The 54299-nt window shown below is 37.9% G+C and overlaps 2 protein-coding genes across 2 annotated transcripts; one reads left to right on the top strand and one right to left on the bottom strand.

Annotated features, from left to right (window-relative positions):
* The first annotated feature begins 5425 nt into the window (after window positions 1-5425).
* On the top strand, window positions 5426-11109 carry LOC149820037 (uncharacterized). The gene is made up of 7 exons (XM_089983127.1): window positions 5426-5550; window positions 6421-6896; window positions 6995-7047; window positions 7146-7183; window positions 9271-9676; window positions 9777-10045; window positions 10891-11109. Exons 1-6 carry the CDS (start codon window positions 5534-5536, stop codon window positions 9990-9992), a joined length of 1206 nt encoding a protein of 401 aa, XP_089839253.1. The 5' UTR covers window positions 5426-5533; the 3' UTR covers window positions 9993-10045; window positions 10891-11109.
* Window positions 11110-12212: 1103 nt separating this feature from the next.
* LOC149820036 (ubiquitin-like modifier-activating enzyme atg7) lies at window positions 12213-52649 on the bottom strand. The gene is made up of 13 exons (XM_089981729.1): window positions 52410-52649; window positions 52033-52224; window positions 51842-51896; window positions 51654-51748; window positions 51268-51457; window positions 51052-51157; window positions 50829-50973; window positions 50594-50752; window positions 50331-50519; window positions 47076-47267; window positions 46838-46953; window positions 46275-46431; window positions 12213-12637 (listed from the first exon to the last, which is right to left on the bottom strand). Exons 1-13 carry the CDS (start codon window positions 52647-52649, stop codon window positions 12476-12478), a joined length of 1998 nt encoding a protein of 665 aa, XP_089837855.1. The 3' UTR covers window positions 12213-12475.
* Between the last annotated feature and the right edge of the window lie 1650 nt (window positions 52650-54299).

Genomic DNA, 54299 nt, shown 5'->3' with positions numbered 1-54299 from the left:
GCCATGTAGTTGCATCTATTATGAGTCATTGAAAAATCTGAACAGATTTTTGGACCCTTCCAAACTAGAGAGACTTTTTTGCTGAGATAGTTTTTTTTTTAAAGTACACTTTTTGATAGGAAACATTCCTCCATGGGGGTGGAGGAATGTTTCCTACCAAGAGAAAATTTATTTTTACACTCCTCACCACCACCCACCATCACCATCCATCTCACCACCACCCTCCTCCTCCTCTCTCTCATTTTTTCACATTTTCCCACTCTGTTTTTCTCATGCTACACATACAAGCGAAAAAAATCTCATATAAAACTCGTATAGGCAAAAGTTCTTTTTCGAGTTTTTCTTTCTTCCAAACGTGCTTTTAGGTTTGCAGGTTGCAAGTGCTAAAATCTACTAACCCATGCTATTTCATACTCCTATTTGGTTCTCCAGGAAAATTGTGAGCAGGAGGGAAGAAATAGGCTCACATGTTCATCTAACAAGTTTAAACCATGTAATTTAGTAAGAGATACAAACCAATTTTACTGAACAGAGGATGTTCAAGCTGATTCGTCTAAAAGACTGGGCGGAAAAAAAGTTTTTTGCGACCGCAGCTAAAAGTCCTTTTTCCGCAAATGCATGTGCACCGCTGATCGCGTATGCGTCCAACGTAACGTCGAACTCTTTGTGAGTTCTGCGTTACGCCCTACACATATGGAAGGATGCGACATCAAATGCCCTTCTGTCGAGAGTCTGACACGCCCAGTGCATCCAATTGTTGGATATAAAGGCATTTAGTGGCACCACTAAATGCCTGAGCAGAAAAAAGGCTTTTAACGGCAGTTGTGGCCCGCTAAGTCTTTTTTTTTCAGCAAATGTGCCCTCGCTGCTGATCGCAGACGTGATCAGCAATGTATTACGTCATATATATATATATATATATATATATATATATATATATATATATAGAGAGAGAGAGAGAGAGAGAGAGAGATAACTGTTTAATTATACACTGTCGGTCCCAAGCCCGGATAAAGGAGGAGGGTTGCGGTAGGCCAGTGACAGCCAGCATAAAAACTTAGTCACACCCTATGAATATGAACCAATATGAGAATTTTGTTGGGGCGTTCCCTACTGAGCGACGCGTTGTACTCTATAGGCCCGAAGGCAGTGATAAATGGGCAAGGGTTGCTAAGTCGTCGCTCAGAAGCGACGCGTCACATCGGTGCCCGGGTGTGGTGTCAAATAGGCAAGGGTTCTCTCACTTTGTTGGACGGGTGGGGGTAAAGAAGATAGTTCAAGAGCATAAAATTATGGTTAGCTACTTGAAACATAGGGTCTTTAAATGGTAAGTTGGTAGAGTTAGTAGATGTTATGTATAGGAGAAAGATAAATATTTTATGTCTACAAGAGGCCAAATGGGTAGGTGAGAAAGCAAAAGTGATAGAACCTTAGGGATATAAGAATTGGTATACAAGAATAAATAGGAATAGGAATGGAGTATGGATTGTTATTAGTCTTGAGTTTATAGATAATGTAGTTGAGGTCCGTAAGAAGAGTGATAGGATTTTATTTATTAAATTAGTATTAGGTACGGATATTATTAATATTATTAGTGTTTATGCACCTCAAGTAGATTTAGATGATTCCATTAAGCATCCAATTTGAAAAAATTTAGATAGAGTAGTACAAGTGATATCTTATGGAGAAAAGTTTTTCATCGTCGGTGACCTTAATGGACATGTAGGCATTAGTAGGGATGGATTTGAGAGTATCCATGGAGGCTATGATATAGGAGAAAGAAACGAAAGTGGAGAAAGGATTTTAGATTTTGGTTTGTCCTATGATATGATCTTAGCAATCACTTGGTTTAGGAAGAAGGAGTCTCACCTAGTAACATTTAAAAGTGGGGTTAATACGAGTCAGATATATTTTTTCCTACTTAAAAAGAGAGATAAGGGTTGTTGCATCGATTGTAAGGTTATACCAGAAGAAAGTGTAGCTACACAACATAGAGTCTTAATTTTAGATCTTAGAATTAGAAAATGCCGCAAAAGGGATAGACATAAGATAGATCCTAGAATTAAGTGGTGGGTACTAAAAGGAGCTAAACAAGGAATATGTATAGAGAAGGTAGTTAAGAAAGTTGATTGGTGTCTCGAGGAGAATTCAGAATCAATGTGGATAAGATAGCGGGTGGCATGAGAAAGGTGGCTAAGGAGGTATTGGGTGAGTCTAAAGGCGGTGCACTGCTAGGTAAGAATACATCATGGTGGAACGAGGATGTCAAATTAACTATTAAGGTTAAAAGAGAGTGTTATAGAAATCTAAGTAACAGTCATGATAATGAGAATTTGGAGTACATGATAGCAAAGAAGGAAGCTAAAAAAGTAGTTCGAAACGTGAGGGATAAGGTATATAGGAAGGTTTATGATAAGTTGGATACCAAAAAGGGCAAGAAGGATATTTATAGGCTTACAAAGATGAGAGATAGAAAATTGAGGGATCTGGGTATGGTTAGATGTATCAAAGATGAAACGCAAAGGGTTTTAGTCAAAGATGAGGAGATTAAGGAGAGATGGAAAGATTATTTTGATAAGTTATTTAATGGAAGTCATGCTCAGAATCTTTGAGACTTCTTCATTCATTTTCATGAGATGAATTGTGACTTCGTGCGCAAGATTCAAAAGAAAGAAATTGCAGAGGCTTTGAAGAAAATGAAATCAAGAAGGGTAGTTGGCCCAGATGGTATACCTATTGAGGCTTGGAAATGCTTGGGTGATAAAGGTTTAGAATTATTGACAAATCTTTTTAACAAGATTTGGCGGACAAATAAGATGCCTAATGAGTGGAAGAAGAGTATGTTGGTGCCTCTATATAAGAATAAGGGTGATATACAAAATTGCACAAATTATCGTAGTATAAAACTCATGAGTCATACTATGAAACTTTGAGAGAGGGTGATTGAGTATAGGTTGATGAAGGTTGTCATGATATCGGAGAATCAATTTGGTTTTATGCCTGGAAGATCAACTATGGAAGTTATACATCTTCTTAGACAACTTATTGAGAGATATAGAGAGAGGAACAAAGATTTGGTTTTTATTGATTTGAAGAAGGCATACGATAGAGTACCTAGGAATGTTCTCTGGTGGACAACGATGAAGAAAGATATTTCTCTCAAGTACATTAGTATAATTAAAGATATGTACGAAGGAGTAGTAACCAATGTCCGCACTTGTGGAGGGGTGACAACCAATTTTCTTATAACGGTTGGGTTACATCAAGGATCTGCACTAAGCCATTTCCTATTTGCTATAGTGATGGATGAGCTTACGAGATCAATTAAAGAAAATGTGTTGTGGTGTATGTTGTTTGCTGATGATATTGTTTTGATTGATGAGTCTACAGCTGGGGTTAATGCCAAGTTAAAATTATGGAGACAAACATTGGAAGCAAGAGGTTTTAAGTTGAGTAAGAGTAAGACAAAATATATGGAATGTCGGTTTAGTAAGCAACGAAGTAGTGATGGAAGTATAGTGAAGCTTGGTGAGCAAGAAATACTGGTGGATGACTATTTCGAATATTTGAGATCTATCATTCAAAAGTATGAAGAAATTGATGAAGATGTAAATCATAGGATAAAGGTTGGGTGGATGAAATGGAAAAGTGTAACTGGAGTGTTGTGCAGTAGAATGCCATTGCAATTGAAGGAAAAATTTTATAGGATGACAATTAGGCTTGCTTTACTATATGGTACGAAATGTTGGGCTGCCAAGAGACATCATATTAAAAAAATGAGTGTAGCTGAGATGCGTATGCTTAGATGGATGTGTGGAAATACAATAAAAGATAAGATTCGAAACGAGGAGATACGTAAGAAGGTAGGCATTGCATCCATTGAAAATAATATGAGAGAGAATCATTTACGGTGGTTTGGACATATTCGGCGAAGGCCTAATGATGCTCCAGTTAGAAGGATGAAGAAATGGGAAAGTATATTAGTTAAAAGAGGTTGGGGTAGGCCTAAGAAGAATTGGATGGAGATGATAGGAAATGATATGAATGCTTTGAACCTCACCGAGGACATGGCATTGGATAGAAATGATTGGAGGAGAAGGATTCATGTGGAAGACCCAGAATGATTTTCTTTTTTGGTTCATATCACCGACCCCAATTGTTTTGGGATGAAGGCGTAGTTGTTGTTGTTGTTGTTGTTGTATATATAGATAGATAGATAGATAAATAAATATATATAGAGAGAGAGAGTGTGTAGGGAACACGCAATGCACACTGTTGATCGTGTGCGCAATCAGTAGCATATGTTAAATTTTTGCATTTTTGAAGTTTAGCGGCAGTCCTAGACCACCAAATAGTTTTTCGCCCAACCTTTAGTGGCAATCCAGGACAGCTACTAAAGGTAAAAAAAAAAGGATGCAATCAGACGCGTTGGGTGCATCCGGTGATACACTCGGTATCAAGCGTGTGCGGGTGTGGGTGTGGGTCAGAAGTCTAAACTTATGGCTTGCAATCCAAACACTTCAACCATCTACACTACCAACCGAGAGAGCGAGAGAGGTGTATGATCGGTGACCATAAGTAGGGGGGTTGGTTTACCCAGACTTGACCTGAACCAAACCCTATAGGGTCCAGGTATGGTGATAAATAAGAAGACCCGATTAAGACCCAATTAAGACCCGAAGGTCTGATTAATACATAGACCCGGGTGTAGTTTGTGAAATTTTATACCAAACCAAGACCCAACCCAAGTTTCCATTAAGACCCATAATTTTTCAATGTAAAAATAATAAAAAAAAATATGGTTTTACCGGGTATGGTCTGGGTTTGGTTCATGTAGTTCTTATCGGGTCTGGGTATGGTTTTATTATAGTAGACTCGATTTAAACACGAATCCAGACCTGATACCATACCGGAAAATCTGGTTCCACCTGAATCTGAACCAAACCGGACCCGTTATCAGTCAAACGTAAAACACAGACAGATTTGGTGGCCGTATGGTCTTTCTATTCTTTATTGCTAAAAAGATTCGTCTTATGTTCTCTTATAAAAGAAGAATATTGAGATCTTTTTAATATTTTTATTTGGTTAAAATATGGTCAACTATGTCATTTTAGCATCAATCGTGTCTTTGGAACAAAGATGAAAAACAGAAGGGGTTCAGAGGAAAAGTTAGATGGGACAGTCCAAAATATGGGAGGCCGTTTGCAAATAAGTAACAAGTTCAGTATATTCTCTATAATTTATGGCCCTTTAGTTTATCGTACTAGACTTTGCTCACGGTTTCCCTCCCCCATCGGCTCATCCATACAAAAGCAAAAGTAAAGAAAATAGGAAAATATTCCCAAAAAACAAAAAAAAAACTTGGTTTGTGTTGCTCGTTTTGAACATAAACCAGGTCTTGTCCATGACCCTTTTTAAGCGATGATTGAATCTCTCTCTCTCTCTCTCTCTCTCTCTCTCTCTCAGAGGAATGAGTTTGGATGGTGAGGTTGGTCAGTAAAGTTTGGTGGCAGGAAGCCAACAATTTGTTGGGATGCCGTGCTTTCACTTGTAAGTTGTCTGTATTTGTCTCTTCCTGCTTCTATTCCATCAACTGGGCTTCTCGTGTTACGTTTCTTACTCTCATTGTTGTAGTGCTACTTGTTTGATGAAATGGGTATGTGGAATTTTTTTCTTCTTTTCGTTGGTGAACTTTCGAAGGACTTGTTTCATGCCTTGGTTACGGTAAATGTATGTGAAGTAATTGTTTTTGGGATTGTGGGTAATGCTTGGAGCTCATTTCTTATTGCGGGGGTGGGGGTTGGGGGGGGGGAGGGGGGGGTGGACCTGAAATACTTGCACAGTTGGTTTCTCTTATTCAGTTATCAAATGTGGTGTGATGATTTAATGTGTTATTGAGCTTGTCGTTAAAGTTCGAGAGCTGCTTGAGCTGCATAATGGAATCTCTTGTTTCTTGATGCCTGATAGTACCATATGCTTTTCAAAGCTCTAGATGAGTCATTTCCTTTTGAGGGGTTAGCGTTTGCTGCCTCCCTTTTTATACCTGATTGCGAATGTGATGGTGTTTAAACCAGTTATATAAGCTTTTATTAGGATTTTGGCTTTTCCTATATCTAGCTTCTTAATAGGAACACCAAGCAAAATTTGTGAAGGCAGTGCTGATTCTGATGCAATAAACTTTGAAGATTTGCCTGACAGAACCCAAACAGAAAGTGAATTGGAAACAACACACCTTACACACAATATCACATGGCCTGTAAAGCATGAAATGTGTTATTCTTTGTTCAAGTGCAATTATCCAAACGGTCGTTAGCTGAAAACTTTTATAGTTATTAATGAACTTTGTGGTACTCCCTTCAAATGTTAGTTTTTCTCACATTATGCACCCTTCTTTTCTTTTATGTGTTTTTGGTTCAACAGGATACCTGTTGCATGTCGGCCGCTTGATTTTGTTATCGATGCACATTTTGGACCAAGCTGGAGTTATAATAATAAGATGAATATCAGTCGCTTACAACCAACTAGGACACGGACAAACTGTATAGCATTTTATCCAAGGAATTTATGTCATGCATTTGGTTCTTGTTCACTAACTAAAGTGCAAGCCTCTGGGGCACTTCAGCTTAGCATTGGTAAGGATGAGCCACCAGATGGTGGGCATCATCTACATGGAGGGAACATAGAACCAACAGGAAGCACTTCTGTGACTTCTACAGTATTCAGGAATAATGTGGAAGATTTCGTTCACAATGTGCAACTTGTAATCGACCAAGATAAACAAAGATCTTCAAAAAGAAAGAAACTTAAGGAGTTTAATGAAATGGAAAGGAGGAGGAAAATATCAGAAGCCAACAAAGGGAAGGTACCGTGGAACAAAGGAAAGCGTCACAGCATTGGTAAACCGAATGATAGTTTCATTTTTCTGTGTCAGAGCAGACTTCATTCATTTTCATGTTAAATTAACATGGAGTACACATTTTTGCTTTATCTCTAGAAACACGTGAACTCATCAAGAAGAGAACTTTGGAGGCCTTGAGAGATCCCAAGGTGATTTTCATGTAAGAAATGGAAATTACATATTTTTTTCATGTGTAGTTATATGTATTTTGGCTTCATGTCAGCTAAAAGTTTCTTTTCTTTTTCAGGTGAAGAAAAAAATGGTGGAATGCCCTCGTGCTCATAGGTATGATTGGTTTATTACAACAAAAACCATGTTTTTATTCTTGTTCTGATGAATATGTTTGCATCTATCCTCTGAAATTGGATAGGATTTTCCCTGAAGATTCTGTAATTGATTCTTCTAATGATTTCAATTGGTCCTTATTTTGTTTTGCTATGTGATTCAAAATCATCAATAATTGCTTACTGTGATTAGACACACTGTTTTGGTTGGCTGAATGCAGTTTCAAAACAGCTTCTTATTGCCAGCAACTTTCATCATCGTCGTCATTGTAGACTCCACCACTATGTCGCATGGATGCAGGTGTGGGTGCAAAGAGTGCGACACAGCAATTTCAAAAAACTTGGGTATGGGGGTGAGGATATGTGTGTGTTTGTAATATAGAAGAAACCGGACTTGGTTAGCGTTAACCAAGTCCAATTTCAGACTGAAATGGCTTCTGGTGCCATTGACCACACCTGACCTGACATTGCTGAACATGGGTGCAACACGGGTATTTTTCCCTTTTAGAAGTGTCCATGTTACATAGCTCTACAATATCTCAATGTTGTAGCAATTTACTGCTTGAAACTTACATTCCTCACTCCCAAGTTCCAGAGAGAACTATAAAAATGATATGTCTTTTTCATCAAGAGATAACCGATACCTATGACATATCATGGTAAAGGAGATAAATCAAAAGTAGAATATTTTTGTATGCTTCATGTGTATGGACATTCATTGTGATATTCAACCACATTTTCATTTTATTATTGACATTCATTTCGTTCTTCCATGAACTCTCAACTATCAATGAGATTGCGGTTCAGTTCTGATACAACTTGAATCCATGTCTATTGAATAAGATTTCAAAATCAGAACCTGATTAGCTGGTTGGACTGTTGTTAGCTTGCTTTGTGAACTTGAACATTCATATCAGGCTAATATGCATTAAATGTACTTCTCAACATTGTCTCGAGTGAATGCTTGTCATAACTGGACTTTGTTCTTCCCTGTTGTGTATCAATAAGGTGCATAACTTATCAGTGTTACCTTCTGTTTTTTGTCAAAGGTAGTTCATCCATGCATGAATGCACACATACCCACACACACACATATGTAAAACACACATTCACATGCAGAGTAAGAGTAGAGTAGATCTGATTGACACAGTAACAATCCGACCTGAATCCGAATCTGATTCGAAGAGGATTCTGGCCAGGTCATGCATCCAACCAACCAAATTTAATGCATTGATAGGCCTACTCACAGCTATGCTTCAAAAGGGATAAGGTTTATCCCTCCTAATATCTGCCATCTTGAAACTCGACAAAAACAATTCATTTTGTTTGCAATAACCTTGAAAAGCTGGTGAAGGAACATGATTTTTGTTAAACCATTTACTTTTTCTATTTCTTTCTTTTCTTTCAACACATGGTTATCGATGTCAAAGCTAGTGTGAGTGGCGGTTTTAGTTTTCTGGCTCTCACCTGTCATCCTCCATATTAAAATAGCCTTCCTATTAGTTGACACCTTATCTATCTCCTGCTTAAGGATCTGTTTAGGTAAGGTGGATAAAGTATAACGTTAGAGATGGTTTAAAATAGACAAGATGGTCATGTCACTACCGAAGACATGTGGCAACTGCTACGTAATGATTTACTGATTATATCTTTCCTAAAAATTGGTAATACGTTATTTAATTAGATAAACTTGTCATTTTAGCTCTTTCACATGTATGTCAAAGGGGAAAATCATCCTTTAGGTTGAAAATCTCTAGTTTTGTTCTCTGGTAGAAAAAATGGGCTGTTTCCCTAGATACTAAAGAGCCAAGCAGTATAAACATTTGGGGCAGGATGCTGGAAAATTATGCTGTTTTGGGTATAATTTGCTACCAACTGCCAAGTTGCCAACTATGATCTGTCATTCAATTGCTTGTGAGTTTTGCTATGGAGTCTTATACGTCACCTCTTATTAATGTATCTTCATCCTCTGTGCAACTGAGATCATGTTGTTTGAAACTACCTTCAGGCCAAAACAAAGTTTTTTTGGAGTTATTGATTGAAAAGGAGCTCTGTTTGCATTAACTGGTGACAATTGCACTTTTGCAGTGAGCAAAGTAAGGCACGAATAGGTTTTGCACTGAAAAGAGCTTGGCAAAAACGGTTAAAGAAAATATTTATGCAACAGCAATGTTGTTTGGCATGGCAAGAAAGCGTTGCTGAAGCGGCCAAGCATGGCGGCATCGAGCAGCAAGAGTTAGATTGGGATAGTTATGACAAACTAAAATTGGAGATTATCCAAAGTGAACTTCAACAGAAAGCAGAAAAAGAGAAGGCAAAAGAAATTGCAAGACAACAAAAAGAAAAGGACAAGGCTCAGAAGATGGTATTGTTAGCCCAAGAACGAAAAATGAAAAAAGCAGAAAAAGCTGACCAGAAGAGGGCACAAAAGGAAACAGAGGGAAAGGGATCTCTTCTTTCCAGAGAGCTGGTAGTGATGGCAAAGTTACCAAAGGTAACACGCTTTCATGCAAAATTGCTTAAGATCAGTAAGATTAAGACTGTTTATCCATATCTTCTGCCTGTTTCCATGGGTACTCTTTTTCTTGTCTCAGGTCAAGAAATCTTTAGTAGCTACCACGGACAATGGAAATGCTACTCAGGGTACACAGCCGGCTGCTGAGAAATGGGATCTAGAATTTGTAAAGAAGGAAAACATGAGAAGAGGTGTTTCACTTGCTGATCAGATACGAGCTGTGAAAATTCAAAAGGCACAATCTGCTGCAAGTGAAATTCCCAAAGAATCTTCTGATGAAAAAGCTGAGATATGAACTAGGCTTGTAAACTCTGCTCCAACCACAATGCTTTCTTTTGAGATGACCAGGTGCCTAACTCCTCTTGGCTCTCTCTCTCTCTCATGCATTTTTTAGATTGTTTCCTGATCCACAAACCAGTTTACTAGCTAGAGATATCATAGATGATGAACTGGATTATTCAGATTCATCAAAACCAGATGAAGAGGATTATAATATTTTGTAGGATACCTTCGTACATTCTGACTTCCGTTTCTGTTCGACTCTTTTGCCTTCTATTGTTTGGTATCTGGTTTCAGACAATTTGCTGAGCACCGTATCAACAGAATGTGCTAACAGCAAAAGTTGATTCATGATGTAATCACAGTACCAACTAGTGTATATCTGTGTTTATTAAGTGATCCTTATGAATAACTTGATGCTGCTAAGTACTAAATGATCCCATTGTGATACATCTCTCAGTGACTCCTTTTTGCTCAGCTGGTGATTACGTTGGCAGGTAATTATCTTTTTCCAAAGTATATGCCTTCCAAAGTATATGCCACTTAAGCATGCATTTCTGTTTGAAAACCCCTTAATTTATGGTTCCATACATCATGTCTATTAGGAGAGCTTTGTCATTTTCCTTCTCCAAAGAGGTAAGTCTAATTGGTTCAGAGATTCAGTGATATATGTAAGTTCCATAAATATGTTGCAATTTACTTATTGAAAGCAAAATTTAATGTACCTTCCATTGCTTTAAAAACTTTGAAGATTGATGCTTGCATCCACAATTTTCTGGGGCACTCTTTTGTGAAAAAAATTGTTGCTTTTCCCTTTCTCTTTCCAGTTGCCACTGATTTTTTCTTTTTAATATAGGCAAGCTGGGGGATAACCCCCAGCCACTGATATCTGACTATGGTGATGAAAATTTCAGGCATATTCCAGGATACACCAAGACATACTAACTGCTGATACGGGCAGATGAAAGCTACCTCCATCTTAGCCGGTCGTCGGTGTGGATGTGGCAGATGGCCTTACCTTGCCAGTGCTCATGTGTTTTCTGTTACATTATGGCCATGTATATTACTCATCCATGATGATGTCTTTTCACTCTACTTTCCCTGTCATGGTGCTAATGATCTTTGATTTTTCAGTTAGTTTTTGTTATGTTATAGTGGCAGTAGAATATGGCAGTGCTAAGCATTAGGTGCATGCTGCTAAGAGATTAAGGCAAACAAAGCTTGCATATGCTGAACCTGAATACCCCTGAATACGTTTCTGTTTGGCAATGCTGAATCAAAAGCCGTTGACCCACAACCTAACTGCTGTTAAATGGGCCATATGGGACCCATCACTGAATTTCTCGAGTCATAGGCAACATGGGACCCACGGGCACAATCTGTGTATGGACTATGGAGCAATGTTGTCAAAATCGGCCTGAATTGGCCAAAAGGCGATTTCAAAAGGGGCCTATTCAAGGTCCATTCAATTCATTTTTTTTAATATTTTAAAGAGGTTTAATTTTTTTCCAATTTTTAATAACACATGTTATTTGATGGTAAAAAAAACAAGGGCCGATTCAATTTTTTCCTTTTTTTTGTTAAAAAACTGATTCACCTAGTGAACTGATTTTAACATTTGTTTGGAGCCATCTGCCTGTTTGAACTTTTAAGCTTCCATAGTTTTTCCGAGATAGAGAGGACCACTGGACCGTTGTGGGCAAATAAAATAACAGAAAGGTGTACGTGTGAATATCATCAAGACTGTTTGGGAGCCTCGAGTCAGAAGTGTCTTGCAGTTTCCACCAGTGCTCTGAAGTTCTCTACTGTTTGAGAGCAGTGGCATTGCCAAAACACTGCATTGTGAATGGAATTAGAAGCCCCAACACCATTCACAGGATGGTATTTTTTGGCAACTCCATCCTCAACACCACATTTTGCAACACATTGATATGGTGTTTCCATCTCAATGCAAACCTCCCAAGCATAGCCCAATATAACACAGTAATACCTTCATTCATCCACTGGTACCGTGCCTTTGAATGTATCTAGATTCAATTAACATCTAAAAACATGGATCTCAAATTGGGCTGGTAGTTAAATGCACAATATGGAGAATTTTATGTATGAAAATATTGAATAATCGGATGCTATTGCAAATACTCTGCCGCACAGTGCAAACCCCAACCACAGATCCCTCTTCCCCAAGCTGAATCAAATGCCAGGTGTACATTGTCACAGTACTCCATCCGAGGGATGGACCATGCTCAACACGATTGCTTTGATGAAGCCTACGGTGTGCATGCCACCGCACATACAACTGTCTGGCAGAATCATTTACCAAGATGAATTTCCTTATCCTTTTAATTCATTCACACAGACAGGCAAAAGGACAAAGTCCAGAAAGGATGTGATAGAGAGAAAAAACTATTAACATTTTCTGCCAATGCATTCAAATATTTGTATGGCATGGATGTTTATGTCCACCATGGAAAGAAGGAAGCCAAGTGATAAAGCACATCAGTTCCCCGTGTCACTGTCATATTCATCCTCCCAATCTAGTTTAAAAGAGCTTGCTGACTTTATCAATTCTGTTAACCCTGTGATATCCTCCAGATACGTAGGATGGTTTATAGCTTGAAGAACAAAATCCATTCCCCTAATCCTAAATTCTGATATCACCTGCACAAGCGTGAACGCGTTTAAATCAGGCAAGCAGCATTCGAAGAAATACAAGTTCAACTTTCTAGACAAAAATATGTGAAACATCCATGATTTAAAAATACTAAGACTATCATGGTGAAAAATCCAGCTTATGTCACATGATGTAAAAATGATAAAGTTGTAGTAGCATATATTACAGCAACTCTTTCCCAGGAAGTTCTCCACATTCCCAACAATGTAACTGCATAAAAATTATGGCAAATCCTTCACAAATGGTTCGAGTAGATATCTACGCCTAAAATGTATCACCTCAAATCAGAGTTTGAGTCACTGCAGAAGTGATACTAGTGTGCTAGAGTTCTTGAACAAAGTCAGGTATGTCTCGAATCAACTAATGGTCATTGGCAGCCCCATAGCTAACGAAGACACTTGTACTCAAACTCTGAAGGGCCTGGGTCCAAAGTAAAATATGTTCATAGCCATGTACATGAGCCAAAATCCTAGGCCTAAGTTTGACACGCTCAAGTCTATGTTGTTGGGGTTCAAGGATGTTCAATATGTCTAGAAGAAATGACAACCAACAGGTGCATCATGAAGTTAGTGCAGGTCATGGTTCCAATAATCCATCATGGCCGACGTAGCCTGGCCAAAGCAGAGGCTTTCTTCCCACACCCTCCAGTAGTGGTTAGCATTCAAATACATGTCCAATGTGGGAAGAAAGGCTACACGTGCTCAGATTGCTATTGGCCTTACGTCTCTACATGAAAGCCCCCTTCGATTCCTTATCCAGTGTGTTTCAAACCCTATTTGCTTATCCAATGCTGAGACCCAATGCCAATCAACCTTATCAGAGTGGTTATCCAGCCCCTTTTGCAAGCATATCTCCTCTTTCATAGGCTTTTGTCCTTTTGCGCCTGTGTCAAGATTGTCACAAGATGTAGATGCATTGAGCATGGCATTCAGCCAAACCTGATTACATCATGGAGCCACTCCTAACTTAAAGGCATCATGCAGCTTTTGGACCAAATGCATGGAATGTCGGGAAAATGTTCAGACTTGGGCAGCATCGTCGAGCGTGAAGAGAACTCAAAATACATGGACAGTTGATTCTGGAGCCACTCATCATGTTACAGGTGACTCAGGTAAGCTCTCAAATATTATATCTTATTGTGGCAATGGTAATATAGTTACAGGTGATGGGAAATATCATCTCATCACACATATAGGAATTGTCATTATTCCTACTAGTCATGGATGTTGATACCTTTCTGATACTTTCCTTGCTCCCAATATTCGTCGTAATTTGATTTTTGTGTCTCAATTAGTAGATCAATTCAAGCCTGATATTATCTTTTTTTTCTGTGAAGGAACCTCTCATGAAGATCCTAATTGAAGGAGAAAGAGATGGAAGTCTTTATATGATAAACGAAGCTTAGAGAAGTCCAGTTTATTGTTTGGGTTGTAGTTCTTCATTGTTTATGTCTGAAGTTGATGAAGTTTTTGGCATTGAAGACTTGGTCATGCTAATTCAAATTTTGTTCAGACTCTATGTAATAAAGGTCTTGTTCCCTTGCAGAGTAAGATCCCTAAAGTGTCATTCTTGTGTTCCAGTTGTTATCTATGTAAGAGTCATACACTTCCTTTTTATTCCTCTAATAAAAGAGTTTTTTCGGTTTGAGTTAATTCATTCCGATGTGTGGGGTCCATCCCCAATTTTATCTATGTCTAAATATCGTTATGTTATTTTTGTTGATGATTTTACCAAATACACTTAGAGCTATTTCTTGAAGAATAAGGATCAAGTGTTCTAAGTTTTCCAAAGGTTAAAGGCCCATGTTCAAACGCAATTCAGGCATAAGATTCTTCATTTTTTCATAGTGATAGTGGCGATCAATATATGTTTGTAGCTTTTACTAATTTATTGTGTGAGAATGATATACTATGCGAGTTGTCTTACCCAAAAACATTCCAACAAAATGGAGTGGCGGAGAGGAAGCATCGCCACGTAGTTGAGATTGTCCTGACCATATTGATTGAGTATAAGATCAGGAAGGATTTATGGGGGCAAAACTTTCATACTGTTGTTTATTGCATTGACTGTATGCCATTGTCCAATTTGGAAGGTAAATCGCTCTCCTTTTTTGCCTGTGAAAGAGTTCAATTAAAAAAAAAAGACGCGAGAGAAATTCAACATATTTCTTATTGTTCAATAAGCACCCGAACTATACTGTCATTTGTGCCTTTGGAAGCAAATGCTTTGTGCATATTCATAACTCACTATGGAACAAGTTGTCACCTAAGACGTAGGAATGTTTGTTTGTGGGTTACGATGACAATACTTGGGATATAGATGTTTTAATCCCATCACCCAAAAGATAGTCATCTCTAGGCACTTTATTTTCCATGAGCATGATTTTGTGTCAAGTGACTATGAATGCCAAGGAAGAGTTGAGTTCCTTTTTGCCCACTACCATACAAATGACAGCTAATGGGATTCAAGATGACAGTGATATTGCTGCACCAGCTGATTCGCAGTCTTCAAGTGTTGATAGCAGTGATGCGCCAACTAAACCGATTCAATCACACAAAACAGACAGTGGTTTTTCAGTTTTTCCCTCGTGTTTATGCTCAAAAGAAGCATATTAGAGGGCAGTTAGATGCAGCCAGTCAACAGCAATATCTAAATCAAACTGAATCTTGTAATCAGCAATCATTAGCAAGTGAGCTGGAGCAGTGGTGTCATCAGAAACTATTGACAAATGAGCAGCAGCAGCCGACTGTTCCTATAGCGGCAGACTCGGCATTAAACAGAGGGCAAGTGAGTGGTATGGAAAGTAGTACAACAGAGTCACCCATTCTTCTTAGAAGATTGTCGCATGTGAAGCATCCACCTGAGAGATGGGTGACCTATGACACCTTTTCAGATGTTTGCAGCCAATGTTTTGAATGAAAGTGAGCCCAGATTTTATCATGAAGATGTCAAGATAAGCGTTGGATTGAAGCCATGAATGAAGAAATTTCAGCACTTCATGGATGCAATACTTGGAAAATTATTCCACGGCCACCCGACAAGAACATAGTGGGATATTGTTGGATGTACAAAATTAAATATAAAGTTGATCGTAGCATAGAACGCTACAAATCACGGCTGGTAGTGAAAACGTATACTTAGGAGCATGGTCACGATTTCGATCAAACTTTTAGTCAAATCGACATGGGGTGTTTCATAAGGAGGTCTACATAGAGCATCCACTTGGATATTCAGAAGGAGATCCTCAGATTGTTACGGACCGTCCCAGATCCGACCTCGAGAAGTCATTCTGGATTCAAATCTGCCAAAGAGACCCAATCTGATAGGGACTGGAGGACGCCCTTTCCTATTTGGATTCGTATTTTTTGCCTTTTATTTCTTTTAGGACTTTTTGAAAGATTTTATAAATAAGTGTTATTATTCTTTATTAATTATGAATGAAATTAGTAAATTAATTATTTTTTTATTCTTCATGTTCTTGAGCCCTAGTCCTAGAGGGAACGCCTTTTCTTCCTCTCTTTCACGTTTTCCTCAACAGCAGCCCACCCAGAGGGATCAATATTCTCTCTCTGCCTTGTTGGCCCTATCTGACGTAGAGCCTAGCCAGATCGAGAACTGATTTCTCTCTTTCTCGTCCTTTCCCTGCGCCAAATTCTTCTTGAGGCCGGATTTATAGAAATTGTCCCTCCCTAGGGTTGAATTCTAAAAGTGGTATCAGAGCATCAAACTCAAAATCTTTGCAGTCTTTTCAGCTTCCATGCAGCAATCTCGAGAACCTACACCGACCAAGTTTACTGCATTGGACGATGCAGCAAGGGCCCATGCCCCTCTTAGTTTCCGTACAGGTACGATTTGATGCCTGAATTTAATTTTTGAACCATATTTTATTCAATTGCGTCAGATTTTTATCGTGACTGGAGTTAGATCATACCCAATATTGATCTACCCCAAATCCAAAGGATTCAGGTTGATTCATGTTCCCCATAAAATTTTTGTCTGTCACCGAGAGCTGAATGACAGTCCCGATGACTTGATAGTCGTGTGGGTGAATTTTTTCTCAGATCTGCATCCAAGTACAATTTTTAAAAATTCATCCCAGTAGTTTGATAAACCCTAAAAATCCCCAAAAAATCACCCTAGTTAGTCCTACCTATCCTAAACCAAACCCAATTTACGGATCGAAAAAATAATATCCCAAACTGTAGATATTAGTGTTTTACCGAAACCAGTCAGATCCAGCGTTTGGATCCTGACGACCTAACGTCTTTAAACTTTAAAAAATTTCTTAGACCTAATCCTAGATCCATAAGTCCTGAAATTTTTACCCTAGGAGCGTACATCTGTTAACTTTCAAACCAAATTTATAGATCTCAAAAATTCGTCTAAATCGCTAAGATCTGGTTCGATCTTTGAAACCTGTCAGAACTCAAAAAACTGACTGAATCTATAACGGCCTAACCCATCCTAGAAATAAATTAATTTTGACCTTGTAAAAACCCTGAAAAAAATCTAAAAATGTATATAGTTTTACATACCTGATACTCCAAACCAGACGACCAAACCCAAACCCCCCTTAAACCCTAGCTTACCCCTCTACACCACTCAAACTTCGAACCAACCGCATTTTGTCGTGCAGGCAACACTTGACTTGGAGGGTGCAGTCAAGAAGGATTCATTATTGTGCAAGACAGAGGATGTTGTGCGAGATTTGGCGAAGAGGCTACGTGAATCCGTTGAGCAAAGGAAAAGAATAAATCTGGACTGGATCATTTATTTTGCAAATCTTTCATCATTTTTTACGGGACCATGTGAAGATTGTAAGAAAATGGATCTAGTTCTCCATAATGTAAATCTTGCATCATTCTTCGAAGAAGACATGGCTGAAGCACAACTCCCTAATAGTCGTTGTGGGTGCACCGAAACACAGCTAGAGCTTGATCCAGTTGTAGGCAAAATGAGTGTTGATATGACCTTATTGATTGTTACCTCTGTCGAGCAACAAGACCTTTCTCAAGACCCAAATCCAATCCAAGAAGAGTTGGATCTAAACTCATGTCTTGAATCCAAGTCTCCTAAATTGGGCCCTCCTAAACCCACCCTCATATCCTCATCCCTGAAAATCTAAAAATGGACCTAAAGTCGCACCAAATCCGTTTGACCCAATCCACTTTGGAGGCCTCTCATATGACTTTGGTTAGATCGTAAAGAATGTTCCTGGCTTCAGTACACATGTTGGGGTAGATCCTGATTGGTTTATTCAATTTATAGAGTAGCCCTGAGATCCAATTTCATATTATGGACCCATAACTCACAAGGTGGAACGAGATTGAAAAAAGATGAGGATTAGTTATCAGCTCAATACTCAGAGTACTCGCCTTGAGGGTAAAGCGAGTTTGAGAGGGGCGTTTTGTTACAAACCGCATCGGATCCATCCAAAGAAGTCGCCCCAACATCCGATCCAGAGGAGATGCCCAGCCTAGAGTCCTATGTTACGACAATGAAGCCGTATATGACATTTCCAAAACTAGATTTTGATGATGAACAAGTGAATCAACTGCATTTCAGCTAAGGCAATGAAGAAAGATGACAAGAATTGAAGAACTCAATGAAGAATCTTTGAAGACATATATGCAAATGTAAATTTAGTTAAATGTCTTAGATTCTTGTAAGAGTCTTACTTAGAGTGTATATTTCAATTGCATTTCATCTAAAAAGTCTTTAGAAAAACTTTTCTAAAAGAACCCTTCATGAAAATCGTTTAAGAAAACTCTTTACTTAATTTTTCATGTTTATTAGTCGACCAACAGACTCACCAGTCGACCAACTTTTTCGTGCCAATTTTTAAAAGCAAAAATGTCAACTTTCTGAATTAGTCGACTAATCGACTCTTAGTCGACCGGACAAAATGTTGATTTCTGAAAAATTTAGCAGGAGTCGACTGAAGGTTTTCTTAGTCGACCGGACAAAATGTTTGTTTTCAGAAAAATTTAACAATAGTCGATTGAAAGGTTTTTCAGTCTACTGATGATTTTCATCAGTCGACTAGCTTTTCTTTAGTCGACGATAACTGTCAGTCTACTAATATTTGATTTCAGTCGACTAACTATTGTTCCAGTCGACTAATATTTGTCGTTTTTCTTTAACCTTTAAAAGGTGTGACTTCATTTTTCAAACGAATTGACCGTTCAAAAGTGACTGTTTTGACACCCCTTCGTACCCTCAATGTATGGAATGTTTCAACTATAAATATGAGTGCATTCCACACTCAAAAACATTGAATCATATCGAATTACATTGAATTACAAAGATCAAATTCTTTGCTTTTTACTCCTATTCATTCAAGTATTCGTTTTCTCATTCACTTGATATTTTCACTCCAGTTTTTCACTCAAATTCTTTTAAGAGATAGTGAATTCGTGAGTTGAGTATTTCAACAACCTTAGAAGCCAATTGCATTTCATCTGCATTTATAAGAAAGGCTGGTAGGTTGATTGTAAGTTTGCTTACTTGTATTTTTCTGTAAAAGAAAATGACTCATTAGTTTAAAGGAGTTGTTTGCTTTCAGTAGGGTTGTTACTGAAAGTGAGACCGGATTTGGTCTGTATGTGTAATACTCGTGAATTCTAGCAGGTAAATAAACTTAAAGCTATTTTTTTATTGTTATCCGTAGGTGGATCTCAGAAATCCTATTTGGATCTTCAATGATGGGTCCCTAATATCCTGTTTCAGAACCTCGATATTTTTATCCGGATCTTGGATATTGGATCACGAACATTAGATTGGATAATTGGTAAAAGATTTCAGTCTAATGGATCGAATTTTTTATATTGGATCCTCAATATCCGGGTTAGTATTGATATTGGATCCGTAATGATTTATTTGGATCCAGATTTGCTCACATAAAGTCAAAAACAAATAAATTTAAAGTAAACTATGCGAGGATCCATAAGTTGGATCCATTTGGATCCGACCTGCGGATCCACCTTGCGAAGACCAATGGATCCATTTCACAAGAACATCGTGGATCCGAAGTCTAAACCGCGTCCGAATCCCGGATCCACGTTCATCGTGGATCCAACACTAAAGAGCCACCCCAGATCCACGTTGAAGGTAGATCCAGCGTCGCAGGGTTCAGACCCGGACCCGGTTGCACTATAAAGAATAGGGTTAAAGAATCGTGCTTAGGGCACGCTTCTTTCAAGTTTGTTGCAGAGGAGAGCGTAACCTCCGGAGGTCGCCTCTTGTTAAAAGGAAGAGAGGACCTCGCCCTTCTTGATCTTGCCCTCTCTGTTTCACTCCCTCTACCGCTCGCCTCCCTCTCTGTCATTCTTGCACACGTCGGCAGGAGCTCCGTCATCGGCAAGCCTCCCGGCCACCTGCTGCCGCCATCGTCTGCCACTGGAATCGTAGGCGACCTTCTTCTTGCAGCAACGTCAGCCACCTCCTCCTCCAATCACCGAAACGGGTAGGTTTTTTGTGCTTTTAGTTGATGGTATTGATTGTTATCGGTATATGTTGGGTCGGTCGAGCAAGAAAACCGATTTCTTTTGCAAAGCCAGTGGTTCCGGATGGGGGTTTCGTGGCTGCCGGAAAACCCTCGTCCGTGAAATTGGGATTTCCTGTAATCACAACAGCCGAGCATGAGATCCATGGATGGATTTCTTAACTGGTTGATAATGGGTCGAGCATATGGTGGATGGTCCGAAAAACCCCAAATCAATTGATTTGGGGATATCGGTTGCCAGAGTAGAAAGACTAAATCCAGCTAGGGAATATGGGGTTTCTTTTTCAATTCATATGAGAAGTATTATGTATAAACTAATTTAAGCATGAATATAGATGGAGAAGAAATAGAAATCCGATTTCAAAAGCTATATATATACCTACACTTATTATTCATGAGTAAATCTGAATAGATACTTAGATACATGCCAAGGTTGTCAGTTTACATAAAACTTGATTCTGCATGTTATATTTATGTGCATTGCACAGTATAAATTGTTAGGAGGATTACAGATAGATTATGATTCTGTGGGATTATAAATGGCATATGTTTTCCTTAGTGTAAAGTTGTTTGCGTGATTATTGTTTGACAGTTATTTTGTGGATTGTCATCCAATCCGATTACCTATTACTTTGTTCTTTGAACTGTAAACAAATTTGATTTCTATGTGATGTGTTTTGTCATCAAACCAGGGTTTACATTATTATAATGACTATATGTCAGTGTGCTGACTATATCAAATTTGTTCCTATGCTGGTTTATTAAATGATATCAAGTTTGATTACATGTGATCATGTATTGTCTTACACAGTTGTATATCATTAAAGCATGAATACTTTAAGAATAATTTCCTGGTAATCACATGAATGATCAAGGTCTGTAACCTTAGGGTGTTCGGTAGACATTGGATTTGGGTTTCCCATGAGTAGTTCGTTTTGGAATTGTAATGGAATCATCGATGACTGATGCATGTTTAATTTTTCTGTGTATGCATTCTCGATTATTATATTAATCAGTCGGATGAATTGGTGCACTTAGTAACATATGGATATGTGTCTTTCTGCGAGGCATTCACTTGGGAAAACCTTGCCTAATGGGCAATATGAGTTGGGTACTTGATGCGGGTACTTGGACTGTTAACTTGGGTGCAATGGAAATAAAGTTGTTGAGAAACTTTGGGTTTTTGGCACAGGTCACGTATATAAGTTAATTCAATGTTAACAATTTTATGTTGATGACTCTATCTGTTATTATATATGTAGACAGGGGCAGCCACCTGTGTAGAGAGAGAGAGGGAGAGAGAGAGAGAGAGACGGCTGCACAGAAAACTCAATGACATAAACTTGATTAGGGCTTCTCTCTCTATTAAATAGAGAGAGACAAAAAAGAGAAATTACATCTAAATCCTTATAAGAGTAAAATTTCAAAAAGACTCTAATATAAGAGTACTTAACATAAAACCACCTATTACTTAACATAAAACCACCTATTCTCAACACTCCCCCTCAAGCTGGAGCATAGATATCAATCATGCTCAGCTTGTCACAACATTTGGAGAAATTTGGCCTAGCAAGAGGCTTTGTAAACATATCTGCAACTTGGTCTTCCGACTTTAGGTATTTTGTAGTGATATGCCCAGCTTGAATCATATCTCTTACATAGTGACAATCAACCTCAATGTGCTTTGTTCTCTCATGAAAGACAGGATTGTTTGCTATATATGTTGCCGCTTTGTTATCACACATCATGGTCATTGGAGAGGAAACCTTCACCTGAAGATCATGAAGAACAGTGCGAACCCATATCAATTCAGCAGCTGTTTGGGCCATAGCCCGATATTCTGATTCTGCACTTGACCTGGAAACCACATTTTGTTTCTTACTTCTCCATGAAATCAAGTTGTCTTCCAAAAACACAGAATCCTGTGGTAGACTTTCTATCTACTACAGATCCAGCATAGTCAGCATCAGAATAGGCTACTATCTCCAGAGTTCCACCTTTCCTGAACAATAACCCCTTTCCAGGAGAAGATTTTAGATATCTGAGAATCATTATAGCTGCATTTCAGTGTACCTCAGTTGGTTTTTCCATAAACTGGCTAACTTTGCTTACTGCTAAAGCAATATCTGGTCTGGTAACAGTTACATATAATAACTTTCCTACTAGGGAGCGATAGCTTTTGCTATCAACTGGTTTTGACCCTTCTTCAAACAATTGAACTTTATGGTCCATGGGAATATTTGCTGGTTTAGCTCCCAACATGCCCGTTTCCTTTAATAAGTCAAGAACATACTTCCGTTGAGACAAAACCATCCCTTCACGGCTTCTAGCGACTTCTATACCCAGAAAATACCTGAGTGACCAAAGGTCTTTTGTAACAAAGTGTTTTTTAAGATGAGCCTTTGTGGCTTCAATAGCTTTCACATCATCTCCTGTAAGAATGATGTCATCCACATATACCACCATAACAACTATGCCAGAACTAGTTTTCTTTATAAAAAGTGTATGATCTGCTGCTGATCTATTAAAGCCAAATTTGGACATCACGTCAAACAACTTTTGAAACCATGCACGAGGACTTTGTTTCAAGCCATAAATCGCCTTTCTCAATCTGCACACCTTCTGACACTCCCCCTCAACCTCGAAACCTGGAGGTTGTTGCATGTAAACGGTCTCAGATAGATCCCCATATAGAAATGCATTTTTCACATCTAATTGACACAAGTTTCAACCATGCTGAACAGCTACTGAGAGAACAAGACGGATGGTACCCATCCGTGCAACAGGAGAAAAAGTTTCAAAGAAGTCAATTCCATATGTCTGAGTATACCCTTTCGCGACTAATCTGGCCTTGTACCTTTCAATAGAACCATCAGATTTGTACTTTATTGTATATACCCATTTACATCCAACAATGTCAGCATATGCTGGAGAATCAACTAGATCCCAGGTATGCTGAGATACTAAAGCTGTCATTTCTTCTTGCATAGCCAACTTCCAACGAGTATCAAGTTTTGCCTGTTGATAGTTCAGAGGAATAGTTTCAGCAGATAAGGCTGAGATAAACGACTTCATCTGATATCCAATTCTGGCATGGGAGACAAAGTGAGATATGGGATATAAGGTACATTGTCTTGTCCCCTTTCGTAGAGCAATAGGCCTGTTATCATCATCCTGAAGATCACAATTGTCAGTAGAACTTACCTTAGGAGAAGAAGAAGATGAAGGCTCTTGCGGAAGTGGAGCTCTACGCACATATACCAATGGTGGATTATTAAATCTGGAAGAGGATGAAGTTTGGTTTGGTAATGAGGGCACAGATTCCAAAGGAAAAGGAGGTATAGGTAATGGAAAAGACTCAGTTGGACCAACCTGCAGCGGGGAACCGAAAATGGAGTAATATGGAGAGGATTCCAGGAAAGATACATCCGCACTGACATACTCTCAGCGAGAAGTAGGATCATAACATCAATAGCCCTTTTGATTTTTGAGATAACCGATAAATATGCATTTTGTAGCTTGAGCAGCTAATTTATCACGGTCAGGGCCAAGTTTGTGCACAAAACAAACACATCCAAATATTTTTGGTGATAATGGAAAAAGTTGAGCATTAGGTTTGAGGATATGTAATGGAATTTGATCACCCACAGAAGACGAAGGCATGCGGTTGATCAGATAGCAAGCAGTGGTAATCGCATCACCCCAGTATAACGCAGGAACATTAGATTGAATCATAATGGTCCTGGCAACATCAAGGAGGTGCCGATGTTTTCGCTCAGCCACCCCATTTTGTTGAGATGAATAGGCACAGGAAGTTTGTGGTTGGATGCCATGATCTTGGTAAAATTGTAACAGACCTTTTGATTTAAACTCAAGAGCATTATCAGTGCGAACAATCTTGACAATAGATTCAAACTGAGTTTTTATTTCAAGAATTAGGGATTTGATAAGACTTGGAACTTCAGATCGTTCTTTTATTAAAAAAACCCATGATAACTTAGAGAAATCATCAACAATAACAAGATAATAACGACACTGAGTCCTAGTAGGAATCTTACTAGGACCCCATACATCTGCATGAAGAAGTTCAAACAATTTATTACTAGACTGACTCTGACTAGAAGGGAACGAACTTCGATGATGCTTGCCCAACTGACATGCTTCACACTGAAATGATGTGGTGGAAGGAATCTGAGGAAAGACCGACCGAAGTTTTGACAATGAAGGATGACCAAGACGACGATGCCACTGAACAGGACTGAGTGAATGTTCCACTGCAGCATTAACAGAACCCATTGGATGATGTAGGTAGTAAATTCCATTTTCTTCATAGCCTCCACCAATCTTCTTCCCCGTCAGCAAATCCTGAAAATGACAACCCATTTGATCAAAAATCACTCTACAGTTTTTTTCTTTTATAAGGCAACTAACAGAGAGTAAACTTTGAGGAAAGTTTGGGGCATGAAGAACATTATTCAATTGTAATGAGGAGGATATAGAAATATTTCCCTGACCAGCAACCGAGGAGGAGCTCCCATCGGCTAAGGAGACTCCAAGCTGAGCCTTAACATCCTTAAGATCTGAAAAAACATGTGAATTTCCACACAAATGTCTAGAAGCACCAGAGTCAATAACCCACTTACTATCAGTCGGATGAAGATGATTTCCGGTTGAATATGCAACACCAGCTACAGGAGGTCGAAGAGCTATCAGCTCATCATATTCTGCACGACTAAGGGTGATACTACTTTCATTTTCAGCGATATTCTCTTGTACATTTGTTGCCTCGAGAGTAGTCACATTTTCTTTAGGAGTATATGACTTTGATGAAGAAGATGTTGGCCGACCATGCTTATCCCAGCAACGATCTTCTAAATGTCCAGATTTTCCACAGAATGTACATTGAAGCTTTCCTCTGCCTCCCATACCACGTCCACGTCCTCGTCCTCTGATATTCTGAATATTTCCACGCCCATAACTAGATGGGACAACAAGAGCAGATGACTGAGTTATAGGCTGAGACTGTGGCAGAGAGATCGCAAGTCTACTCAGACGATTATAAGCATCAGCAAGAGTGGGAACATCTGATCCAGTCAACATTTGAACTTTTGCAACAGAAAAATCTGAAGAAAGCCCTGTAAGAAAACGAGCAACCATGGTTTGTTCTTGATGATCCTTTTGCTTCGAGCAACAAAGAGGCCTGTGAGCATTAAGTCTTTCAAACGCAGCTTTGACAGAAGCATAATACTGGGCCAAGGTTTGATTTCCCTGTTGTAAATTATATATTTCTTGTTCGACTTGCAGGATACGACTCACATTCGTTTCTTGTGAGTATGTATCACGAAGATTGTCCCACATCAGTTTTGCTGAATTATAGTAGATCAATCCATCTGCAATATGGGGTTCAACACTATTCATGATCCATGACATAACTATGTCATTATCTTCATCCCAAGTAACATATTTTCCCAACTTTTCAGTGGGTTCGCCTTCCAACAAAATGTGTTTTCGACGATGTCCAGATACCGACATCATAAAAGTTCTGGACCACCTGGCATAGTTGGTTTCATTCACAACCTAACAGAAGAGCCATACGCGAAGGGGTTGGCAAACGCCTTATACTCCCCAATCTGTTCCATTTTCGAATCATATTTCGAACTTTCAGCCATACTGTTCTCTAGAACAACAAGTATTTAAGTAGAGTTTTCCACCACTATAAGAAAGCAACCCTGCTGTTTCCACAAAACAGTCCACAACCAGCAGGTAATCACTCCTGCTGCTTCCACGACAAATGTATAGCTGAAACTAATACAGCACGAAACACAACTCACCCCAGCAGGGAGTTAAGACCATTGCTGCACCCAAACACACCACGACCAACAATACTATTCAGTTGCAAAGCATATGAATACGACAACTGTTGTTTCCAAAACATATAGAGCATAACTGACAATCAGTCTTCAAACAATTAAATAGATCAATCATATCTCGATGACACGCAGCAAAAAAAAATCAGAATCACGGTAGTCACGCAATCAGCACAGAAAAATATGACACTCTCGGCTGGCACGCAATATCACAAACACTTGCTGCGTGGCAGGAACAGCCCGGAACAGCCAACAACTCTCGGCTGCGATACAGCAGCACAGAAGCCTGCTGCGTTACCCAAATAGCAGCACGTCAATCACAGCATGCACGCATCAGCAGGAACTCATCATGCTCCAGAAAATCACGACAGGCGATAAAAAATCCAAAAAAAAAACAGATAAATTTTTTTTATAGCTCCAAGAGATCTGACGACAGATCTGGGTGACATCCCAGATCTGTTATCAGATCTTCCCACTAATGCAACAGCAAACCTGATATAATTTTTTTTTTCGCAGTCTGAAATTTTTTTTTCGTTGGTGACGATCAGTCCTCTTCGAAATCACGCTCCCGAGATCGCAAGCTTTGATACCATGTAGACAGGGGCAACCACCTGTGTAGAGAGAGAGAGGGAGAGAGAGAGAGAGAGAGACGGCTGCACAGAAAACTCAATGACATAAACTTGATTAGGGCTTCTCTCTATATTAAATAGAGAGAGACAAAAAAGAGAAATTACATCTAAATCCTTATAAGAGTAAAATTTCAAAAAGACTCTAATATAAGAGTACTTAACATAAAACCACCTATTACTTAACATAAAACCACCTATTCTCAACAATATACATAAAGTTGAGTTTTTGAATATTTAATAGCACATGTTAGTATGCTTTATAGTTTGTAACATGGGAGATATTTGATGTTTGTTAATATGTTATTGCAAAGTTTGTTTTGGTACGGGTGCATACAAGATATGAATGTGTGCAGCCCTAAAAATTCAATTCCTAGGTCTGGGTTATGTTCATGTGTGCGGATGTTAACACATGTTATGAATGAAGAGTTTCATATACCTACATTTATGAGACATGTTTAATTATCGTGCATTTATGAATTGGTTTCAAGTGCATGTGCATACATGAAATCAATGTGTTGACATGTACAATCATGTATACACGTTCTCATGTACTTATGAATTATGGATGAATGCATGTGTCTTAAGTGATTACATGAAAGCACTTGCACATGGATGGTGAACACATGCATATGACTGTGGAAGCTCATGCACATTGTTAAATTGGTATGGATGAATGTGCATTTGGAATCATGTTGGTATTATTGCATACATTGCAAATTATGATTTTTGCATATGATGCATCGATGGTCTAAATGAATCATCACAGGCCTGGAGAGCTTTGAGCTTTGGTTCGCTCTTTCTTTAATTGCTTAAATGCATCGCAAAAATCATATTTTATATTATTGTTCTATATTGCACTGTTCAATGTGTTTCCACGGGCTGGAATCTCGTGATGGTTCTCGTAGGGGTAGATGTGAGCTTTTGCCTTGTTTTTACGTACTGAATTGCAAAACTCAATAATTTGCTTTTAATAAAAAGATAATGAATAAGAACAGTCTAATATACGTTCTGGGATATCTCATCTGGAGTATGAGAATCTTAGAGAATCGGTCTTGAGGAGACTGTGAGGATACAAAAACTCTGTGTGCTGTAATTTTGTCCCCTGGACCCAATATTGAGGTTCTTTCTTCTGACCACGGTTTTAGGGAAAGTCTGTTACCTTACCTCGGGGTGGTGTGTTGGTCACAGTTGTGAGTTTGTTTTTGGTACCAAGAAAATGACACTTGTGGGCGTAGGGTGTCCCTTATGTCTCTGACATTAGATGTGGAGGTCTAATGTTCCGAAGGTGATTCGGTTGAGGGCTAAGTTGAAACCCAGTAATAAAATATAAATTGTGTGTTAAGCTACCCTGGAAACTTACTTAACCTCGGGGATTGTACTCGTTTGGTGTATCCGCGGGCAACGGTAATTAAAAAGAGGAACTTAAATTGTATGCATTTAATAGGGCATGCATATGGAAATGAAATAAACTTAAATGAAAGATAACAAAAGATTCATGCATTGCACATAAATAGTGCATATTCATGCTATGCATTAGAACATACATATTTTATATGTTCCCTTAATTGTTATATGATTGATGGATGCGTGATGTTTAACTTCTAATGCATGTTAAATACTTTGTTCTACTTGAATTGTAATTCATGGTAATGATTAATGTTAATTTACGCCTAATAGATGCATCATGTGGTATGAATGCTTACCTGAATTATGAATTGCCATAATTATCTTCCTCTGAATAATTGTGTGGATTCGTAATTATGGTTGTGGGATATATAAATGTTGTTATTGATGTTACATGCCAGTTAGCTTCTGATAAATTGTTGACTGTCGTAGTATAGACCTTTGTTTATTTTTGGTATATACTGAACATCATACTTGACACCCATATCACATACTGAATTCATGATGTATCACATTAAAAGTTACATATTTCCTACTTAGACAGTTGTAGTCTAATTCCTATAAAGTTTCAGGTGAATAATTGGAGTTAAGAGCAGCTGCGAGATGAGGCTTCGATCGAGATTTTGGATTTACTATTCCAAGGATAGTGTGAGAACTCTGATATTAATTCTCATTGATATTGAAATGAAAAGAATGTTTTGGTCTTGCTCCACCTGTAGTGTTCTGGAATGCTCAGCCCTAATGGTATGACTAGTTTCCGCTGTATTAAAAAAAATCCTCAAAAATTTGAGTTAAGATTTTGGGGCGTTACAGTATGTTCTTGTGGTTACACAAGGTTGATAGTGAAAATCTCAAGCGGGTTTTGTTTGGGGACTGGATGTAGGTCTGAAAGACCGAACCAGGATAAATTCTTGTGTTCTTTGTGTGATTGTTTTGCAAATCTCAAACAACAACTACGCCTTCATCCCAAAACAATTGGGGTCGGCGATATGAACCAACAAAGAAAATCATTATGGGTCTTCCACATGAATCCTTCTCCTCCATTCATTTCTATCCAATGCCATGTCCTCGGTGAGGTTCAAAGCATTCATATCCTTTCTTATCACCTCCATCCATGTCTTCCTAGGCCTACCCCAACCTCTTTTAACTAATATATTTTCTCATTTCTCCATCCTTCTAACTGGAGCATCATTAGGCCTTCGTCGAATATGTCCAAACCACCATAAACGATTCTCTCTCATCTTATTTTCAATGGGTGCAACGCCTACCTTCTTACGTATCTCCTCGTTCCGAATCTTATCTTTTATTGTATTTCCACACATCCATCTCAGCATACGCATCTCAGCTACACTCATTTTTTGAATATGATGTCTCTTGGCAGCCCAACATTCCGTACTATATAGTAAAGTGGGCCTAATAGTCATCCTATAAAACTTTCCCTTCAACCGCAATGGCATTCTACGATCGCACAACACTCTAGTTGCACTCTTCCATTTCATCCACCCAACCTTTATCCTATGATTTACATCTCCATCAATTTCTCCATACTTTTGAATGATAGATCCCAAATATTTGAAAGAATCATCCACCGGTATTTCGTGCTCACCAAGCTTCACTACACTCCCATCACTACTTCGTTGCTTACTAAATCGACATTCCATGTATTTTGTCTTACTCTTACTCAACTTAAAACCTCTTGCTTCTAATGTCTGTCTCCATAATTCTAACTTAGCATTAACCCCAGCTCTAGACTCATTAATCAAAACAATATCATCAGCAAACAACATACACCACGACACATTTTCTTGAATTGATCTCGTAAGCTCATCCATCACTATAGCAAATAGGAAAGGGCTTAAAGCAGATCCTTGATGTAACCCAACCGTTATAGGAAAATTGGTCGTCACCCCTCCACAAGTGCGGACATTGGTTACTACTCCTTCATACATATCTTTAATTATACTAATGTACTTGAGAGAAACACCTTTCTTCATCATTGTCCACCAGAGAACGTCCCTAGGTACTCTATCGTAAGCCTTCTCCAAATCAATAAAAACCATATGCAAATCTTTGTTCCTCTCTCTATTTCTCTCAATAAGTTGTCTAAGAAGATGTATAGCTTCCATAGTTGATCTTCCAGGCATAAAACCAAATTGATTCTCCGATATCATGACAATCTTCCTCAACCTAGACTCAATCACCCTCTCCCAAAGTTTCATAGTATGACTCATGAGTTTTATACCACGATAGTTTGTGCAATCTTGTATATCACCCTTATTCTTATATAGAGGCACCAAAGTACTCTTCCTCCACGCATCTTATTTGTCCGCCAAATCTTGTTAAAAAGATTTGTCAACCATTCTAAACCTTTCTCTCCCAAGTATTTCCAAGCCTCGATAGGTATACCATCTGGGCCAACTGCCATTCTTGATTTCATTTTCTTCAAAGCCTCTGCAATTTCTTTCTTTTGAATCTTGCGCATGAAGTCACTATTGGTAACATTGACAATCCAAAATTTCTCTTGATAGAAAATGTTCTTTTAGTAGATGGTTTAATGCATAATTTATTATCCATTAGTCAATTATGTGATAAAGGTTTTCAAGTTTCTTTTAAACATGATTTATGCTTAATTTCTTATTTTCATTCTAAAAAGATCATTTTTAAAGGTAAAAGAAGGAATAATGTATATGAACTTTATCTAGATGAGTTACCCACTTTTAATGAAAAATGTCTTATTGTTTCAAATGAAACTCAATGGTTTTGGCACAAGAGACTTGGACATGTTAACTTCAAATTAATTTTTAAGTTATCCAAGAATAATCTTATTAGAGGCCTACCTAGAATACCATATAAGAAGGATCACTTATGTGATGCTTGTCAAATGGATAAACAAATCAAGAGTTCTTTCAAAGCAAAAGATATAATTTCAACAAAGCGTCCTCTTGAACTTTTACATTTAGATCTATTTGGACCATCTAGAATTCAAAGTTTGAATGGTAGCAAGTGTGCTTTTGTTATAGTAGATGATTATTCTCGATTTACTTGGGTGATTTTTCTAAAAAAAAAATAATGTTTTTTCTGAATTTTATAAACTTTGTAGAAGAATTACAAATGAAAAATCTACATCTATTATTACAATTCGTAGTGATCATGGTGGTGAATTTGAAAATAAATCTTTTCTAAAGTTTTGTTATTTACATGGTATATCTCACAACTTTGTTTTTCCTAGAGCGGCTCTACAAAATGGAGTTGTTAAAAGAAAGAATAAAACTTTGCAAGAATGTGCTAGAACCATGCTTCAAGATAAAAATTTACTAAAATACTTTTAAGCTGAAGCAATAAATACAGCATGTTATGTTTTAACCCGTGTTCTTATTCGACCATTTTTACATAAAACATGTTTTGAATTGTATTATGATCATATACCAAAGATCTCATATTTCAAAAAAAAAATTAGTAAATGCTTCTTGTTAAATACCAAAGATAATCTTGATAAGTTTGATTCAAAATCAGACGAAGCAATATTTCTTAGATATTGTTCTAGAAGCAAAGCTTATCGTGTTTTTAATAAAAGAACATCTTGCATTGAAGAATCTTTACATGTTGCATTTGATGAGAATTGTGAGCAGGTTATACCTCTAAGCGAAGAAGAAGAAATCATACTTCAAGGAGAACTTTTGATAGAGAGCACTTCTCAAGAAAATATTCCTCTTCCACCGGTTTGGAAAGAAGTTTTCAATCATCCACATGAGCAGATTATTGGAGAAATAAAGAGTGGTGTCCAAACTAGAAGGCAATTGCAATATATTGCAAATATTGCTTTCATATCTAAAATAGAACCCAAAAATATCAATGAGGCTTGTGATGATGAATTTTGGCTTTTAGCCATGTCTGGGGAACCCAACCAATTTACTAGGAATGATGTATGGGATCTAGTTGATAGACCAAAGGATCATCCGGTAATTGGAACAAGATGGGTCTTCCAAAATAAGCTAGACGAAAATGGCAAAGTCATTTGAAACAAAGCAAGGCTAGTAGCACAAGGCTATAATCAAGAAGAAGGCATAGATTTTGATGAAACCTATGCACCAGTGGCTCGATTAGAGTCAATTCGTATGATGCTTGCTTTTGCTAATTACATGAATTTTAAGTTATATCAAATTGATGTTAAGAATGCATTCTTAAATGGATACATCAATGAAGAAGTTTATGTAGAGCAACCTCCAGGCTTTGAAAATGAGAAATATCCAGAAAAAGTCTACAAATTAAAAAGAGCTTTGTACGGACTCAAACAAACATCAAGAGCGTAGTATGAAAGACTACAAAATTTTCTAGAACAATCTAGTTTTTCTATTGGTTAGGTAGACTCCACTTTATTTATTAAAAATCTAGATTCAGATATTCTCATTGTGCAAATTTATGTTGATGACATAATATTTGGTTCTACTAATTATTCTTTTTGTAAAGAATTTGCTAAAGCTATGCAGGAAGAGTTTGAAATGAGCTTGATGGGCGAATTGAACTACTTTTTTAGACTTCAAATAAAGCAAACTGAAATCTTCATCAATCAAGCCAAGTATACAAAAGAACTTCTTAAAAGATTTGGCATGGACTCATCGAAATCAAGAAGAAATCCTATGAGCACAACTACCTCTCTTGACAAAGATGAAAATGGTAAAACTGTAGATACTAAGCTCTACAGAGGTATGATTGGATCTCTATTATACTTAACTGCTAGTCGACCTGATATAATGTTTAGTGTTTGTATGTGTGCTAGATTTCAAGCTAATCCGAAGGAATCACACTTAATTGCTATAAAAAAAATTCTTCGATACTTGAAAGATACTTCAGACTTTGGTTTGTTTTACCCGAAATCATCTTCCTTCGATTGAGTTTCATATGGTGATACAGATTTTGCTGGAAGCAAATCTGATCGCCAGAGTACTAGTGGAACTTGTCACTTCTTAGAACATTCCTTAATTTCTTGGTTTAGTAAAAAGCAAAATTCAGTGTCACTGTCGACAACTGAAGTGAAATATATAGCGGCTAGTTTAGCATGTTCACAAGTTTTATGGATGAAACAAACCTTAAAAGATTTTGGTTTGAATTACTCCACAACAACTATTTATTGTGATAACACTAGTGCTATAAATTTCTCGAAAAATCCTATTCAGCATTCAAGAACTAAGCATATTGAAGTAAGACATCATTTCTTACGGGATCATGTGTTAAAAGGAGATATTTCTTTAAATTTTATACCCACAAATACACAACATGCTGATATCTTCACTAAACCACTTAAAAATGAAGATTTTATGAGAATTATGAGAGAATTAGGCATTTGCTCATTTTTAGATTCATAAAACGTTTTTTTTTAAATCTCAAAATTGAACTTTTTAGTCGATCGATGAAAATCGATTAGTCGACTGATGGTTATTTTAAAAAAAAAATTAAATTGAAGGGACTCGATACCCCTTGGTTTTATTTTTAACAGGGAAGTCGTTTTCTTTTTAAAACACTCATGTGTGCTTTCCCCTCTTCATAACCTCTCCTCTGTCATTTTTGTCCATCTTCTACAAACCCTTAGAGTTCAAATATCTTGCCGGACGAACTCCTCCTCCTCGTCGGAACCTTCTTGCCACGATAGAGTGCTTCTAAAGCAACTCACGTCTGCGACGTCTGACGATTCACGTGCTGGACGACATCTTTTGCAATATTGAAGAGTCGTCTTCCACATCGTCTCCTCCCTGTTCCTCGCTGCTTGTTTTGGCCACTAACAGAGACCGTGATCGTGGATGGCCTACTGACCATCGTATCATCCCCGACGATCAACGGAGCACCGTCTGCATCGCACGAAGGCCACTCTAGTCTTCTTCGGCAGAAAGATATTGTCTTCCACTCACCAGAATTTTCTTGCCTCGTTGGACATCCTCACTACCTTGTCGAAAGTCATCCTCAACAGCGTCCCAACCTCGTCGATCAGCCACTCCCTGTGACATCGCTTCTCTTCGACAAGTCCATATTCTCTTCCAAAACAGCCTCCGCACAAGGTTCTCCTTCATCTACACCACAAGCACGTCATGGATTTTCTCTTAGACTACTCAGAAATCTCCTTATATGCGATACTTTTGGATCGATTTCTGCACTCCCTATATTACCTGGTCGAAATATTTTGTTTCACCTATTTTCTCGATACAATATCAAAGAACTATTCACAAGCATTTCACATCTTTTTTACGCCGGTTCCGACAGATTTCATTATCCTTTATTGATCCATTTGTTTTACACTAATTTACAAATTGATCATGAAACTGGATTTCTTTCCCCTCTTGTTCGCGATGTTGAAATTGAGTTTGATTCTAAACTTCTTGGACAAATCCTAGATATTCCACCTTCACTTAATGATGAAAGAATTTTTAAACAAATTCTTCTTCCCGGTACACCTCATTGTCCTCCCTTCAAGAATATCAATCTTCAAACTCGCGCTCGCATTGCTGAAAAAATTCTTGCCCATAATGTCCTACCTAAAACTGGATCTTTTGATTACTATTCCACATATCTCTCTACGGCTCTTTACGTCTTATTTGAAAATATTTTTGTAAATTGGGTCAACGTGTATTTTACTACGTTGTGGAAACAAAAACCCTTTCTTCTGTATGGATGTCTTCTTACCCGTATTTTCAAATATTTCAAAGTACCCCTAACCAATGAAAAATCTATTGAACAAAAGGAATACTTTGATCAAACTGTTTTTAAACGAATGAAACTCACTTATCTACCTCCTGCACCTTTTGGATCTCCTACATCCTCTCAACTATCACCATCTCCTATAACACCCTCATCTCAAGTAAAACGAAAGCAAGTCACTATTGATCAAGATCATGATAAAGTTTTGCAACAAATAGGAGCTTTGGAGCTACATCAACACACTTTTCATGAGGATGTGACTTAACAACTTTCGTCAATTCAAAATGATATTGCTGAACTCAAAGAAATGATCAAGCAACACTTCTCTTGAACTTTGTTTACTGTTATTGTTTTGATAAAACAATATTTCTTTTCCTGAACTTTTATAATTTCTGGGTTGTAATATTTTGAACTTGAATTTGCATTTTGCTTATGCTATGACTGCACTTACTCCTTTTGATTATGACAAAGGGGGAGAAAAAGACAAACATGGAAATTGCAATGGAAATTGCATGAGAAAGCATTGAAAATTGCATAAGAACTTGATACCAATTTCATGAAAAAGAAATAAAAATGCATGAAGTAATGATGGAAATGCAAAACAATCAATATTGATATATATATATATATGCTTTGATTGTGCTAACTTCTTATGTTTTGCAGCATATTGATAGGGGGAGTAAAATCTTCATCTATGCATCCAAATGCTTCATCTTTGACTAGTTTGTCATCATCAAAAAGGGGAAGATTGTTACGACAACGAAGCCGTATATGACATTTCCAGAACTAGATTTTGATGATGAACAAGTGAATCAACTGCATTTCAGCTAAGGCAATGAAGAAAGATGACAAGAATTGAAGAACTCAATGAAAAATCTTTGAATACATATGTGCAAATGTAAATTTAGTTAAATGTCTTAGATTCTTGTAAGATCCTTACTTAGAGTGCATATTTCAACTGTATTTCACCTAAAAAGTCTTTAGAAAAACTTTTCTAAAAGAACCCTTCATGAAAATCGTTTTAGAAAACTCTTTACTTAATTTTTCATGTTTATTAGTCGACCAACAGACTCACCAGTCGACCAACTTTTTTGTGCCAATTTTTCAAAGCAAAAACGTCAACTTTCTGAATTAGTCGACTAATCGACTCATAGTCGACCGGACAGAATGTTTGATTTCTGGAAAATTTAGCAGGAGTCGACTGAAGGTTTTCTTAGTCGACCGGACAGAATGTTTGTTTTCAGAAAAATTTAACAATAGTCGATTGAAAGGTTTTTCAGTCTACTGATGATTTTCATCAGTCGACTAATTTTTCTTTAGTCGACTAAGTTTCAAACTCTAGATTTTAAAACGGCTCTGTTAAACACAATAGTCGACTGACGATAACTGTCAATCTGCTAATATTTGATTTCAGTCAACTAACTACTGTTTCAGTCGACTAATATTTGTCGTTTTTCTATAACCTTTAAAAGGTGTGTCTTTTCATTTTTCAAATGAATTGACCGTTCAAAAGTGACTGTTTTGACACCCCTTTGTACCCTCAACGTATGAAATGTTTCAACTATAAATATGAGTGCATTTCACACTCAAAAACATCGAATCATATTGAATTACATTGAATTACAAAGATCAAATTCTTTGCATTTTACTCTTATTCATTCAAGTATTTGTTTTCTCACTCACTTGATATTTTCACTTCAGTTTTTCACTCAAATTCTTTTGAGAGATAGTGAATTCGTGAGTTCAGTATTTCAACAACCTTAGAAGCCAATTGCATTTCATCTGCATTTATAAGAAAGGCTCGTAGGTTGATTGTAAGTTTGCTTACTTATATTTTTCTGTAAAAGGAAATGACTTCTTAGTTTAAAGGAGTTGTTTGCTTTCAGTATGGTTGTTACTGAAAGTGAGACTGGATTTGGTCTGTATGTTCTTGTGGTTACACAAGGTTGATAGTGGAAATCTCGAGCGGGTTTTGCTTGGGGACTGGATGTAGGTCTAGAAGACCAAACCAGGATAAATTCTTGTGTTCTTTGTGTGATTGTTTTGCGAATCTCAAAATCCTTCAAAATTCCAAAGACGTTATTTAAAAGCACTATTCAACCCCCCCCCCTCTAGTGCTCGTTGCCTCGATCCTACAGTACTTTCATCCTAATTCATGTTGGGATTGTGGGAGAGTCCAACTAGGTTGGGACTCTAGAGGACGTTCAGCCTAGAGTCTCATCTAGGTTGGGATGCCCCTTGTGTTTTTACCCTTTTGCCCTCTTATAAATCTAGAAATAGATGTACCATGCTTAGTTTATTTTTAATGAAGTTTATTAAGAGATTTCTCTAAGCTTCGTTCTTGGTTTGTGTTCTTGTTCTATGAGGGAATGTATTTCTTCCTTGCCTCTCTTCTACGCCTGACATCGACCCGAAGAGAACGCCTTTTCTCCCTCCCTTGCCGTCAACCTTGAATCTACCTCACGCTTCCCTATGTAGCCGATCAGGAGAGACGACTTTCTCCCCCCAATGTTGCACGCCCCTCCTGCTTGTAGGGCATTATAGTACCCTAAAAATTTTGTGGTTCGGCTGAATGAAACGGCATTGAGATCAAGAGAAGGTTCGATCGAGAATTCAGGGCTTGCAGCAGACAGGTACTCTAATCGAAGTCTGGTGAACTCTAACGGATCGAACCTGCGGTATTTTTGCCTTGGGACCTATGGGTTGGGTGTCCTAGGATTTGTACCCTAGTGGACACGGTGAGGGAGAGGTCGGAGATTCCTCGTAGCGAATAAGGCGGTACAGGTGAAAATGGGGCTAAACGATTAATGTAGGTGATGCAGTTTGGGCTCGTTTGGGAAATCGGAAGGAGTTCGAGGTTCAGAACTTGTAGGACCTGGTCTAAGGGCTCTAGGGGGTCTAGAGATACGAAGGAAGGTCCGGGGCACATATTGAATGTTAACAACCTCAAGAGAAGCTAGGGTTCGTAACCATGAAAGCACAATATTTTATTTCATGGATGAACAACATAACACGATACAAGGGAGACCCTTTTATCTCTAGAAGGGCTCTTATTAAGGAATGACATCAATGCCCTTAGTAAGTAAACATACTATATTATTACATAAGGGCAATAAAGTAAATTGTACATAAGCTTTTAACTCAGAAACAAAAGAAAAGCAAACACTTCTATTTTAACACTCCTCAAACTCTAAGTACTAGTAATTAGAGTTTGAAAGTAATAAGTGCATGTGGTTGTTTGCCAATAGAAGTGACTCCAAGCTTAGAAAGAAGGGAAAGAAAGCGCAAGGATGTGAGAGGCTTAGTGAAGAAGTCTGTCAACTGATCTTCAGATTGAAGATAATGTACGACGTACCACGATCACACTCAATGGTAGTCGAAACGAATGTTGCTTGGACAAGTCACTGAAGTCTGTGCTCTCAGCAATTTGAATGGCACTCATATTATCGCAATAAACAGAAGTAGGAACAAACTCGGCTATACCCATATCAGCTAACAACCATCTCATCCAGGCAATATTAGAGGTAAGATGAGAGAGAGCTCTATACCCTGCGCTTCTCTAGTGGAGTTGGCAACACATTCCTGCTTCTTACTTTTCCAAGCAACAAGCGAGTCCCCTATAAAAATACACAACCCATTGGTTGAGTGAGAGTCTCCAAGGTCCCCTGCCCCAGTCAGCATCACAGAAGCCATGAAGCTCAAGAGACGAGGTGGCGGAGAAGAGGATGGAGAGATGCAAGCTATCACGAATGTACCGCAGAATCCTAGTTACAACAGCCATATGAGATGTACAGGGAGCACTATGAATTGGCATACCTTGTGCACAGCATGCATGATGTCAGGACGAGTGATAATCAGATAGAGAAGACCTCCCCACAATGCGCCTGTAAACAGTAGAATCATCCAATGGTTGTCCATCTGAAGCCTGGAGCTTAGCATTCAATTCCATGGGAGTAGTAACCTTTCAAGAGGAATCAGCTAATCTTGCTCGAGAAATAAGTCTTTCATCTCAAAATGAAGACCTAATCTTGCCTTATTAGATCTAATCATCTCATCATCATCATCTCCCGTGACAATCATGTCATCAACATACAACAACAGGGTAATGTGAGCTCCTGCAGAAACCAAAGGATACAAGTATGGAGCTGAATTTGTCAAACCACAACCGAGGTGCTTGCTTTAGCCAATACAAGGCTCTGCGCAACAAACACTCGCCCATCAGAATCCAAGAGACCTGGGGGAAGCTGCATGTAGACTTCCTCCTCCAAATCTCCATTGAGGAGAGCACTTTTAACGTCAAGTTGTGAGAGGGTCCACCCTTTCACTGCAGAGATAGCAAGCAAGGTCCTAAGAGTAGTCATATAAGCAACAGGAGCATAGGTTTCAGCATAGTCAATCCCAAACTGTTGGGCATAGCTCCTTGCAACCAATCTGGCCTTGTATCTTTCAACTAGGCCATCCGCTTTAGTCTTAATCTTGTACACCCATCTGCACCCAATGGCTCTTTTTCCTTTTGGTAAGTGCAGCAAATCCCATGCATGCATCATGTCCATAACACCCAACTCCTAAGCCATAGCCTTTTGTCAGTCAGGAGATTCAGCAGCCTCCTCATAGGAAGAAGACTCTATATGTGAGAAAACAACAGCAAAGAATCCCTAATGACCAACAAAGAAAGCATCATATGAAACAAAGCGAGTAGGAGGGCAAGGAGTATGGGAACTACGACAAACCTAAGGTGGTGCAGTCTCAGCAGTAGGTTCGGGATCTGGCACATCACTAGGTATATCAGTACCTCTTGATTCCACTTGATCAGAGAAAGGAACATGAACTTCTCCTCTGGTGCGATGAACATAAGTCTAAATAGGATTTTGAGAAGAGTCTCACTAACTGTTTCTTTCCTAATAAGAGTGTCCTCACAAAAACCATCCAAGAAGGACAAAGAGATAGGTTCTCTATCAGAAGTACTCTCAGCAGAGAAGTAGAGAATATGCTCAGAGAAGACAACATGCCTAGAGACATACATCCTATTTCCCTTCACATCAAAACATCGATATCCCTTTTAGCCTGTAGGATATCCAATGAAGCAATTTGACAGCACGGGGAGACAACTTATCACGCCCCTGCTTGGGCAATAAAACATAACATGTGCATCCAAACACAAGAAGCACTTCATAGTTTGGTTTCTCACCAAACACTCTATAAAAAGGGGATTGTCCCATCAAAAGTTGAGTGGGAGTCCTATTAATGATGTGAGTAGCGATCTTAACTGCTTCTCCCCACCATTACCTAAGAACGTGAGCATGAAACATAATGGCTCTTGCAGTTTCAAAGAGGTGTTTGTTTTTCCTCTCAGCAACTCCATTTTGCTGAGGAGAAGAGTATGATGACAGGATTTCTGATGAAGAATCCTCTTTTTAGTCAATATTGACTAAAACTGAGCACCCATGTATTAACCTCCTGAATAAGAACGTAAGACCATTACCCTAGCAGATAACTGAATTCCAATACAAGTAATGAAATCAGAAAAGATATTGACAAGCTCACTTCTTTTGTTCCAAAAATATATCCATGTGTATCTGGAGAAATCATAAATAAAGGTTACAAAATAGGAAGCCCCCCTTTACTACACAGGTGAGGGTCCCCAAACATCAGAGTGGACAATCTCAAACATACTAGAAGACTGACTACTACAACTAAAAGGAAGAGCATGACTACCAGCTTACAACTCTCACAATCTTCTACCTGACTAACACTACTATATGGAGATCTCTTTAATTCTCCAGACAAAAACATGTTTTGCAATCTCTGGCAGGAAAGATGTCCGAGATGCTGGGGAGATAAAGCAAATGGATCCAAGATGGCAGCACTGCACTGAGTAGAAATCTGAACACTTTGACTCATGTCCAGCCAATCAAGGTAGTACATATGATTGTGCCTAGCGTCATGTCTCATGGTTGGGAGCAGATCTCTACAGAGCAAGGCACTCCTAACACTGTCAAACTCAGATCTGAGTGCCATCAGAAACTCAATCACCCTACTTTCTTCCATCTTCTTCAGCTGTTCAAGATAAGCAGTGATGGCCTTATCTGTGGTGACTGGAGGAGAAGGCTTCATCATATCCAATGAGTCCCAAAGATGATCCATAGTAGAGTGAAACTCCTGTACAGACTTTTCCTCCTGTCTTGACTGGCGAATCTCCTGTGTCAGTTGGTAAAGCCTAATCCCATCCACCTGCTGATATGTCTCCACAAGGACCTTCCATACCTCGACAGCAGTCTCATACTTATGTTAAGAGCAATGTTCTTTATCACAGGGTTTAGTATCCATCACATAACCCTAGCATTATGCTTGAACCACTCATCTAGCTTGTCTTCATACCCTTCAATACCAGGTGAAGGTTGGGTTTTAGTCCCCTTGATATATCCTCCATATCCCTTCCCATGTATATGAGTCTTCAAGAGTCTAGACCAATATATGTAATTTGTCCCATCAAATTTTACTGCAATATTAGCCACCAAATCATCCTTTTCCATGACTGCAAATCACACACAATCCACACGATTGAGTGGGACAATGTGAGCAGTCCACAACAACTTCTACGGCAAACCCTCAACTTACAGAGAAAACTCCTCAAATCAGCTAGGCATCCTCCTTTGTAAGCCAAAACAACCTTCACAACACAGCACAACACTGATCCACAGTCTTGAATCAGCCCTCATACAAGCTCGTCGCCCTTTTTTGAATAGCATAAAAACTCAACCCACAGGCCACAACCATATACCTCTTCCAAATGCAAAACCCCTTTGCACACACTCTCAAACAGTAAAAACAACCCAAACAGGTATAGAAATCCCATCTAGTAAACAGTATTTGACTAAGTGTGCTCAGTTTTTCAAATCTGCAGAGGGGCGGCAGCTGAAAACAAGAAAAAAAATCATAATTTCTTCATCCCAGCTCCAAAACACCTTAAATTTATTTCATAAATCCCTAAAAAACACCTTCAAATGAACACACATCACCCACAATGCAGCTGCCTTCACGATCTTGCAACTCGTGATATGGGCACCTCTTCAAAACGTCAAGACGAAGGAGAGAAGGAAGCACACAACAACAACAGCAGCAGCTCCCTTGACCTCAGCTCGCACACAAGCTCTGATACCATGTTAACAACCTCAAGAGAAGCTAGGGTTCGTCACCATGAAAGCACAACATTTTATTTCATGGATGAATAACAAAACATGATACAAGAGAGAGAGACCCTTTTATCTCTAAAAGGGCTCTTATTAAGGAATGACAACAATGCCCTTAGTAAGTAAACACACTACAATATTACATAAGAGCAATACAGTAAATTGTACATAAGCTTTTAACTAAGAAACAAAAGAAAAGCAAACACTTCTATTTTAACACTGGACAGAGGGGAAAGCTGCAGGAGGTCAGGGAAACTCGGTTTAAGCAAATTGAACAAATCGGGTACCTGGTAAGGTGCGGTTTTGGTTTTCGGGTTCCTGAAACTAGAAGAAAGTGATTCTAATGCTATGGATAGATCCCAGAGTACCAGGGAAGTATGTAGCAAGCTGAGATGGTGTCTCCCAGCAACTCCAGTACACGATCTGCAATGCCAACGGGTTCAGTGGGAAACAACCCCACTTAAAAGATCTAGTCGAGTATCTATTTCACCAAATAGGTTTGTGACATGATTCTTTGTCTCCAAACTATAGAGCTTGCTTAATAGCATTACATTTCTACCATGAGTCATCTCATTATGATAAATCCAAAAAAAATCTTCATTGGATTGAAGCTATGAATATAAAACTCGATGCCCTTAGGAAAGCCAAAACTTGAGAAGTAATTACATTATCATTAGAAAAGAAAACCATTTGGTGTAGATGGGTTTTCAAAGTCAAAAGCAAAAGTGATGGAACCTTAGAAAGATATAAAGTTAGGTTAGTAGTCAGGATATTCTCAGAATTACGGAATTGATTATGAGGAAACCTTTGCACTCGTAGCTAGGATGACTAGTGTTAGAACTTAGAACCCTAATAGCGGTTGTCTCTACCAAAAAATGGCTCATATATCAACTAAATGTAAAAAATGCATTTCTCAATGGAGAATTAAATAAAGTTTATATGGATCCTACATTGGGATTTGATATCGAAAAGGAAAAACTCTTAGACTTAGAAAGGTCTTGTATGGTCTTAAACATGCTTCCAAGGACTGGTATGATAGATTTATTAATGACATGACTCATTTGGGTTTTTGTTATTGCTATATTGATGTTGTTCTTTTTGTCAAAAGTAAAGGTACCAATATTGTTATCCTTCTACTATAACTAGATGACATGATTATAACCGAGAATGACAAACAGAGAGTTAATGATGTTAAAAATGTTTTAAAAGAAAATTTTGATGTCTGATTTGGGTTTTAGGTATTAAAGTTGATTACTCTCCTAAAGGGTACATTCTTTCTCAATTGAAGCTTGTTGCAGATATTTGTGTTAAATATGGTATTTCATTTGATAAGAAAGTGGCTATGTCACCTCGATACAGGTACGGGTATGAGTACGGAGGGTACGCCACAGCAATTTCAAAAAATGAGGGTATGGGGACACGGTATATATATATTGTGGGTACAATGCAAGATCCATAATGGTTTGTTGGTTTGTAGGTCCAATGCAGTTTTTAGTAAAAAAGGGAGTTGTGGGATGATATTTTGAATAAAAGAGAGGGGTGTAGGTAAAAAATGAATAAAGGAGCGTTCTGAAATGATATTTTGAATAAAGGGGGGTATAAGTAAAAAATGAATAAAGGGGGGGTATTCGGAAATTTTAAAAACGTATAAATGAATAAAGGGGGTCTCCTCCCACCACCTCTCTCTCTCTCTCTCTCTCTCTCTCTCTCTCTCTCTCTCTCTCTCTCTCTCTCTCTCTCTCTCTCTCGAGGGTGGGAAGGGGGAGGCTCGTGAACGCAAACGAGATCCAGAAAGGGAGACAGAGGGGGAGGAGGGGAATCGAGAGACCGAGGGAGAGAGAAGGGGGTGTTTTCGAGGAGAGCATAGAGTGTTGAGAGTGAGGGTTTCGTGAGAGAGGGAGGAGGGGTGTTAAAGTATCAGGGTGGGGCAGGACCAAAACGGTCCCGCTCCCTTTGACCTGGGTCAAAATGGTTGTTTTGGGTTTACGCTAGACTCAAAACTGTGGCATAGTGCGGGACCCGACCTGCAGCGTACCTGCACTATGCCCGGTACCTGCGCCTATGTCGACACGCTAAGACAACCCATATGGCGTGTTGCGGTTACATAGGAAAATGGAGACTCCTGGAGTGGTGAATGCTAAGTTAAGACTTGAAGATGGGACACTTCTTGAAGACCCCACACCTTATAGACAGTTAATTGGGTCACTGACCTGTCTATCACAAGACCAGATATAGCTCATGAAGTCTATTCTGCTAGTCAATTTCAGCATGCTCCAACAATCGTACACATGAGTGTTGTATTATAAATTGTCAGATATATTAAGAGCATCATAACTAAAGGGTTTTTCTTATCATCATTTTCATCTTTAGATTTACTTGCTTATATTGATGCGGATTAGAGAGAAAATCCGAATGATAAAATCTCAACAAATGTTTTTGTGTATTTCTAAGAGATTCGTTAATTGCTTGAAGATGCAAGAAGCAGCAGAAGGTCTCGCTATCATCTATTGAAGTTGAGTATAGGGCTATGAAAACGATAACTATGGAGCTTGTATGGTTAAGAAAATTTCTCAGACATATGGGGGTTGACATCTCCAAACATTCGAAGATGTGTTGCGATAATAAAAGTGCAATTTGCATTATCAGCAACCACACCTTCCATGAGCATGCCAAATATATTGAGATGGATTTTCATTATCTTGAAAGGAACTATTGAATTATCGTATGTCACATCAGAATTTCAGCTTGCAAACTTTTTTATGAGAGCTCTTGCTGCTCCTCGATTTTTGTTTCTTCTCAACAAATTTTTAGTGTTTACACTGTAAGTTTGAGAGAGAGTGTTAAAATAGCATGTAATCTAGTCATATATAAGTTTGTAATCTGTTTTGAGAGTTAGGGGCATTTTGATCTTTTTCCTTGTAATAGGCATTGTTCATTAAGAACAGTTTTTACATTTCTTATTTCTTATTTTTCTCTTTTTATTATTTCTTTGTCCTTTTTTTGTTTTAGCATAGGCTCTATGGTCTTTTAACCATAGAGTCATTGGGGGCTTCTCAATAGTCATAAATATGACCATTGGGAGATTTCAACAACTGTATTGGAAGCTCCCCAATGGGCTCTATTATCAGCAACCACACCTTCCATGAGCATACCAAATATATTGAGATGGATTGTCATTATCTTGAGAGGAACTATTGAATTATCGTATGTCACGTCAGAATTTCAGCTTGCAAACTTTTTTTATGAGAGCTCTTGCTGCTCCTCGATTTTTGTTTCTTCTCAACAAATTTTTAGTGTTTACACTGTAAGTTTGAGAGAGAGTATTAAAATAGCATGTAATCTAGTCATATATAAGTTTGTAATCTGTTTTGAGAGTTAGGGGCACTTTGATCTTTTTTCCTTGTAATAGGCATTGTTCATTAGGAACAGTTTTTACATTTCTTATTTTTCTCTTTTTATTACTTCTTTGTCCTTTTTTGTTTTAGCATAGGCTCTATGGTCTTTTAACCATAGAGTCATTGGGGGCTTCTCAATAGTCATAAATATGACCGCTGAGAGATTTCAACAACTGTATTGGAAGCTCCCCAATGGGCTCTCTTGTATTATAAATAGGGGTGCTTGTCCCATGCTTGTGCTTAAGCATTTTTGCAATAAAGATATTCTTTTTTATTTTTGCTCTTTTTGTGTGGTCATTGTTGGCTGACCCCAATTGTTTTGGGATGAAGGCGTAGTTGTTGTTGTTGTTGTTTGTTGTTGTTGTTGTGTGGTCATTGTTGGCCTTTGTATTATCCCTTAGTGGACTTGTGCATGTGCACTTTGTGTTTATGATCTTGTAAGCCCTTAGAGGGTCTTGTTTTATATTTTTGCATATTTCATTACATGATCTATATGTTTTTGTAGCCAAAAATATGTTTTTAGATCATTCAATCACATTGTATAAGCATATTTTTTGAAAGCTTCAAAATTCAATGGTTCACAATGTGTATAAATTTCATTATTGAGAAAATCATATTTTTACATCAAAACTACTCAAACCAAAAGTGCATTTTCTAATAAAAGGACCCCATTGAACACATCTATGGGGTCAAATTCATGAACTAAAACCGACACCTGAGTTTTAGCTAGAATACGGTACTCCAGAGTGTAGCCAATATTTTCTTATATTTTATTTTTATATATGTATATATATAAGAAAGAGAGAAAGAGAAACTACAAGCAACATAAATCAACCAGCCACCTAAAGTAAAAGGCTTAACAGTTGCATGGAGACAATCATTAAAGCTGCAAATTTTTTCCCTTCTTTAGACATGAGAAAACTTAACAGGCTGCAAATTATTACTCACAGTGTCAGAGCAGGCGGTACAACTGTTAGAAGCATGTCCAATGAGGGTAAACTGAGAAAACTGAGAAAGGGAACCTCGAATTTGATGGGGTAAAACCCCAAGGGGCTGCTCGTTGTTCCCCATTGTCAAGTTAGTGGCCTCAGCTGGAGCATTTATGCTGTTAAAGTACCAATATAAACATATCAACCTTAATTAAAAGAAAGAATGTGCACAAAGGCAAAGAACATAGACATCTGCTTTGACAGTAGAAGTGGTGCTACATCACATTGCTGGGATCCAAATAACACTGCCCTGGATGCCAGCTCGGTGTTAAGCACATCCAGTTATGCATCTTGTCATTTTAAAGCCCACGATCTGCTACAGATGCTGGCACCATGCAGATGGCCAGTGACCCCAGCAATCATGACAGAGATCACACGACTCACATTGAACAAATAGCCAGGTACATACATTATTTCCCATTTATGATGAATTTGATCATTTCTCTAAGTGCAGATGAATGTGGAATATGGAGGGTATGTATGGTTCAAATTAATAGTATCAAGAACACTAAAAAAATATACCCATCTGGGTGCTGCAGAATTTCCACCAGTAGTTCCACAGCAAGAGCAGAAGCAATTGGAGCAAGTCCAGGACGTGTGACAGTGCACTGCTGGTCCAGTGTGCGGTTTGTAGTTGACTGCAGACAGCACAGGGAAGGCTAATTAAATGCTTAATCATATTAATTCCTGAAATGCATCCGCAGCACATAAAAAAACAGCATACATGGAATTAACAATCATTAATGTTTCGAGTAATTACATCGATAGGAGCAACAACATCGTTGCAAAAGTAACAGCCAAGACGGAGTCGTTGATTAGAGCCTACACCAGAGTGCTCAACTCCCTCATCATTAACTTTAGCTCCAGATAGGACAGGAGTCGGAGAAGGTGGTGCAGCACCATGGCGCATGACAAGGAAACTGTCAAATCCCAAGGCAGCAGTTATTGCAATCTGCAAATAAAGTGCATGGATCAGCCAACAGAAATGACCCGAGTCTTTCTTATGCAAGAAATACATTAACCAGATTAACAGATTATTAACCAGTTTTATGCATTTATGAAAACCAGAAAATAAGTTTGTAATGCTGATATTCTACACCACCGAGAAGGCTTCAACACAAAAACAGACTTTAAGCTAGCCAAATAAAGATAAGAGTTCCTACTTGTATCATGTACATTCAACTTCAGCTTGAGATTCATCCAGTGTGTGTGTTATGTGCATAAGCAGATTTAGGCTTAAAACAGCCACCAAAAGAGTTTTGTCAAATTCTATCAAAATAAAGCAAACGAAGGGAAAGAAAGTTCATCTTCCATGTAGCAGTGGTGCGCAACTTTGTCTTGATTTAGACTTTTCACTGGAAGCAATAACTTATCAAATCTAAGAATTGGAGTATTCTGATAGAATGACAATATGAAAAGAATATTTAAATAAATGCCTCAATGTGTTTCTTTTCTTTTTTTCACACAGATTAGGATGGCATATCAATGAAGATAACAATGATATTACATTTCTTTTCCTGATACCTTCTACTATGTACTTCCATGTTAGCTACGGGAAAGTCACCTAAATATAGCATTTAGCATAATATATCATGAATCATGATTGATTATCTAAATTAGATGAACTTGGACTCACTACCTTTTTCCATCCGCCCATTATAATTCTTGAGATACATACATATGCTTCTTCGCATAACACTGAGAAATGGCAGGACTTGGTGAGAGAACAAGAAAATGAGTGTGCTATGAATCCACAGACTGTAAGAGTACTTCAACATGATGAAGTTCATACATGGATCTAAAGCTTCCAGTAAGTCCTCAACAAGGATTAGATGATTACACAACCCTTCGAGAAATTTAAAATTCAGAATCATATATTGCACCAGAATTTCACAAATTATATTGAAACAGTACAATCCAAAACAACTTTCCACGTAATCATCTGGTTATGTAAATAACATTTGCAATAGTGCTACTCATAGTACCCAATATATGTTCCTAAGAGTGATTTCCATAGGTCTTGGCACCTTGATGACTTACAAAAAAGTTATTAGCAAGTCACTGTTCCACAGTCCAGAGTGAGTGCTGTTTTCAGAAAATAAAAGATATAAAAAAGATATATTGCTTACATCTTAATATTTCATTGCAAATTTAATAGATAAAGTGATTAATTTTGATCAAAGTTGACATTTGAATAATTTCACTATGTCACAATAGTTTATAAATACTTGTTTAGTCATCCATCCAATGAATTATAACTGAAACAGAAAGAGATGTCACAATCAATAGGAGTTAAACAGCATACAATAAAGTACAAAAAATCATGCATGCCCATCTTTTGTATGTAATGTTCTTAGCATTTAGTTTTGTTCTCAAAATCCAAGATACCAATTCCACAAAGAATAAAAGAAACATGAGTATGCAGCTATGGTAAACCTTGCTAAATGCAGGCATCCATTTTCACATTGTTCCTGTTTTTCACTATCCCCCTCCTTATCTCAAGCTCCAACTCCCAAGTCAGGTCCTACCCTTACTAATCTTGTTCAGTAAAGATCTATAACTTGTATACACATGCATATATAAGTACATACATACATGCATACATACCGTAGTACGTACATATGTATGTGTATGTTAGTGTGTATGATATATATTTAGTACAATCAATTGTGCCTACAATCTAGTTGGGTTCTCATGATGCAAGTTGTTTTGACCCAATCTAACCTCGTAGATGTGTTCAGCGTGGTCAACTTAGCAGGAATCGATCCTTGGATCATGTTTTTCGAATGAAAAACACGTTTTCTTGAGTCATGAAAAATTGGTGCATTTACAAGCATCGATTTTTTATTGCCCGAAAAACCTATACACAAGCCGGATTCCAGAAATCCAAAACTTCCTACTCAAAGGAGTATGTACTATGTAGATCACATCTATAAAGTTTGATTTAACAAAAAAGACAAAAAAATTTAAAAATGGTGTTTGCTAAGTCGATTGTAAGTACATTCGATCATAGCAAACATTAACCTATATATATATATATATATATATATATATATATATATATATATGAGTATTTGCTACTGTCTACAGTATGTACAATCTAATTGGAAAATCAAAGGTGCAAGTGGTATCCACCCAATCTGACCTCATAGATGTGTTCAACGTGTTTTGTTTGCTAGGAAATGCACCTTGGATCATATTTTTTGACGTAAAAATACGCTTTTTTTATTCAACAAATTTTGGCACATTTATGGGTGGTCAATTCTTGAAGCCCTTAAAAAACCTGCCTACATGTTGCAAATACATGATCCAAAACCTATTTTCTACTAAACAAGCTATGTAGATCACATCTGTAAGGTTAGATCCACAGAAAAATAGCAAAAAAGTTGAGGAAAAGTAGTGTTTTCTACTATATTGTATGTAAAAAACACTATCAAATATTCATCCTACACACATGCATGCACGCATGCACGCAAACATGTGCACATAAACACACAGAGATGCACGCACACGTGTGTGTGTGTATGAAACAAAAAGATGGTGCAACTACCAATCTATTCAGTTTGCAAACCAAATAAATAAGATTCGAACAAGCCAAAGACGTACAGGCTTCTATTGGTTATGAACAGAATGAACCTTAAAAGCTGGGTATGTTGATGTGAAGAATAACTATCATATGCATATATTACATATACAAAAATATGGATATAATGCAGATATATTTGAAACTGTGTCACATGGATATGGCTGCAGACACGGGGATACGGACATTTTTATGAAGTTTCCAGTATGACTTGTATATAAAGGGATATGGAACGGCAGTCAAAATGGAGCATCCATGTGACAGATTTGAAACTAATTTGTTAAGATTTTAGATAATTTCAAGGTTGAATAAGGAGACCAATGGACGCTATTTGCATCTAACAAAAATTTCTTCAACTTTAATAAGAATCAGATCATTTTACTCTCGCAACCATGCTAATGACATACACGAGAATGGTATAGATAGATTCACCTTATTAGAAGCTGCACAAAGAAGTGTCGGAAGCCAACGACTCTCTCTTGTATCCGTCAGCAAGAACACTATATCATGTGAATCAATCAAACTTTGAAGGTGCAAACAATCTTGAAGAACACTAGGTGACTCTTTGGCTAGCACAGGATGCCCTGGCATTGGAATTGCCATTGCAACTCCTTTAGCTTCCTGAGCAAATATCATGGGGATTGATAGATGATACACATTAGATCAATCAATAACTTAGAGATCAAGGTTATTACCACACCAGGAAATATGCGCTCTAAACTCTCCACAGCCGCAATGACTTTTAACTCACCACCGTTCTTGCAGTCATCAAACGCATATAACGATTGACGCAATGGGTTGGACATAGCCACTCGACCACTATCTAGCAGTGTGATCTTCCGGACACCCCAAGCCTTCAAGCAGACAAAATCTTTGTATCATGTAGTGGACGAAAAGATGTTCATGTTTATGACAACTATACACACTTACCATAAGCATACGAGCAACCTGGCAACCAAGGGTACCAGCTCCCAAGAGAAGACACTTAGTGTTGAAAAGGACATGCAAGTCAAGTGATGGCCAAGCACGCCACCTCATAAGTTTCAAATTTAGATCTGCTGAAGATACAGCCAACCTGAAAAAATCTCGTGACAATTTAGAAATGAAAACAAAAGAAACTTTTAAGAGGTTTGGCTGCAAAGTACATAAATACCTGATTGGATCTAGGGAGGAAGCAAGATCTATATATCTAGATGTAGACTTGCCTTTATATGATTCCCATCCCACTGCTTTAGGAACAAATTGAGAAGTCTTCCATTCTGAAACAGACATGGGAGTTAATTATTCACACTTTCACAGTAACTCTTATCTGTAAAAATTTCAGCAAATAAAATAAGAAAGGAGATTTACCCATTCTCTGTCTCGCTACCTTGCGGAATTGAAACCAGGGCTTCACCAACAACAGAATGATTCAAATCAGCTAAACCATGTTTTTCTCGATAGCATAGAAAGCGAACCTTCTCCAGTTTCCACCTTGAGCAAATAAATGCAAGAAAGTTCCGCAGGGGCCAACCAGGGTTGCTTGGAAGATGACAGGGGTCATAAAAGCCAAATAGCAACTGCAGGTAATCAAGCCAAAAACACAGAAACAATTAGCATTTGTCACATCCATCTCACGGATTTTCGCATATCCATGCATCTAATGTTTTCCAAGACATCTAGTTATTGATAAATTTAAGTTGCAACAGAAAATAAGAAAATGATTAGGAGCAGATAAAACATTAATGGAAAGAACTTACAGTCATATGAACTAACCTTCTGAGAATCATGCCGGCAGATTGCCCAATCTCTCAGAGGCCTAAGTGTTACATGTGAATCTGAAGATATACTTATCAGAAAGAATGGTGTGGCTGCATTGAAATTCCATTGCCTTTCATAATCAAACATTCAACCAAGGAAAGTTAGCTCAAACACCAAAGGAAGAAATAGGTGATTATTAAAACCTGCAGTCAAGCTTGAACTGCGCCATTCATTACAAGCTGCTGATAGAGATTCTCTCTGTGGGACAAAAAATTAGCATATGGTATCAATTTATAAGAAGTGAATCAGGCACAGATAAGGCAAACTTCCTTGTTTTGGAAACATGAACAGCTTAAATCTAGCTACACAGTGAATAAATGGTGCATTTCAATACCTCCACACAACTAAACCAATCTGCAGCTGGTCGCCATTCAGTGAGAGTTGCTGGAGGATCAAGTACTAGACCTGGAAATGCAAACCAGTAGCAGAAGGTCCACCTTTTCAGATCAGCATATGAGATCAAAAGGAAACGGGAGAGAACAGAACAATCCTCCTCCACTCGTCCAGAATTAATATCCTCCCATATCTGATGGAATCGGATCACTAAAACACTCTCGGAATCAACTTTTTTAACAAGTACAAAATATTCTTCAGCAATTATTATGAAATGGATAAGCAACTTTAATTGAAGAAAAACACACTGCAGGAAAATGCATGATAATAAAATTAAATTAAGATTTAAGATAAAGTGTGAAAGTTCCCAAAGCACACCTTTTTCGCTTCAAGTTTCAGAAGGCTCTGTCTGTCAAGTGCATGAAAGCTTTCCATGGTATTTGTATTGTAGAGAACACCTGGGACAGGGCATCGGTTCCTATTACCTAGTGAAACTTCGCTCAATGATGGCTGCCCATTCGTGTCAGATGGCAATGACTCAGCAAGAAGCTTCAGATGGTTTGAAACTTGATCATGAGAGCATGGTGCATAAAAACCTGTCAAGTTGTCATTATACATTTTTCGAAATTATTAAAAATAAAGAAGGGCAAGAACTATGCATGTTCTTTACATAAAGATTAATTTCATAGTCCAATAGTTAGTTTAAGACTCATAATTGCATGCATAAAGAAAAAAAACAACTTTTACATACAACACTAACTATTAATCTTTTTTTTTATATTACTAACTATTAATCTTGAAATTCTAAATCCAACATCCATCGACAAGTAACAGCAAAGTAGTCAAGAGGAAAGATTTTGGATATGCAAAATTCGTCAAGATAACTAGATGAAACCTCGAATGTGAAGTAGCCATAAAAATCATCAGTCAGTAGAATCATCAGAATGCCCTGTCCCATTTATCTAGGACTGACTTTGGAAATTCTGAATATCCAACTGTTAAAATGTATGTGTGTATATATATATATATACATTCATGTATGTGTATATATGGTATTATATATATAGGTGTAAATTAATATAACCCTCGGGGGTATTTTTGTCATATGTAATTAGCACAGTCCACTAGGGACTTTTTCCTATTTTTTATTTGTTCTTTGTCTTTATTTATTTTTTGTCTTTATTCATCATAGGACTTTTTGGTCCTCCCATATAGCTGTTGGGGAGCTCCCCTTTGGTACCCACTTTGTGTATAAATAGGGGACTTCCCCATCTCTATTCTCTGTGCCTTTAGAGCATTTTCTCAATAAGAAATATTGTTTATTTTTAATGTTCTTTGTGCTCTTGTGCTTAAGCACTTTGTGATTCTATGTATCTTGCCCATTAGTGGTCTTATTGTTCTGTGTTTAGAGATATATCTTGTGATATCACATTTCATTACATGGTATCAAAGCCCATTGGGTTCTTTTGATCTTGAAAGCCTTGTGTGTGGTGATTGAAGATAGTGTATTCATGATTAAGGTGTGTTGCTTTCTCTTCCTCTTTACCTACCTTTTATTCATCATGGAGCATGAATCAAGAGTAGAGCCTTCCTTCAAATTCAATGGATCCAACTACTTGATGTGGGCTTCGGCGGTGATGGAAAATCATCTTAGAAGAAAGAAACTTTGGGGATTTGTAATAGGCACTACTCTTGAACCATCCTTAAAGCTCACTAAGATCGCAGAAGGTGTAGAGAAAGCTCTTGTTGGAGATGATCGTGTTAAAACCATTAATGAACATCAAATAAAAGTAGAGGATTGGGAAAGCAACCATGCTAAAATTTTGGCATGATTTATGAACAATATTGACAAAAAATATGTACCAACATTGCTAAATTTAGAAGATCCAATGAAGTTTGGTTCTTTCTTAAGAGTATGTATACCCAAAAGGATTTTGCTAGACAATAATTTTGTCAAGACAAGATTAGATCCACCAAACAAAGGGACATGTGTGTCAGGGATTATTTTAGCATCTTGTTACTCCTTTGGGATGAATTGGCACTACATGAGCCAAAATAGGTTATCTCGAAGACGATGAGATTAGAAGAGAACAAATTGATAAGGAACACTTTTTTCAATTCCTTCATGGTCTTAGACCGGAATTTGAATAAGTGAGGTTCTCTCTCCTTCATAAAACCAAGGCTATTCCTATTGAAGATGCTCTTGCCAAGATATGTCAAAAGGAAATTCGTCATGACCAATAAGAATGATGATGTTTTGGCCGTTAC

The sequence above is a fragment of the Nuphar pumila genome, chromosome 12 (assembly GCF_984573655.1).
Source record: "Nuphar pumila chromosome 12, dmNupPumi1.hap1.1, whole genome shotgun sequence".
NCBI classification, from domain to species: domain Eukaryota; kingdom Viridiplantae; phylum Streptophyta; class Magnoliopsida; order Nymphaeales; family Nymphaeaceae; genus Nuphar; species Nuphar pumila.
This window is presented reverse-complemented; position numbering and strand designations above follow the sequence as displayed.

Coding starts and splice junctions, on each gene's coding strand:
- LOC149820037 (XM_089983127.1), top strand. Junction 7,184..9,270: donor GAATGCCCTCGTGCTCATAG/GTATGATTGGTT, acceptor GCACTTTTGCAG/TGAGCAAAGTAAGGCACGAA. Junction 9,677..9,776: donor TGATGGCAAAGTTACCAAAG/GTAACACGCTTT, acceptor TTCTTGTCTCAG/GTCAAGAAATCTTTAGTAGC.
- LOC149820036 (XM_089981729.1), bottom strand. CDS start 52,649: ATGTATAATGACAACTTGACAGGTTTTTATGCACCATGCTCTCATGAT. Junction 50,753..50,828: donor AGGTTGCTCGTATGCTTATG/GTAAGTGTGTAT, acceptor GTCTGCTTGAAG/GCTTGGGGTGTCCGGAAGAT. Junction 12,638..46,274: donor GTACCGCCTGCTCTGACACT/GTGAGTAATAAT, acceptor ACGCTTGTGCAG/GTGATATCAGAATTTAGGAT.